Source organism: Emys orbicularis, chromosome 2 (genome assembly GCF_028017835.1).
Source record: "Emys orbicularis isolate rEmyOrb1 chromosome 2, rEmyOrb1.hap1, whole genome shotgun sequence".
NCBI lineage: Eukaryota > Metazoa > Chordata > Testudines > Emydidae > Emys > Emys orbicularis.
The window spans coordinates 149,108,251-149,180,339 of NC_088684.1; positions in this window are offsets into that span (position 1 = coordinate 149,108,251).

Consider the following 72,089-nt stretch of genomic DNA (forward strand, 5'->3'; position numbering starts at 1 on the left):
TATGTTTATAACATTCTTTTATGGTCTTCTACTAATGGATGCATATCATCAAGACAAACCATTTTGTTGTAATTTTTTTGCACTGAACAACGATATTGCTGAGTTTATATGAGATTTTCCATTTTATGAGCAGTATAGAAATTTACATATAAAGTGGGCTTGTCCCAAAAAGAAAAAAAAAAAAAAACAGAGTAAAGTGCCACATCATTAAGTTAAGGAATAGCAGTCCAGACCCATTAGTTTAAAATTCTGTTCCTGTTCTTTAGATAAGCTGTTTCTGCATGGTATCATATTTCCTCACAGAGGAAAAAACACTAAGAGGCTGTAAGGGCCGATTATTTCGGAATGAGTTTTTCTAAGCAATTGTTTTTGTTTTCTTAAATGTTCTCAACTCCCTTTGGTTTTGACCTTAAGTGGATCACAGGTAACGTGAATAACAGATGCATTAACTTGCCTGTGCATAGCCAGTCCTAGACCTGTGAGACATGTGCAATTGCACAGAACACTATCTGAAACCCATGTAATTTGAACTTTTCCATGCAACCAGGGGTGTAATTTGCTGCATGTGACATCAGAGGACAGACCACAGAGAAAGCCACTTGTGTAAGGAACTTTCTTTTACTACTTCTGGGCATAGAAGGTGCTGTTATGCTATTGCCTGGCCATCACACAGTTGGTAACTCCTCTTCTGTGTACACTGCCTCCTGGCTTCTCCATCCCTATTTTAGCCTCTTCCAAAGTGAAAATCAAGTCTTGGATGAGTGTGAAGCTTTAGAGTGTAGTTGTGAAAAACTAAGGGTAGAAAGTGTGGAGAAGAGATATTAGGCTGTTGCTTCAGAGGAATTGTCAATTTGATGTTGAAATATTTTAGCACACTAAGTCTTGGGAATAGTTATCACTGTATCAGATAGCATCTCAGAGAGCAACTCTAGTAAATTTTTGCTTTCTGAAAGTCTAGCAACTAGGAGAATGCACATGTTGGATTTATTTCTGGATTCACATAGTGTTGGCGAAAAGTGAATTATGTTAAAATATTTGACAAAATATACTGATGGCTATTGGGAAGACAAACAGAAATAGGCATGTGAATAGTTTAAAAACACTGATCACCAAATAACCAATTTAAAAATATTATGGTTTAATTAAGCCACACACACATATATAAAATAGTATAGAAATAATTATACTTGACATTTTAAATGGCTTTAAAAAGTGTTTCAAATTCTATTTACCAGTTAAAAGTATTTTCTTAAAAGAATTAAAGTGTCTAAAATGTTGGGGTGTAAGTATAGGGTTTCAAGTTACAAGCATTGCAGTGACTATACAAACAAGAAATAATATTAGTACTGGAGTGATTGAGCTAATGTCTGTGTCAATCCTTTGAACATGCCCAACATAAATTAGATATCTCGGGAAGCTGAAGCATTCTAAGTCCAAATGTACTGATCTCAGTTACCGTTTTCCAATTAGCTCTACTTTGTATGTATCACACCAAAAAAATTGGGGGGGGGAAGTATTTTTGTTTTGTTTTGCTTTGTTTGAATTTGTCATGAAAGTTGTCAGTGCTCTTGAAAAAAATCATTTGGAAATGATCTTGTTTAGTTTTGATGGGAAACATCTCACTTTCTTATATTTTGAAAAAGCTCTCTCCCCTCTTTGTCCACTAGGAAAGTTTTTGTTTGTTTGTTTGTTTGTTTGTTTGTTTTAAAGAGAGAGCGACTGAGAATGGCCTTTTTCTTCAAAAGTTCAGAACAAAGTTCATTTTTTGTCCAAATGTCTAATGTTTAAATTTCACTGAAAATTTTTGATGTAAATGATTTGCTGTTTGACAATGTTTGTCTAAACCCCTTTTTTTCCATGTAAAAAACTTTTAACAATCTCCAATAAAAAATGTCTTCTCTTCAACCAGCCTGACTTCTGAGTGATTATTAAACATGATAGAAGGGAGTAGTGGTTCTGACATCAGACGCAAGAAGTGGGAGAGCCAGACAAGAACATAAAGGAGCAATGGACAAACAGATGTGGGGGAAATGAGGGCAGAACAGCAGAGAATGGAAAACACCATATTAAGGGAACAGGGAAAGAGAGAGGGGAATATGGTGGATTGAGGGGAAATGATTACAGAGACCAGGGGCTGAGGGAAGTAGAATAAATTGCAAAAGGAAAAAAAAAATTCTTAAACTAATTAGTGATATAATTTAATTTTTAAAATAAAAAGGACACATGGAGAAGACAGGAAGATGAGAGAATAAATAAAAATAGAGAACACATACTAGATGAAAGAAAAGGGAAGGAAACGTAAAAGAAGGGGGAGAATTAAAAAGCAAGATGGAAAGAGAAGAGTAAGAATCTGGAAAAAGTAAAGAGAAACAACAAGAGAAAAGTTTTAGGGTAGTGAACTGTATTGATTTGTTTCTCTTCCTGTATTTCTTGTATTTTCCTGAAAGATGCCCCAGAGCTGTGGAAGCCAGAGAGAAAGTGGATGAGAAATGATTTTGCATTGAGGACTTCAGTTTTAGAGCTGACCATACACTTTTAAATCGGTGGCAAGTTTTCCCCTATTTGTCAAGCCCTGACGTAACATTGTATCCATTTCTCCATCTGTAAAATGAAGTAAACAATGATTTACTAAGATACTTAGAGGCTGCATTATAGTAACTAATATTTGTTCAGAACTTCAAAAATGATAAAAGAACACCTTGTTTTAATGCTAGGTATAACGAATTTTGTGCTAAAGCAAATGAAGGCTAATAATATTGACTTGCACCAGACATAGTACAGGCAGGATTTGCGAAAAGCTTCTTCTAATGCACCTCACTTTTAACCTACAGTTTACTTATTATTCCAATCCTGTATCTCTGTGAAGCAGGCATAGCCAGACATGCCAAATTGTGTGGTGTACAGAAACAATGACTAGAATGAGAAAGGCAAAGGTTTCATTTCCACTTGTGAGAGAAGACAGGAGTCCAATCTCCATGGGTGAAAGAACTCAACTTCTATTAACCCTTTAGCTATTTGAACTAATAATCTAGTTCAATGGAGCGTTGATTTAAGTTAGATTGTGAACTTTTGGAGAGTAGCCTAAGCATCCAAATCGCTAACTAATTGTAAATCAGTAGAAAATAGCATCTTTAATATGATATGTTAATCTCTGTTTGGTTATGATCAAATAGACAAGTTGAATGAGGAAAAGTTAGGGAAAGGAACAAAGATTGTTGGTACGTCCTCTTAAATCTCTTTATCTTTAATAAAGTTATTGAAAAAAATTCTATGGCAAACTTTCACAAAAACAAATTTAAAAAAATCATTTTCATCTAAATTGTCTGTGGAAAATTTTGATTTCTTGGATGAAATTTGAATAACAATTGGCCATAAAGTAAAATATTTCTATTTGGAAATACTGCCAAGGAAATTCATGGTAGTTGGAGTTAAGAATCATCATGCTTTTATTCTCCTCCATAAGCCCATTTCCCGGTTGGACTACATTTCCCATCATGGACCGCGGTTTCCCATCTTGGAGAGAGGAGATAGTGAATCATGGGACTTCCTGGTTGCTGTGCATCATGGGATATGTAGTCCAGCCGGGGAGCCCAGTCCAAAACAGTGAAAAGACACACTGAGCTATGACCTAAGGTTCCATGAGCCAACACAGCAACTTATAAAACCAAAAATTTCAGTTTCAGGCATTTGTTTTTTCAATACAAATGGAAACTTTCTGTGGAAAACACATACTTTTGCAAAAGCAGCAAAGAGTCCTGTGGCATCTTATAGACTAATACTTTTGCAAGAAGTTCTTAGTTAGACAAAAACCCAATTATCCATTTAGAAAAACAAGTATTAATGGGAATTTATTGTCCAACCCTTCTCCCGCTGAATTTTCCCAGAGTGCAAAAGAAGAACATAACATTTTCTCACAGGATGGGTTACCCCTTTCAGGACAGGCCATCTCCACCCTCTTCCAAGATCAGGTACTTTAACGATAGAAGGGAATTGAAGACAGTAGGACTGTCAGGTGATTGCAATGATTATGGGAGGGTAGGTCTAGTCAATAACTGCTTGCGGAAAGAAAGATGGTATAGGGATTAGGTGTAATGTTTTTGTTTCTCCTAGAGAAGGACAGTTCAAGAGTTGACATAAAATACCTCAAGGAAGATAAGATATTTTGGGCTTGAAATTGAGAGAAACTAGAAGAGATTTCTAGAGGTATTATTTGTGGCTCTGTACCAAAGCACTGTGGAAGAATCCGAGCAAAAAAAGATTACTTGCGAGTTCTGCATCAAAGGGAAAAGGTTAAACTTTTGGTAAAGGTTTAAACCTGTGGAGAGGAGGAGAAAAAGTGTGGGGTTGTGGGCCTGGTCTGTGCCCTGATCTTGAAGGGCTGTAGGAAAGATGCAAAGAAGTGCACATCCTTGTGTTCAAGGGGAATGTTAACAGCTGATTAGAGTTGTCCCCGGGAGTGGCAAGAACTAGACTCAATCAGATAATTAAGGTGAAGAACTAAGCTGAGGAGGGCAATAGATAGCTTGGTTTCATTGGGCTGGAAGAAGATTATTCTCATTTTCCTGGAGGACTAAGTCAACTCACCAGCCAGAAGAACCCTGCAGATTACAAAGGAAAACAGAATCAGTGGATGCATTTTGAATGTGCACAAGGTAAGCTGCTGTTATACACTTCACTTTGCCTCCCCATAACATGTTCAATTATGTCCTTGGGCTTTGTGGCTCTGCCAGGGAGTAAGAAGAAATAAGCCCTACTGCCCCTACACTGTCTCTCAGGACCATGTTAATCTTGTCCAGGTTGACTGAATTGTGGGGACGCAAGGAAAATAAAACACTGGTACTGTAAGACTGATGCTTTTTCCTGGGAGGAAGAGGGGGAGAGTAGGTGGAGCTATGGCTTGCCCTGAAAAGGGGTGAAATAAGTTACTCCTCACACCCATGGGGTCCTCCTCTGAGGCACCATTACTTCCTGGCACTCCTTTGTGGCTGGCACAGCTATGTATTACCTTTTACTCTATGCTGATCCCAATGGTTCAGTCTAAACTTAAATCACCCAAAAATATATATGTGGTTTACCACTTGCAGGGAGTTACTGAGTGCTGTGGTACTCTAATTCCTTGTAGGTGTGTGGTTGCAAGCCCTATGTATCATAAAGTGAGGGGCAAGCACTGTAAGTGTTCCAGGCACTGGGCAAAGGCTCCATCCCTCCTTAGGTCCCACTTAGCATTTGATTGTCTGAATAAGTAACAGGATTATTTTACTAGGGCTGGGGGAACATTAAAAAGTGCAAATAAAGGGTACACAATGGCTTCAACCAGCCTTAACTTAGGTCTGAGGGGCAGGTCAATTAAGGGGTATTAAATGTAATTGGGCCCATTGGGCTTCTCTCTATTGTTCTGCCATCCACATATGCAATTCTCCTATTCCACTTACTTGGAAGTTGCTGCTCTGTATTCTCCTACTGCTGGTCTCCTGTCAAGCAACAAGCTGCTTCAGTGCCTGGCTCTCAGCTTTTCAATCCTACCATTCAGTCTGCCTCTTAATTTGCCTCCTCTTTAGATGCAGGTCCAGGGTAACTGCCTCTAGCCTTTCAACTACCAGGAAACTTCCCCCCTTCACCGACCAATAACTTTCCAGTGCAAAGGAAAAAAGCATTTCACTAAATAGTCAGCACATTAGACCAAGCCCCAAAAGCCTTTAAGTTTTGCGCTGACTGAAGGATAATGAAGCTGTACTCTGATAGAGGTGCAACAGAATTCCATAGCCATGATATGATAAACTGTCGGGGGTAAGGAAAAAAATCTCCAGCCCTTAGAGATGGTAGATTTAGCAAGAAACAGCTGTAGGAAGCGTGACTATTGCAGAATTAGAATAGGGTATCGTCCAATTAGCTGCTAAGCCTTAGCAAAACCTGATGGTAGAGGGGGGGATGTGATGCACTATATAATACAGGCTCAACTCACTCCAAGGTGGTACAAGGAGATGCACTACTTAAGTAGTGCGTGCTGCTGATGCAGTGGTAAGTGAGGGGTGTTTTAAAGATGGCACCAGATTGGAAAAGAAACTATTGAATTTGAGATAGTTTGTGTAAAGGCAGGGGTATTCTTCTCTAAAAAAACCTCTAGGCTTTCCTGAGAGGAGAAATACAATGTGTGTACATCAGACACACAAGGTGTGATCCATGAAGCAACGTTGATGCCTAGCTATGGAGTTTAGGCACCTAAGTCCCTTGTGCAGCTCTGCTGTGATCCATGTGGCTGACTGCTAACTTTATTGGTGCCTAAACTGACTTGGTGCCACTTTTCCACTGTAAAAGTTCCCTAGGCACCTAAGTTTTAGACCCTGGAGCATGTGCACTGCTCCCCCACTGTGGGTGCCTATCTCCCACCTAAGCTACAGAGCAATTAATGAATAAGGGGAAGATAGGAGCTTGTCAGTCTCAGTCACATGTGGGATTCTCTCTGATAGGCAGTCTCTGAGCATGCTGACTGGATCAGGTCCCATTCGAAACCTGCCCACCTTATCAGTTTTAGCCCAATGGTTAAAATGCTCAGCTGGGGTGTAGGAGACCCAGGTTCAATACACCCCTCTTCTAGAGGGGGAGAAATGATTTGAATAGGAGAATTCCCAGGTGGGTGCCCTAATCACCGGATTACAGAATTCTCTTCACTCTGTCTCTGGCCATTTAAATATTTATCTGGATCAGAAACAGAGTGAATGGGAATAATTAGGGAACTCCACTGGGATGTGAGAGACCCCATGGTCCAATCACTCTGCTTCAACTACTCTTCCATTATTTATCCACAGTGGAACAGCTGAGATGGAGGGACCCCCACATCAGAATATGCCTTAGAAGAGTGCTCGAACCACTAAGCTGAGAGAGAGGATTTGAAGCAGGGTCTCCCTTTTCTCCCTCTGGCAGAGAAGGAGGAATTGAACCTGGATCTCCTGCATCACTAACAAGTGCTCTAACCATTGAGTTAGTGTTTTTTTGGCTTTTAAAAAACTGGGTATACTAATCTAAACTCTCTGTTCCCCAAATGAGACGTAGGTAACCTGCGTTTACCCTTTGCTACACTGCTGGCTCTAACTGCGGGGCTAAATGTTACAAGGTGGGCTCTTCCTGGCTGCATTTTATGGAGCGACGCAGGCACCTAACTTATTCTCACAAGAAGCAGCTTAGGTGTCTAAGCTGCCTAACTCTAGGTAGTGGGTTCCTGTTTGTGGATGGCTACGTTTAAAAAAAAAAAATAGGCACCTCCTTGCACTGCAGCTCAGTGTACCTAATTCTGAAAGAGAGGGGAGGGGCTAAGGATATGCCAATCAGAGGGGTGGGCTCACTGTCTAGAGTGCTGGCTTTTGTGGATAACCTTCCTAGGTGTCTATCTCTCCCCATGTGTTGTATAGGGAGCCTAGATGCCTAAAACAGACTTTGTGGATTGCAGTATTGTTCCTGTGACGTTTCTAAATGTCTAAAATTTAGGTGCTATGATGCTTAGTACTGCAAAGTCTAAATCCCCTTTTGGATCCCACCCACAAAACTTATGGGGAAATGGAACTAAAAGTAAATGGGTGTACATGCTCGTAAAACAATACTGGTGCTGCTTTTAAGAACTACTACATCTGTCTTCCCTTCTCCATTTTAGAGACGGTTTGGATTTAGAGAGGTTTTGATTTTTGCAATAATTTAATGAATGGGTGATTTAAAAGCTTTTAAGACTATTTAGGATGCACTTTAAAATGGCCTTTTGGGAGTGTCTTAGTGATCATCCACTAAACAAGAATCACATGCCTGTTTTGATTTCTAGAATGCCTATTGTAGCAGCAATATCCACTCCAGAGACATATCAAAATCTCCCAGGGAGGGAAGAAAACCCCAAAGCTAATAACAAAACTATATAGCTAGAAACAGTCAAAATCCCATTTACCCACAGTATCCAGTATGTGCTGCTACCATTACAAACCTTTTTAATACACATGAAAATAACTTTAGCTCTAACTTAGTCTGTCTGCCAATCATTTCAGGTATGTGTTTATTTTTAGGCAGAAGACAGCCAGGGCTTCTAGATTCTAAATTTGTATAGAATATTACTTTGCCAAGGAAAGTATCTTTCTGAACTCTGAGTTCAGTCAGGCAGTGTGGATGAGACATGGGTTCTATCCAGCTCTGCTTAAGGTGATCTTTGGCAGCCTCTGTTACTCCATCTGCAAAATGTGGAGAAGGGAATGATGCTAGCCTGCCTTTACTGCCGAGGGTATGACTCGTTGCTCAGTAATAAGGGCTATGAAATGCACAAATATATACATCAGCCAGAGGTCGCCCAGAACTCCTGTTCTCAGCTCAGTACACTTAGGCTAACGGGTATTTCAGTGGGGTGGATGTGGACAAGAGCCTGATGCAGCTGAAGAGTGCTGTGTGTGGCAAAATGCTGTACTTGAGAAACCGTGGGCCTGGTTCTTTCAGAAGTGCTGAGCACTTTCAAATAAAGTAAAAGAGAACTGTGTGCTCAGCAGCTCTGAAAATCAGGCCCAAAGCTGTTTCAGGTTGAGTTCCTGAAGCCAATGGCCACTTTTAAACAGGGCCATCTGGGGGAGGGAGGAAGGAGAGAAAGAGGTTGCAGGCAAGGGGAGCAGTTGGCCCCAGGCCCCCTACTTGAGAGGGCCCCTGAACTGAGTGGTGGTGTGATCCGGCACACAGGGTTGCAATGCTACTCACTGAAATTTGGCCTGATAGCCTCCCTCTCATGACAAGAGGGCAGATGGGTCAAACCTGAGTGACTCTGTGACCCTGCATGCTGGGTCACAATGCCTGGAATGGGGAGCTGGGCCCAGCCCTGCGGGACAGAAGCCACCACTGCAGGGTGTGGGCTCACTCTCCAACTCCCCCACCCACCAGGCCTCCCCTCAGTAGTAATTTTTTTGGACGTGTGTGTGGGCAGTGTCACAGTTTCAGTTTTTGACCCAGGCCCCCAGAAGGCTTTGTGTGGCCTTGCTCTTGAAAGCTTTGGCTGAAGGACCCAATTCTGCATCCGTTATGCATGCACATGAGGACTTAAATGGGAGGTGTATCTGAGGGCAGAATTGGGCTTGTTAACCACTCACCTGAGGTTGCCTGAGCTTTTCAGCAGAGCTACTAAATGTTGTAGGATCCTCGTGGCTGAGGGAGCAAAGAGAAGATGGTTCCCCAAGCCTAGCTGTTACTGGAGGAGTTCCTGGAAGGGCAAATCCAATTAGAGTTAAACAACCAGTGAGCTATAAAGGGACGAGACCTGGAGCTGGTCAGTCTGGCCACCCAGAGAGTCCTCAAGATAAATGGGTACTGGGAGCTGAATCCCACCTCAATCCACTACAAAGGATCTTCCTCCAGCAACTATAATGCTGGCCCCAATCAGAATAAATCATCCACCCCTGTCTGAAGGACTGTTGGAAGGCTTCAGTGCTCCCTCTGCTTACACTGGTCCCTGGTCTGTCTGCAGGAATTAAACTGCAGCATCCACCATTTATCATTGCATAGTGGGTTCTGTTTCCCTTGGGATGACATTAGATCAGGGGCGGGCAAACTTTTTGGCCTGAGGGCTGCATCGGGTATTGGAAATTGTATGGAGGGCTGGTTAGGGGAGGAGTGCGTGGCCTGCCCCCCAACACACACACACTCCTCGTCCCCTGATGGCCCCCCTGGGACTCCTGTCCCATCCAACCCACCCTGTTCCCTGATGCCCCCTGGGACCTCTGCCCCATCCACCCCCCCTCAGTCCCCTGACCACCCCAGAACCCCTGCCCCTGACTGCCCCCACCGCCCTATCCAACCACCCCTCCTTTCTGACTGCCCCCCAGGGACCTCTGCCCCATCCAACCACCCCTTCTCCCTGTCCCCTGATTGCCCCCAGAACCGCTGCCCCTGACTGCCCTCTGCCACCCCATCCAACCACCCCTCCTTCCTGACTGCCCCCCAGGACCCATGCCCCCATTCAACCCCCCTGTTCCCTGCCCTCTGACCGCCCCGAACCCTATCCACCCCCTGACCACTCCCCCTGAACTCCCCTGCCCTCTAACGCCACCTGCTCCCTGCCTCCTTACCGTGCTGCCTGGAGCACCAGTGGCTGGCGGTGCTACAGCCACACTGCGCAGCACAGAGCACTGGGTCAGGCCGGGCTCTGCAGCTGCGCTGCCCCAGGAACTCGCAACTCTGCCACCCAGACCATTGCGCCGACGGCGGAAAGTGCTGAGGCTGCGGGGGAGGGGCAACAGCAGGGGAGGGGCCAGAGGCGAGCTTCCTGGGGCAGGAGCTCAGGGGCCGAGCAGGAGGGTCCCTCGGGCCGGATGTGGCCCACGGGCCGTAGTTTGCCCACCTCTGCATTACATGATATAGTTCTAACTCAGGTTGAAGGATAACTAGTTCTTGCCCCTTTGTACCCTGCATCTTTGCACTCTGCTGTACTCTAAGGAGTGTTTGCATTTCCTCTATTGATGTTAATCCCAAGACTGACCTCAATGATTATGTTAGAGGGTCAGCCAGTAGGCTATGTATGGAGCCTTAAACATGGAGTTCTCAAATACACAAAGTATCCCTTGCTGCTAAGTGTTTTTCCCTTGTCACAGCTATGCAACTGGAAGACTAACTTCATGGCTGTGCACAGTGGATCTTTATTCTTGACCCGGTCAACCTCCATCTTTTTGTTGTGGGTGTACCGTTGGACAGTATTTAATGAAGACCATGACTTCTTTGTGACAATACAACTAATTTAAGCAGCTATTCAAGCCTTTAGGCAAAGCTCAATAAGGAGGTATATTAGATGAACACCAGAGTTATGAACTGATCAGTCAACCATGTTTGGAACCAGAAATGCACAATCAGGAAGCAGCAGAGACCCCTCCCCCCACCTCCCCAAAAAGCAGCAAGTACAGTACTGTGTTAAATGTAAACTATTTAAAATGTTGCTTTCCCTTTTTTCCTTCTGCATAGTAAAGTTTCAAAGCTGTATTAAGTCAATGTTCAGTTGTAAATTTTTGAAAGAACAACCATAACATTTTGTTCAGTTATGAACATTTCAGTTATGAACAATTTCCATTCCCAAGGTGTTCGGAACTCTGAGGTTCCACTGTAATGTGGACTTGGAAAGTCTACTGAGACAATATTGCCTTAGTGAGGAAATACAGGTTGTAGCCAAAGTAATGTTGGCAGTTGGAACAGGGAATTCTGTAGTCTCTTCTGCTGTAAGCCCGTCTTGTTTATCCTTTTATGGGAACTTCCTTTCTTGTAGGCTTTCTTCTCCATATGGTTGGAAGACTTATGTACAGTGAAATATTTGCTCCTCCTTCCTAGTTTAAGTCTGTTAAAGGCACACATTTTGTCCACTGGGGGATAAAGTCTCCTGAATTATATAGATAAACTGAGGTCAGGTTGTTGCCTTTTGTGTCATTGAAAATGGCTGGCTGGGTGGGGGCACCGTTAGCATGAATATCTTCACAACAGTCAGTTTCTGACTCGCTCTCCTAGCCTTGGTTCTCATGCTCTGATAAATGACTTAGAAAGTACTTGCCCATGGGGCAAGCTCTAGGGAGCTTTGTCAGGGTCTAGGATGCTATCGCAGTCCTGTCTGAGATCCTTTGTGTGGACTCATGCATCGGACTCACGCATTGTGTTCCTAAGGTCCCCTTGGTCTGGGCAAGTGCCAGTTTCTTGTTCTCTTGAGAATGAAGGTTAAAGAGTTTCTCTTACTCACAGAATTCTGGGTCTTTTTTTTTTTTTTTAAGCTAATTTTTAGCTCCTTCTTTCCTTTTTTTTTGGTTCTGTTTTTTGTTCAGGATTTTCCATCGCTCCAATACCTCCAGCAGACAACCTAGGTAGAAGTGGTTTTCCCTAGGCTGCAGCCCTCCCATTCTGCCAAAGGGCTGCCATTCCGAAAGCAGGCGATTTGGGTTAATGACTCAATTGTTGTTGGTCCAGGAGATACTGACACTAGCCCTGGTAGCAAATGGCTTATTCAGTATACACGGAGACATTCAACAATCCAGCAATTTCATAAAATCAACTAGAATTAATGTTTCACACACATTTCCCAATCTGTCACAGATGACAACGGTACAGAAACCTTACTAAAAGCCATGGAAACTGTTGACTTCCATTGCCTTTTTTGCAGGCTCTTTTTGATGTTTTACCTTTTGATACTTGTTTATAATCTTTTGTACTAGAGCTTGCTTATGCTTAGTTGGGGGTTAACCATATTGTTTGCAATGTGTTCTCAGGAAAGTATATTCCAAGGAAGTTTTACACCTTGTTTTTCTTAATTCACTCAAAATAGTCCTATAGACTGGCTGGACCCACTTCGGATAGCTGCACTGATATCTCTTATTAGGGTTACTTGTATACTAGTGCCAATATCTTATTCTTCTCACTCACTGCAATTAATTCATACTGTAGATCCTGCTCTTATCCTCAGATTTCTCTGTGGTTTAACTCAACAGCTCTAAGATTTGGAATGTCACATTGTTCTAACAACTGTTAAAATATCACCAGAAATGCAAATAGAAATTAATCAAAGCCTTTAACAGTGGCCAAGAATCTGCAGAGTGCTGATGATGACAGCAGAAGAGTCTCTGAATGGAGACAAAATAGCATTTAAAAAGTCTATTCTGCGGAAGAAATGGTATGGACAAGTGGGTGGAAGGAAATTGGAATAACATGGTGGGAAGGGCAAACAATGACAGAAAGGAAAGGAGGGAGAGAAATATGAGAGATTACAAATCAGCAGAAAAAGTAGAGAGAAAACAGTACGATTGTAGATTGGAAAAATGTTAACTTTTTTGTCAGCTTTTAGCCTTTCACTAAGAACTACTCTCTGCAGAAAGATGTGTTTAAAAAGAGCTATTTTAAAAAGCCTAGTTTTAAAACAGTAATTGAAATTTAATATAATAACATTAAGATACTCCAGGGTTTTTTTTTTAGTCCACTAATACATGCCTCAGGAGATTGAAAGCAATCAGCCTCACAACACCTTGAGAAATGTATTAATGGTGTAATAAAGCATACCCTGGCATAGCCTAATTTTAAATTTCTACTGCTTTTTTTCTTAGGGGGAACATCTGAATGCCTAAACTACCTTACTATGTAGAATGCATATGTGACACTATACCCCATATTCTTTGCAGTGATACTATAGGATTATGACAATTTGCAAAGAATATGGGGTGCTGTATCACAATGTATTTTATGCAAGATAAGTCATGTGATATGTCATTGGAAATGTTATGATTTGCTGAAGATCCTATTTGTATGCATGTATCATTTTTGTATCTGAAGTTATGAATATTGACTGTATCTGTATTTCAATGTACTTACACCTGGGTAACGCCAACTAGATGTTTCCAGTCTAGATAGCTGGTTTGGAAGGCCCAATTCAGGGCAATGAGCCATTAAAAAGAACAATAGGCCTTAGTAGATGCTTATCTCTCACCTGGGGAGCCTTCCTGTGAATGCTCCAAACAGCCTGTGAGTGATGGCTGTTATAACTCTACAAGGACATGTGATGAGACCACATGTCTCTAGACTCCATCTTGGGATGTCAGTGTTTTTTGCACAGATGGGTCTGGGAACCAAGCTTTGAAACAAAAGGGTTCCTGCCATATGCAAAATCTGTATAAGGCTGGGAGTGACATAATCTGGTGTTCTTCAGTCCCCACACAAGACTCCTGGAAACACCTGAGGAACAAAGAATGAAATGGGGGAAGTGCTGGTCTGAGGCCAAAGGGATTTTTACCTTGTGAATGGAACTCCTGGGGATTCCAAGCTGTAAGCAAGTGCAGCTTGCTCCTTAAGATTCTGTAGTCTGCTTGTATCAACTCTTACGGTGAGAAACTGCTATTCATATCCCATCAATTTATTATATTAAGTTTAGGTTGTGTTTTTGTTTATTTGCTAGGTCCTCTGCTTTGATCTGTTTGCTATCACTTATCACTTAAAATCTATCTTTTTTTGAAGTTAATAAACTTATGTTTGCTCTATCTAAAGCAGTGTGTGGGAATTATAACTCAAGGGCAAAACGCTGTTGCGTATTCCTCTCCACATTGAGGGAGGGGGCAAATTTTATGAGTTTACACTGTATAGTTCCCTTTGCAGAGCAATACAGTAAAATTTTGGGTTTATATTCCAGAGGGGGTGTGTGCCTGAAAAGCTGGTAGTTGCCCTAGCTGTAGCCTTCCCATGCAGGGGCTGGTCAGAGAGCCTGCCTGCATGTAACTGCAGGTGGGTGTGTCCCTACGCGTATGTATGCTGGTGAAAGTGCAGGCTCTAGAGGGCTTTTGCAGCTTGTCACAGCAGTACAGTATAAAAGGGAGCCCAGGCTGCTGGGTCATGGGGGCTCAGTTCCTGGTGGCACCCCGGGGGCAACCCATCACAGTATCCTATTGGGGTGTTAGTCTCATCCAATTACAAGTTAATGTTGCTTTAGTTCAATTTTAACCATTTGTTTTCAGTGATTCATAAGTCTCTGATTACCTGATCACATTCAGCTTGTCAAAGAACATCATGGAAAAGTAATCGTATTTATGCAATCATATGCACATAATATCTTGCACAGTGCTGTGTACTACTCCAAGAATGTCAGACCATCATTGATCACATCTCAACAGTGTATGGTAAAACTTCCTTAAAAACATAGTGGTTATATTTCATTTGCATGATAACTCTTTGGTTAGCTAGCATTTCTGGTGAAGAAAACCCGAATCTAATTGGAAAAAAATTCAACGCACTGAAAAAGTCAACAACATTTCATGTTTGGGGTCAAACATGAAATCAAATAACTCTATAGTCATTGAGCCAAAGCAAGGGAAAATGAGACTATAGCCAGGCAGTTAGGACACTCCCCAGGGATGAGGGAGACTCAAGTTCAAGTCCCTGTTCCAATGACTATATATGGAGGTACAGTTTCAATAGGACAGATCCGCACCTGTCTCTCTCTTAACCCAGTGGCTAGGGGATTCTCCTTCAGTGTAGGCTACCCAAGTTCAAATAATTTCTCCACACCAAGCATAGCAGGGATTTGAACCTGAATCTCCCGTATTCCAGGTGACAGCTCTAACCATTTGATAAAGGTTATAAAGGAGGCACTGCCCTAGTCTGAGGCAATTACATCTGCATTCCCCCTCTATGATCTAGCACGGGGGGGACAGCAGGGGAGGGGCTGGGGGCTAGCCTCCCCAGCCAGGAGCTCAGGGGTCGGGCAGGCTGGTCCCGCGAGCCGGATGTGGCCCACGGGCCGTAGTTTGCCCACCTCTGGTCTAGCACCCACTCCAGCCTCTGCAGTTATCCCCATTGACAGACACCTGCAATGGAAAACTTCAACCCAAACTGTTAAAAGTTGAAGTTGTGTGCATCTGAAAACAGTCTTACAATGAAAATGTCTTTTCATGGAGTTACTGCCCCATCCTCTTACTTGGCCAGAAGAAAGGGGCTATGCCAGAGATGGGCAAACTATGGCCCACAGGCCATATCCAGCCCTCGGGACCGTCCTGCCTGGCCCCTGACCTCTCAGCCTGGGAGGCTGGCCCCCAGCCCCTCCCCACCTGTCCCCCTCAGAGCTACATCGCCGCGCGCTCTTGCCGAGCAGAGCGGCAGCGTGTTTGGCTCCGGCCGGCACGGCTGCCAGACATGCTGCTCTGCATGCTCTGCTCGGCGTGGTAAGTGGGCCAGAGCCGGGGGGTTGTATAAGGGACAGGGAGTGGTTGAATGGGGTGGAGGTTCGGGGGGGGTGGTGGTCAGGGGATGGGGAAAAAGGGGGTTGGATAAGGGTGGAGTTCCAGGGGGGCCTGTCAGGGGGCAGGGGTGTGGATGGGGTTGGGGCAGTCAGGACTGGGAGCAGAAAGTTGGATAGGGGGTGGGGTCCCAGGAGGTGGTTAGGGGCGGGAGGTCCCGGGAGGGGGCAGTTAGGGGACAAGGAGCAGGGGGGGATTAGATGGGTCCGGAGTTCTGAGGGGGGCAGTCAGGGGATGGGAAGTGGGAGGGGGCGGATAGGGGGCAGATGACAGGCTGTTTGGGGAGGCACGGCCTTCCCTACCTGGCCCTCCATCCAGTTTTGCAACCCCAATGTGGCCCTCAGGCCAAAAAGTTTGCACATCCCTGGGCTATGCCATGCAGGTGGGGGAGGGGATTGATGAGCATCTTTAGTCTCCTGCTTTGCAGATCCATCTTAAATCTATGTTGCATTTGAGAAACAATATGTTATCACATAACTGAAGTCGGCCTGAATCAGAGTTGTTACTCCACTGATTACAATGGAATTACAGGGTCTATTACAACACTGAGTTACTCCTGTCTTCCAGTGTGTACCAGACCCAGTATCATAATGCTTATTCACAAGGGGGTACGTTTCTAAAGTTGTGTATAGGCAACCTTAAATTTTGCAGTTTCAGACTCTTGAGTGCTTAGCTTTGTAGAGTTAATGTTCTTTTAATTAAATTGTCCCCTGGGTAGAAGGTCAGCACAAGACCTAGTCACCATAGAAGCCATAAAAATAGGTTTTAAGGGGAGCTTGGGTTCCACTTATTTTTGTGTGGGCCATCTGCACAGGGGGAAATCCAGTCCTTTAGGTCACTTTTTACAGTGACATCCGAAGAGATTTTTTCCCTTTTGTCTTTTTTTAAGAGGTGGCATAAATTAAGCAACTCCAGACTAGTTAATACCTTATAACCCATTTTGTATCTCAACAAAAGAATATTAAATGTGTTCAACTTGTATAGACCTTGGCAAATTTCAAAGTCCTTTTATTTTATAACACCAAAAACACTTTGTTTTTAAAGTTGCAGGAAAGTGGACAAGTGCATTACTTTGTGCAGTTGAACACATCAATTCTTAATATAGCTAGAACTCTTGGTGCAAAGCTTGAACAATTGCTTCTATCAAATATATTAGTAGTGGACTGCATGGTTTGGTTTATTCCCAAAGAATTTCAACTAGAGCGTATCTCGAAGCATAGTGTGAATGAAGTGGTCCAGCATAGGACTATGTCATTTCTTTCTATTCGCTTGGCTGGAAAATGTATCCGACCAGAACAAAAAGACCTTGACATATGATCTCGAGAAGTGAGAGCTGCTGACCATTAAAAATCGTTGCTCTAGTAGTGTTTTCTACCTTTCAGTAACAGCCATAAAATTGACCCTGAAACAATGAATAAAAGAATCACTATTATGGAATGGATGGTGTTAATAGATTGCATCTGTTTCTCCAAATATCGCTATACTACTACAGCAATCTCTCTTAATTTAGAGACTTTTATCCCAGTTTTACAGATCAAACAGTCTTACTTCTATCTTGTAAAAACAAAGAAGCATATCATATTATCCATTGTGAATCACCCAATTAAAAAACAACATCATCATGTAGGCAGTCTGAAAGCAAGATTCCATGTGAAACACTTGCACATTTTGTTCAGATGTGGGGTTTTTTGTTTGTCTTTTGGGGGTTTTTTTTGTATAGATATGGAACCCCATGTTGTATGCCACCTCATTGTTTGTAGACCTTTGCACTAGAACGGATACTCAACTCATCCCTCTGTTCCTGACACTAAAATTGTCTCTTTTTGAATTTAAAAACTCAGATCGGTTATTTGATTTAAATGTGTCATGAAGTTGTCTTCTAAAGAAGATACATTTTAATAGCCTACCAAGAAAATGCATATGCCCTGCTTTTTATTTAATAACACTGCTCTACAGCCAAAATGCTTCTGAAATAAATGTAGTCAAACTTTACTAATTCTGGGTCACTGAGAACGAAAATGATGCTTAAAATTGTTAATTGGCTCTAGTTTTCAAGATATGCTATTGGGTCAGTATATACGACCCTTGACTTGGGAATGGCAGAGGATAAGTGAGTTATAAAGGGAAGGGATCTCAATTTAAACCAGAAATGACTAAAATACATCTTTGACTGGATCTATGAATAAATGTATGACTGGGTTTGGAGAGTACTTGCTTTTTAGGCAAAACAATGAATGATGCAATCTGAAGCTGGTATTGCATCATACATGATATGAATTGCATCATGTTATTCCTAGAAGTCATGGATGATGCAATCATAACGAAGCTTACATCACTCTGCTGAACAAATTGCCCTATATCAGCTCTAGAAATCATACAGCGTCGTGCTCTCTTATTTGTCAGTGTTTGATTTTGCAAAGGGACACATTTCTGTTTAGCCAAAGTGAGCAGAGATGCCTCTACTTGTGTGAACAGTGCAGATAACTTCTGCTATGTTTGTGGTGAAGTGACTTTTGCATCACAAAAGCGCAGTATAACCAGTATGGTTAAGAAAGCCTATCACCTTTATTTTGGCTGCAAAATTGGAGATCAGGACAAGAGGTGGGCCCCACACATATGCTGCAACACTTGTGCAACAAATCTTCGCCAGTGGTTGAACAGGAAAAGGAAATCTATGCCTTTTGCAGTGCCAATGATTTGGAGAGAGCCAACAGATCATACCAGCAATTGTTACTTCTGCATGGTGCCTCCAGTTGGGAAAGGTGTGTCAAAGAAGAAAAAGTGGACTGTGCATTATCCAAACATTCCATCAGCTATACGCCCAGTACCCCACAGAGAAGGACTGCCGGTTCTTGATGCACCAGAATCATTCTCACTTGAGTCAGACGAGGAAGAGGATGAAACTTCTGGTCCTGAACCATCAATGTCACAGGACCCACATTTTCTCCCATCCTCCTCCTCTGAACCACACCTCATAACACAAGGTGAACTGAATGACCTTGTCAGGGATTTGGAACTACCCAAGAGTAAGGCAGAGCTGTTGGGCTCCAGACTACAGCAGTGGAATCTCCTGGCAGGTGATGTTAGGGTTTCCATGTTCCGTGACCTTCAAAAGGATCTTGTCCCATTCTTCTTCATGGAAGGTGATCTTGGAGCCTGCAACAACATTGATGGTGTGATGGCAGCCCTCAACATCGTTCACGATCCAGATGAGTGGAGACTGTTCATTGATTCATCGAAGACGAGTCTTAAAGCTGTTGTACTGCATAATGGCAATATTTTGCCATCAATTCCAGTTGGTCATGCAGTCCATATGAAGGAAACCTATGACAACATGAAACAACTTTTGAGGTGCATAAACTATGACCAATATCAGTGGCAGCTTTGTGGTGATTTGAAGGTTGTTGCTCTCTTGCTTGGTCTGCAGACTGGATATACAAAGTACTGCTGTTTTCTCTGCGAATGGGATAGTCGTGCAAGAGATTCCCACTACATCAAGAAAGATTGGCCACTCCAACAGTCATTGGAGCCTGGGAGGAAAAGTGTTCAGCATCCACCACTTGTTGAAACAAGGAAGATTTTGTTACCACCCTTACACATCAAGCTGGGTCTGATGAAGAAGTTTGTCAAGGCCATTGACAAAACACAAGCAGCTTTCAAGTATTTCCGTGGAAAATTTCCAAGGTTAAGTGAAGCTAAGATAAAGGAAGGTGTCTTTGTTGGTCCTCAGATTCGTGAACTTCTTCGAGATGATGCATTTGACCATGCACTGCGTGGCAAGGAAAAGACGGCATGGAAAGCCTTCCAGTTAGTGGCAATAAATTTTCTCGGAAACAACAAGGCAGACAACTACAGGTTGTTGGTGGAAAACCTCCTCAAGGCATACAAAAGCCTTGGTTGCAACATGTCACTAAAGATACATTTTTGGCACTCGCATCTAGATTTTTTTCCACCGAACTGCGGCGCAGTGAGCGACGAGCACGGCGAGCGATTTCACCAGGACATTGCAACAATGGAGAAACGCTATCAGGGCAAATGGAGCCCATCAATGCTTGCAGACTATTGCTGGACAGTGACAAGAGATGCTCCATTTAATGAATACAAGAGACAGGCCAAGAAGTGCCGAGTAGACACTGAATAGGACTAAACTATGTACAGAATAGTTTGTTGCCTTTTGTTTCATAATAAATTTTATTTATATAACCCTTTTGCTGATTTTTAAAGTGTTACATAAACAGGACAGGTGAAATATTATCATGTAAAGCAACCATAAACACATGAAAAGACCTAGGTTTACAATTTATGATTAAAACTCTACTATCTACACAATATACATAGACATAAAATGTAAAAACTTAAATATCTTAGAAACAGTAGCCAATCAGTTGTTTTAATTGTCATATTTGAATTCAGCACATCAAAATACATAATAAATAGCACATTTTATCTCTGAAGCAGATGACTTCTCAAAAATTGTAGACCAGTGTAATAATTAGAAAAAAATATTTCCAACATGGACCTGATCCCAAGTTTATTTTAAAATACCCTTAGTGACTACAAAGGTCTTTGCATCAGATCTCTTGTGAAAATGTTTAGAGACCTTACCCTGAGATAAAATACTTGCATATATTGTTTCAGGAAGTACAATTTATGAACCAGTTGAGATTATTCCTCAAAAGTACTTTGCTAAAAGAAGTAGGTTGACTGACTGATTCAGTTTGGCTGAAGAAAACCAACAATGTTCTTTGTTCATTTGACTTACACTGAAACTTAATGTAACAATGTAAAGCCAGTGGAGTTGAACATAGCTTAACCATGCTCTCTAGTGTGACATATCACTTATCCAAAACAATTTATTTTGAAAAGTTACTGTAAATATTGGCAACCCAATTAGGCAAACTTCCAAAATTTACTTTAACAAATCTATTTTAATAAAAATGCTTAGCTGTTGCATCTTTTCATACATAGATCTCAAAACATGGTGCACGGGAGTGAAAATGACCTCCCACTTTCCAAATGGGGAGACTGTAGGAATTTAAAATTCTGTTATTCATGATCTTATATTGCACACCGCCTTATGGCATCTAAATGCATTGCAGGCTAAAGTGAAAGTCCAAAGTTCTGTTTTCCCCCTTTCAGTGCTACAACATGCACCTTTTGGCAGCAATAGAACTGAGGTAGTGCCCAGCCTCTTTGGAAGCTCTTATAAATAATACATCATACTATTTTTTTTTTTAAAGTTCCATTGTGTAGTTTACTGTTGCAGAGCTAGTAGGGAGTCACTAATTCAAATAGAACAAATTTGGGTGTCTTTAAGGTTCCTGTACTTGTGCATGTAAATTGTCATTTAGATGTCTAACCAGTTTAAGAAAACTGCAACAACTGCACTCACAAATGAAGGTGCTAAATGGTGCATTTCCTAAGTGCTTTAAAATGTGACTTTGAGTAAAGGGCATAAAATAATTGACATTTTTACTTGCATACTGAACTAAATCCACTTTACAAGGTTACTGTAATGGAATGTATTATACTCTTTAGCCACTATGCAGCACTATGTATAAAATACTTTATTTAAATGAACCTCCGCCATACTTGGGAGGGCATAAAATATTCTTATGATGAACCCATCTGGTGTGCAAGCTTTGTGACCAGTCCATATCAGGTACAGAAGAATATGACATACTGCAAACAAAATGGTAACTTGGACTACTGGAGGCAGGTATGGAGACATTTAATCATATGGTACATAGTGTTCACATATTTTGAATGGCTGCATACACTGTTTTGTAGACAAGTCCTCTCATAAATTAAAACAAACACTTTAATAGAGTAGAGATGCAAGTATCTAATTATCTTTAAGTAATTAGAAATGCCAGCTATTAGTAAATCAAGTATCTGTTTCAATCATTTTTGATGCAATACTTTGGTTTTTATTACATCATCATTATAAGGCTTACTATAAACCACATAATACTGATGATAACCCACTTACTGCTCTGTTTAAGTCATATATGTTACGTTCACAGCACACCCAGGTAAATTAGATTAAAAACATAAATACTCTTGTTGGAAGGCTGCAACATAACACGACTTTGTCTTAGGATTCAGAAGGATCACACACACACACAGGAACCTGAAAAAAAGCACAATTATCCCACCTTGCTTTAAGATGATTCTTTCCATGATAACTCTGATTGCATGCTTTCCTACAGAGCCCATAGCCTGCAGACATGATCAAGAAACTCTCCCTCCCACCCCTACTCTTAACCTGGCCATAAAGAGTTTGAAAAAGAGTTACTATCAGTAGAGAAACGTTAAAATGATCACTTTGACAGACCCTTTGATCATATTGGGTCAGAATCTAATATACTTACTCTGGTTTACTAGCACCATACTCCATAAATAATTCCATTGACTTTAATGGGACTACTCGCGGATTAAAATACTATTCAGTGTAAGGAAAGGGTATCAGAAGCTGGTCTGTTGTCAAAAAAGACACTTTATTGACTTCTGTCTTTCTTTTCTCCAACAATTATGAACAATACCTCTTGAGAATAGTGATGACATGTTCACTGTATTTTCTTCAATAGAATTAGCTGGAGAGATTTGATACTTAATCTATATACTAAAAACACATCTCCTGTGTGAGTAAGTCAAATTAAATGAAATAATTGCCTTTCACTAAAGTAAGTTTCAAAATAGAACCTTAACTTAAAAAAATCCAAAACAACTTGTTTTTTGTTCTTGCAAGGGGCAACCTTCACAACTTCCCAGTGTAACTTCTCTTATAGGCAGTTTTCCAAGTTTCAGTTCTGTTCAGTATTTTTGTTCAGTTTGCTTGAACTGAAAATTTGAAGTGCAACTGTAAGTGTTCAACTCAAGTAAAATGACTTTTTAAATAGATCCTTATAAAACAATGTCTATTTTTGCATATGGCTGATTCTCAGGTCTTTACTCTGTATAGCTTCTTCATTTTCATGCACATTAAACTGACAGGGTCAGTACAATGCAGAAGCATCATTTGTTAATGACTAACCTTTGAACTTTTCTACAATTCTGCAGTTCATGGAATACCCTCATATTATTACTTAATCTCATTTTCATAATCTCTTTTATGGAATGTTATACTAACTATTCTCTATCTGCAGACTCTGGTTATACAATATTGGAATTTCATTTAGGCTATCCATTTTGACCTGTTCATTGGATTCAAAAATATATAAATATATTGCTAAGGTTCCAAAGTCAAGCACTCAGAAGTCGGTAACTGCTATATTTAAAGTTGCACAGGCAATCTTATTTCAGCCTCTTTGAACATATGCATTATGATATAGTATTTAATGACATGAGCACAGTATTGCTAAGTCCAAGCATTCCAAAATCATGATATGGGCCACCAAAATTACGAACTCGGTGAAATATCATGATTTTTTTTTTTTAATGTGCCACCTTGTTTTTGAACAGTTAAATTTTCAAGCTTTTCTCCATAACCATAACCATAACCATGAGGGCTAGAAACTGATTTTACATGATGATTTTCTTTTTAATCACTCAACTCCAGGTTGTTTTGCTCCTGGGGAGAGTACCACAGCTCCTTCAGGAACTAAAAACAGTGTGTGTGGGGGTGTGATCAAGGCAGTCACTGAGTGTAAACAACTCTAGAGAGCTACTGCCCCATGGAGTGGTTTCCATATACTGGTTCAAGCTGGATTTTTCAGACACTAGAAGAGTAAGAAAGGGCTTTTGGTATGAACCGATCCAGCACACAGGCAGGACCTTTTGTCCAAAGCGTTTGCAGAAGGATTGGAAGGACTTTGGGCCCCACAAGACTGATGGGTGACTTGATATGTTAGTGTGTGTTTTTAAAGCTGTTTATTGTTTTTATTATGTTTTCTCTGTAAGGCTTTTACCTTAAGAATCAGTGTGCTTAGCTTAGCTATGTGGTAACTTGTAATTGCTGTCAATATGCTAGTCATAGTCCTTGGAGAGAAAGCAAAGCAAAGATGCTGGCCTTTAGGCAGACTGGCTTGCTGGGGATATCACAGTGTAATGCAGAGAGTTGTGCAGCCTTAAAACCCCTGGTTAGGAAAGAGAGGGACACGGGTCTCCACCCAAGAGAGGTGACAAATAGGAGCCAAAAATGTTGTGTGGGTGGTCTGGAGGGATCACAGAGGAGGAATACAGGTGTAGTTACCCTGAAACAATGACAGCAGCTGAGTTCCTCATGAGAAGCTTGTAGAGATGGGGAACATTTAGCGAGAAGATATAAGAGCTATTGTGTAGTGAATATTTTGTTAATAGAGAATGTTAGGTACTTCTATTTATCTTTTCTCATCATACAGTTAGTAAGGTAGATCCAATAAAACTGAGATGCGCAATTAAGGCAGGGGAGAAACTTCCCCTATGGATGGGTTAATTTTCCAGTAGGATTTACCCACTGCTGGTTGGCATGATGATAAACACTATTTCCTGTCTATGCTAACAGCTAAGTTATGTTTAACATAATAGGTATTAACTCTTCAAGATTAAGTCTAATATGATCTAATTGTCTAATGAAGACCTGTCTCATAGGGATTCTTGCACATTTCTCTGCAGCATCGAATACCATTCACTATCAGACAGGGTTCTAGACTAGATGGACCACCAGACCTGGCATGGTCATTACCGAATCATGGTTGCCTGACGAGCATGCACATTTAGCACAGAACCCTAAATTGTGGCAAGTAACCTATTTAAGATTTGGTTTGAAGCTTCGCTTTGCAAATGGTATGTAAGCTGATTAGTATTAATTTTAGTAATCCTGTATTCCACTCATTTTCTCTCCTGCAGTCCTCTACCACCTCAAACACTTCTTAGATTCCAGCAGGCCAATAGCTTTTCCCCTTGACAATATTTATTTTCAGTTTCTGTAGGACTTTGCTTTCTTTCTCACTGAAAGCTGACCACATTACTGTTGATTTGATAGAAAACTGATTAGTGTTATGACAATATTTTAAAAATGTGTACAAACCGAATGAAAGAGGATGACTGGTCTGAGGACACTGACAGCATCTTCTAACAGGATCAATGTTTATTACTCATATTTAGTAGCTGGTTTTAGAACTATTAAATCCTCCTTGCAAGGCTTTTAGGTTCTGCTATACTCAAAATGCTCTATAGTACCACCTTCTGGCTCCTCATTTTTCATGTGCAATTGTGTGAGTCTTCATTTTCTTCCTCTGCAAAAAAAAACAAAAACAAAAAAAAAACAGGTGCATCTGACAGCAGGCATTGCATAGTTGAATGATCAAAGATGATAGTTGTTGCCTCTGATAAGCAAAAATGGGGAGGATTACAGAATGCTGAAAACATAGTAGTGTATAATTTTAATTTTAAATTAATACAAATATATGCAAAGCACAGATTACAGTGACTTTTAAAACTGAATTAACTTGCAAGTCTGACACAGTCTAATTTGGAAATTCTTGTTATTTATGCACGTAAAGCTAATGTTTGTAACAGACTGTGTGAGATTTGAATCAGCACCTATGTTTTTTCTTATTTAGATTCTTTCTCCTGGTTCATTTAGTTTGAAAGTGTGACCTGCAATAAATCATTATCAACAAATAGATCTATATCCATATGCTCCTTTTAAAGTAATATAACAATGGACAAAATTTGCACAATTTTTCTGGCATATGCAATTACTTGTGATAATTAGGTGTAGACATTAAATTCAGCATGGAACTAAAAGCTCCTTTGTTAAAAGGCTAACACTCTAAATGAAGTGTTCTGAATACACTTAACAATGCATTTAATTTAGACTTAATAGATTAATACATACTAAGTAAATGTTAGCTTATCTTTAAGAACATGGTAAATCTTAATTGTGAGGTATAAAAGGCACATGTAGGCTGAGGTAAGAACAAGTGGAAAGAATGGGTTTCAGGGACTTGAGTTTACTGTCCCTACAGACTCCTGTCAGAAAAGGCATGGAGAAGGCAAGTGGCAGGAATTATTTGAGAGAGTAGGTGTGGGACACTTCAGTCCAATATACCTTGTCTGATGGTGACATAAGCTGTCAGAGCCCTATTCAGTTTGTGAAATTAAGTGTAGTGTCAATAGCTGATAGCTAGACATCTGTAATCTGATCATAAATGAGACCCTTCACTTAGCTTGTAGAAAAGACCTAGCTGCATGTTATCCCTGTCCTCTTCAGATGGGTACTTGATTAAGCATAGCATTAAATGTAGATTCTGATATAATAGGCATTGAAGGACCTAGATGGAATGATGATAATCAATGGGACATGGTAATACCAGGGTACAAAATATATAGCAGTTACACAGTAGGTTGTCCTGGTGGGGGAGTGGCACTATACACCTCTACCCCGATATAATGCTGTCCTCAGGAGCCAAAAAATCTTAGTGTTATAGGTGAAACTGCGTTATATCGAACTTGCTTTGATCCGCTGGAGTGCACAGCCCTGCCCTCCCCCCCCACCCCCCCGAAGCACAGCTTTACCGTGTTATATTCGAATTCGTGTTATATCGGGTCGCGTTATATCGGGGTAGAGGTGTATGTGAAAGAAAGCATACAGTCAAAGATAGTAAAAATCTTAAATTAATCAAACTCTACCATAAATCTCTATGGATAGAAATTCCATAATTCCATGTTTGAATAAGAGTATAGTAATAGGAATATATTACCACACACCTGACCAGGATGGTTTTGGTGGTGATTGTGAAATGATCTGGGAGATTAGAGAGGCTATAAGAATAAAAAAAGCTCAATAATAATGAAGGATTTCAACTATCCTCCTATTGACTGGGTACATGTCACCTCAGGATGGGATGCTGTGAACTTTTCTAGACACCATTAATGACTACTTCTTGGAGCAGGTAGTCCTGGAACCCACAAGGGGAGAGGCAATTAATGATTTAATCCTAAATGGCACAGAGGATCTGGGCTAAGAGGAGAATATAGTTAAATGCCTCAGTAATAGTGGCCATAATATAATTAAAATTAACATCCCTGTGGGAGGGAAAATACCAAAGAAGCCCATGACAGTAGCATTTAACTTCAGAAAGGAAAACTACACAAAAATGAGGAAGCTAGTTAAATGGAAATTAAAAGGTTCAATCACAAAACTGAAATGCTTGCAAACTGCATGGAAACTTTTTAAAAACACTATAATAGAGGCTCAAATTAAATCTATATCTGTAATGGAATATACAAACCTCACACTGGGATGGAAGGGATTAAAGGACTATAATGGGTCCAGCTAGCTCTACCCCTCCAACCCTGCAGAGCATGCTCCAACTGGCGACTGGGTTAAACATAGAACAACTCAGTTCAGAAGGAGGAGGCTGGGGAGGAATGCAGACCTACCCTGAAGGCTCCTGCCAAAAGGGGCTGGAGAAGCCTCCCTGAAGGAACAGGACTGGGTGTGAGCTGGCAGTTTGGATTCCTTTTCCTTTTCTCCTTATCTGGGACCAGAAGCTGAGTGAGGAAAGCAGTGGTAGGAAGTGACCTAGGGAAGGTAGCTCCGAGGGCCCCTCCCAGGGGGTAAAACACTGCTGACCCTCCTAGGGCCCTGGGGGGATCCTAACATCTGGGGTCCTTGGCCTACCAAAGACCCTATTACAATACCACGAATTAAAACACCTAGTAAGAGGACCGAAAAAGTGTGACCATAGCTATACAACTGATAAAAGAAGTGTTTAGAGGCAAACAGGCATCCTTTAAAAAATGGAAATCAAATTCTACAGAGGACAATAGAAAGGAGGATAAACTCTTCAAGTCAAGTATAATTAGGCAGGCCAAAAAAGAATTTGAAGAGCAACTAGCAAAAGACACAAAAACGAATAGCCAAAACTTAAGTACATCAGAAGCAGGAAGTCTGCCAAACAATCAGTGGGGCCATTGGATGATCAAGGTGCTAAAGGAGCACTCAAGGAATACAAGGCCATTGTGGAGAAATTAAATGAATTACTTGCATTGGTCTTCACTGCAGAGGATGTGAGGAAGATTCCCACACCTGAGCTTAGGTGAAAAATCAGAGGAACTGTCCCAGATTGAGGTGTCAATAGAGGAGGTTTTAGAACAAATTAATACATTAAATAGCAGTAAGTCACCCAGGACCAGATGGTATTCACCTAAGAGATCTGAATGAACTCAAATATGAAATTGCAGAACTACTAAATGTGGTAAGCAACCTATCACTTAAATCAGTTTCTGTACCAGATGATTGGAGGATAGCTAATGTGATGCCAATTTTTAAAGAAAGTTAGAGGCAATCATGACACTTACAGGCTGGTAAAACTAACTTCAGTACCAGCAAATTGATTGAAACTATAGTAAAGAACAGAATTATCAGACACACAGATTAATATGATATATTGGGGAAGAGTCATGGCTTTTGTCAAGGGAAAACGTACCTCACCAATCCATTAGAATTCTTTGTAGGAGTCAACAAACATGTGGACAAGGGTGATCCAATGGATATAGTGTACTTGGACTTTTAGAAAGCCTGTGATAAGATACATCACCAAAGGCTCTTAAGCAAAGTAAGCAGCCATGGGATAACAGGGAAGATCCTCTCATGGATCACTAACTGATTAAAAGACAGAAGACAAAGGGTAGAAAGAAATTGTCAGTTTTCAGAATGGAGAGACGTACATTGTGGTGTCCCCAAGGAATTTGTTCTGGGATCAGTGCTGTTCAACATATTCATACATTTTCTGGAAAAAAGGGGTAAGGTAAACATTAAGGTGGCAAAATTTGCAGATGATACAAAATTACTCAAGATAGTTAAGTCCAAAGATGACTGTGAAGAATTACAAAGGGATCTCACAAAGCAGGGTGAATGGGCAAGAAAATGGCAGATGAAATTCACTGTTGATAAATGCAAAGTAATGCACACTGGAAAATATAATCCCAGTTATTCACACAAAATGATGGGTTCTAAATTAGCTGTTAGCACTCAAGAAAGAGATCTTGGAGTCATTGTGGATAGTTCTCTGAAAACATCTGCTCAATGTGCAGCAGCAACAACAACAACAAAACCTAACAATGTTAGGAAACAGTGGGAAAGGGATAGATAAGACCCAACATATCATAATTCCACTATATAAATCCATGGTATGCCCACACCTTAGCTACTGTGTGCGGTTCTGGGCATCCAATTTCCAAAAAAAAAAAAAAAAATAGAATTTGGAAAGATACAGAGAGAGAGAACAAAAATGAGGGTATGGAACAGCTTCTGTATAAGGAGAGATCAGAAAGACTGGCATGTTTCAGCTTGGAAAAGAGACAAAGAAGGGGGGATGTGCTAGAGGTCTATAAAATTGTGAATCATGTAGAGAAAGTGAATAAGGAAATGTTACTTACTCCTTCACATAACACAAGAACTAGGGTCACTCAATTAAATTAATAGGCAGCAGGCTTAAAAACAAACATAAGGAAGTACTTCTAAACACAATGTACAAGTAATTTGTGGAACTCATTGCCAGGGAATCTTGTGAAGGCCAAAAATATAATGCGGTTCAGAAAATAATTAGATAAATTCATGGAGGTTAGATTCGTAAGTGGCTATTAGCTAAGATGATCAAGGATGCAATGCCATGCCCTGCATGTTCCCAAGCCTCTAACCGCCAGAAGCTGGTAGTGGAAGATGGAGTGGATCATGCAATAATTGCCCTGTTCTGTTCTTCCCTCTGAAGCATCTCACATTGGCCACTGTCGAAAGACAGGATACTGAGCTAGATGGACCATTGGTCTGAGTCATGGCCATTCTTGTGAGCTGGGAAAGGTTATGTAGCTGTATTTTCTGATGCAATATATAAAAAGTATCCATGTCCAAAAATGGATTCCTGTGTGTCCATCTTGCTTTGAGTCTCATCAGGGGTAGAAATTGGTGAGACTGGTGGTGTACAGGCTATTCTACTGCACGTCAGATTCTTTAGATGAGTTGACTGGATAAGAATTTAGTCAAGTACTGGGGATGTCCAGGTCTGTTACCATAGCTGACTTCAGGGTCCTTCACACAAGCATCTACAAAGTCTAACAATGCTGGCAGGTGGTGGACAATTTAGTGGATATGGATTGCCATTACCTGGAAACAGATTAATATTTCCAGCTGTGACACAGCTTCAAACTTTTTGTGGATAAGTTCCTTTGGATTCTCCTAGGACTCCTGGCATCACTAGGGACAGAATGACATGAGGAGAGGAAAAGCTGCATGTTGACTTTTTTAGTCAGCTATACTCACCAAGTTTGAGATGCTGGGGAAGATTTGGGTTTTTACCAGTAAGATAGACCCAGGGCACTCAATACTTTTAAAAGGCAGCAACTGTGATGGTTCACTTCTGCAAGTAGATGAAGTGGTTTTTTTTTTTTTTTTTTTAGGATGACTCTAATGTATTAATGGCACTAGGCCCATGCTTCAGGGAGCATCTTTTGATTTTGGGCAATCTTGTCTATCTTGTTGCTAACCTTCCCTTTCTGGGCTTCTGATAAAGTGTTATGAATTGCCAAGTCTTGTCATGGATCAAGAGCTACCTAAGAGTATGACTAAATAGTAACTTCTGTCATAGCAAACAGTTAACAATGCTGGGCCTCAAGGTTCTACATTAGTTCTGGTGTTTAATCAATTTGGAAAGAGGGGTGAGCAGTGAAGTACCAAAGTCTGCAGATGAGTTATGTAGGTTATAAACAAGTTCAGAGGAATTTAACTGAACTAAGTGTATGAAGTTCAGTTTTGTAAAGGCAAAGTAGTGCACACTAGTGGTGAAAAAATTTAAACTGTATATACACCTTACAGGATTCTTAATTAACTAAAAGGTGTCACTGTGGAAAACTTAAAGAAGACTTAATATGCAGCTGCAGTAAAACAAAGAAAATCAAATATTAGGCTGCATAATAAGAATAACACACAACATTATGCCACTCTATAATTTGATGGTGTGCACTCATTGAGAATACTATGTTCAGTGTTACTCACCCAATCTCACTAAGGATATTGTAGAATAGATCCAGTCAAAGAAGGATGAATATAATGATTAGGAGCATGGAAAAACTCTCTTGAAGAATGGAAAATATTGGCATTATTTACCTTTGGAAAATAGACAAAAATGGGGGACTTGATAAGTGTATAAAATCATTAATGCAGTAGAGAAGGTAAATGGGGAGCCTCTGTTCTCTCAAAACACAAGAACAAGGGGACATCCAGTGAAATTCCACTGGCATATTTAAAACTGATAAGACTAATTTTTCACATGTAACTTGACAGTGGAACTCATTCCTACAGGATATCGTTGAGGCCACAACTGAGCAAAACTCCAAAAGAGATTGGATATGTATATGGAAAACTAGAATATCCAGAGTTCCTATAGTTAATGCTAATAAATGTTTCAGGCTTGATTATGGTATGGAGATGGTATGACACTATTCTTGCTGACTGTTCTCATAGCAATGGAAAAAGGCCAATTGTCCATGCTTATTGCTTTAGATCAACTAACAGTCTGTGATACAGTTGACCAAGTTTCTGCTGACGTGACTGAGACCCTGGCAGGGGTACAAAGAATTACTCTTGAATAGTTTTTCTTTCTTCTCTAATCCTAAATGGAGGCTTTGGGAACTAAATGAGTGTTGGGGAAAGTTGAGCTGGGTTCTAGTCTCTTTCCTAGTGGGAACATGGTGATAGAAGTGGGGAAGAGGGTTATATAACCGAGTAGCATGCTCTACAACTCAAAGTATGTGGTCCTCTTCTGTTGACCCATATTATTGAGATGAGTTAGAACCCTGCCTAAAGCTGCCAAGTTCTGCTGACTTGCTATGGCAGGTGTGGTTTGTGAAATTCACCAGGATATAGAAGTGTGTGTGTGTGTGGGGGGGGGGGGGGGGATGACCCTCTGGTCAGAGAGAACTGGTAGAGTTGGCAAGGTTTTGAAGGAGCTTTGGGAGAGAAAAAAGGTTAGCAATATCAGCTTAGTTTTGTCTGAGACTAGATATGTTTGAGTTACTAATAAAAGTCAAACCTTTAGAAGTGGGGAACTTGACTTAAAACAGCACAGGTAGACTTTGGTTGGGTCAGGTTGTGAACATCAGTGGTTCACATGGGGACAGTAAGATATTCTGGCCAGCAGAGCCATTGATATAATGTTGTCACACAGTTCTAACTAATATTTTCATCAGGGGCGCTGCACTATCTCAGCTTTCTTGGTCCCAGTCCAAGATAGAAATCTTCATCATACCAAGCTGGCCAAGGCTTGATCCAAATAGACAGAGGTCATACAGGTTGGTTGGAGGGAAGCATCCTTTCGCCTATGTGTTTTGTCTTTGGGGCAGGGATTGTTTTATGATGTGCCTTTGTTTGTACAATGCCCAGCACAATGGGGTCCTCATCTCAGCTCTTCTAGGAGCTTTTTTTTTTTTAACTGTTGTCCCTTCTTCAATTAGTAGCAGACACTTTGGGAAGGGGCAGGGGGAGAAGGAAAGGGATCTTACAGGAAGGCTTTAGTCACCCATCTTTTTAGTATAACTTTTTTTGCTTTCTTTCTACACACCAGTCCTTGAACAGAGGTGGGCACAAAGAGAATGCAAGTAATCCCCTCTCTCAGGAATCTCTGCTCCTAAACCCAGTATGACGGGAGCAATTCTGCTCCAGTAATTGGCTAGTTTGAAATCAAAGGAAGAGAGCAAACTCTCAAGCTGTTTGCAACAGCTCCTCCAAAATAACCTGACTGTCAAAACTAACAATATAGGATACCTTCTGATTGTACAATGCTTGTGTTCTAAGAGTTTATAAAACAGTTCTTTTAGCACCATCTGGTGATTTCTACAGAACATAATTAATAAGCACCCTATTCAAATGGAACTCTTTTTTTTTTTTAGGAGGGCAGAATGTGATTATCCTACTAGACTCTTGCTAGGGCACTGGATCTTGTCAACTCCCATGCTCGTGTGAAAAGTGCCATGGCAACTTTGTCTCAAAGTGGTCAGGAGCTTGGTTTGAGGTTGCATCTGAAACCTGTCTCCTCTCCCAACTGTGCACTACTGTATCATCGTGCTAGGCCGGTCATTCTGTTTGGATTTGTAGAGAAGTCTCATGAAGTGATCACTCTTACTATTTTCTACAGAACATTGATTTTTTTTTTCTCAGATAGCTCTTAATCAAGTATTGACTTTGCTCAGACTTTTATTTCTTGTGAGATCTGATGAAGCTGAAGACCAAAATGATGTATGACCTTTTAAACAATTACTACTTCCCTAATTATTGGGCAGGCGGGTGGGGAAAAATGCTACCTTTTTCTTTCTCCACAACCAGATGATGGACTTAAATTAAAACCTTGAGAGAAACACTAGATGGGCCAAGTCCTTTGGTCCTATCTCAGGCAAACTAATGAAAATCCTTTGGGAGCTTGCCTGAGTATGAACCTCTGCATTTCGCCCTCTTTGGAAACAAATAGTGAAACATCTTAACTGAAAATGACAATTCCTGGGATCATGTTGGCTATATCTTTTAATTAGTGAGTTGTTAAATGCTGGGATTTGATGTAGTAAGTAGGTAAAGTTAATTAAAATCAGAAATTAAATTCACTTTCAATTTAACAACGTAATTAGATAAATACCAATTACTAACATAATAATCTTTAATAAAAATACAGCTAATCAATCACAGTAAGGATAGATATTTTTGGAGAACATTAAGCTCAAAGCTTAAAAATGAGTTAAACAAACCTTCCTTGTCACTTTTTAACTATGTTTTAAATTCTGTGTTATCCCAGATCTATTGCAAATGCTTGCCAGCAATTAACACTGGCCCATTACTTTCTTCTCGCTATGCACCATTGGTTTATATGCTATTTGAAATGTGAAGCCAAATTAAGCACTGTTGAAGCTCCACACAGAAGAGGAAATGTCTTATGAATAATGGATAAAGGAAATTATCATTCACCCTGGATTTCTAGATTCATATTTTCATCGTATAGCTTAAATGCATCTGTGGTAAAGATATAGATTTTAAAAAAACGTACAAGAAATATGTGAACTGAGGTTCTGTTACAAGTATTAGTAGCAAACAGACACAGCACTTTAGAAATCTAGGACTTAATGAGTCTAATATATGGTGGGAAATGGAGAAAACTCAACTAGAGCAAAACTGTTTAACTAATAGACTATATGAACTACTGTACAAGTTTTTTAGTAGCAGTGAGAAAGGGACACCAATGTCTGGCTTAATTATTGAAGGGAACTGTATTTTAAAATGAATTTCTCAGAAGGGGCAGATTCACTTCATATTTTAAACCAACATTTTACTACTTTGCATTCTGTGAAAGATTTAATCATTTATCTGTGATGCATTTGTTTTCTGTCAAAACTTCAGTGCAGTTTTTAATGGGCTTAAGATAAAAAAAATAAAAGAAAGCTACTGTGTCTTTATAGTGACTTATTCTTTTTTTCGCAAATTTCTCTCTAGTTTCTGCAGTTCTATTCCTGCTATTTGATGAAAGATAATTTGTCATCTGAGACAAACTTTGTATGACATTGTTACATTCTAGGGGTACAATCCAAACCAGTGAAGAGTTGTCACCTCTTACCCTGTAATCTTTACGTGCTTTAAATCTTTGCTACTGTTGCTCTCTGCCTCAGTCAGCAACAAGCATATGCTATTTCTATATATTGGGCCGATCCAACACTTTTGGATCCTGAGACCTGCCTGAAATACCACAGACTTCCACTGGTCTCCACCAGCCTTGGTTAACAATTGGTAAGGTGACTCCACACCCTTCCCAATCCCAACTTTCCTCAAAATGAATGTTCTGAAATGTCCAACCCTGTCCTGGAACAATCAGAGGAATGTTAAATGTGTTCCTCCTTTTAAAGAGTCAGTGTCCAAGAGTTTGTTAGTTTAATTGGAGTTACCAAACAGTTTAGTTCAAGAGCTCACTGAACTAGTTGAGATTAAAAATAAAGAATGTTTGTTTAATTCTAAAGAGAAATTTTAAGAGAGTGCAAGTGTAAGGATTAGTCAGAAATGGTTACAAGAGAAATAAAGATAAAACACTTTCTAGTAACTAAAACATAATGAGCTAGACCTGATTCAAGGTAAAATCCCCACCACACATTTCTATCCAGATGCCTGACCGAACTCCTGGGTCAGGATCTATCCTCCAAAGTCAAAGGGCTGGTACCTTTGTTGTTTTAGGTGAAAGATAGATCAATTTTGGTTTCTTGGGCTCTCTTTTACAGGCCACTGGATCTTTTAAATGGATTCTTCTGAAGGATACCTCCTGAGAAAAGGATATTTCCAGCTGTGAAATAGGCAACATGGAGTTTGTCTTAAGGGAAATGTCCTGTTGCTGCTTCCCCTGTTGGGGTTGACTGCTAAAATGAAAATGATTTAGATTCCGACCCCTTTGTAGCAAGTGAATGAACATTAGATATGTGATTTGTCAATCTCCTTCCCCCACCATGATAGCATGAGGTTTGCTTCCAACCCTTGTTGGCTTGTAAATACATTCACATTGTCTTTCAAAACACTTTGTAAGTAACTCCCAGGTATGGAAATGACCTTCCTTTGTCTAAGTAGGGGTAATTACTGCTTGGCTAGAAAACACACTATAAGAATTATAATTTCAGTTTATGTCCATAACTTTGCATCAGTTGCTTGCACCTACATTACATAGTAATATTAATAACTAGTGAGTTGTGAACTTTTCATTGATACCTGGCATGGCAGTTGCATACATTTCATGACATTAAAGAATTAGGATACACTAGAACTGGTGAAGTCTGCTGAAATTCATGACCAGATATCAAGATGCCCCTTGCCCTTGGGCTGTTGTTAATGTCACAGACATGCAACTCATTTTATGTCTCATTAAGACTAAAATGCCATAAAAATGTTGTGAAAGTTCATTTCTAACATCACAGATTATTCAAACTCATGTAGTTAAAGGTTAAATATGCCATAGTATGAAATCATAGTAATGAAACAAATAGGGCCACAATGAGATAATGAAACTGAGCCAAATGTCCTGGTGATGTAAGTGGGTGCATTGCTACTGCTTCATTCTTATCACCTGCAACTTGCCTCATTGCAAGTTTCAATGGAGATACATAAAGTAAACTTGAGCAAAGGAGTTTGATTATATTAAATAAGAAAGAAACCTAAATTTCATCACTATCTTATGCAGCAATGATCGTCTCATTATGCCAGAGCACTATTATTCCAAGACTTAGATAATAGGTACCTCAAAATTTGAGCAGATCACTTACAAATCAAACCCAGCAAAACTTGCCTCATTCCCTTTTTACTGAATCAAACACTTGTTTTGCTTCATAATGCAGATTCACAATCGTGTGCTCCTTCTGAAAGGGCTAGGCAAAACTACAGGCCTGTTTCCTCCTGAATGCAAGGATTGGTCCCACCCTAGGGCCCTGTGGACACTAGTAATTCCAAAAGGCCTAGGCATGGAGGAGGCAGGCCATGTCACCCTACTTGCTTACTCCATGAAAGGAAGCTTAAGCCAAACTACATTCTCCTGAAAGGCAGTGCAAGGTATTAAATATCATTCTCGGATGTAGGAATTCCTTTCTGGAGTAGTGTGGCTCCTCATCTGCCCAAAATCAGGCCTTTGCCTTTAAGGCACAATCTAGCCCATGGCTCATAAATGAAAGCAAGAAAATCTCCATTCAGCTTAGAGCCATCGGTTTTTTATTATTATTATTATTTATTTATTTTGGTATTTGAAAGAGGGCCCTTAAAGATCAGAAAGTAACACTCCACAGGAGGCAAATTGTATGCATCTGAGTGGCAAATCCTTTTCTTTTTCTGTTTTTGGTCCTCACAGAGCAACATGGGTTTTGATGTAGATTTGACAAGTAAATCACTTTGTATCTTTGCAGAAATGTTTGAAGAATCCAACTCTAACAATTTGTGCTTTTGCCTGAAGTGATGATGGAAGAAAACATTGTGGCTAACCTATTTATGCATGTCAAGCAGTAACTCGGATTCTATTTTAGTGAGAGCTAGTCAGAGTATTTTTCCTTTTGCTAAACAGCTGTGAAAAAACAAGCTAGGCATGAAGTCTTGCTAATTCCTGTCAGTTCTGGAACCAAGAGTCATTACACATTACTTAGAGAGTTATGTTCACCTCAATAGGAGGAACAAGAATAAGTAATAGCACTCAATTCCATATTTGTGAAGTGGTTTGGATAGTACAAAAAACAGCCTAGAATCGTCAGCTAAGAAGTTATATCGGAGTGATTTGAAGGGCTACAAATTAAGTGTCTTACTTTTATATAGATGTAGAATATTCTTACAATGAGTTCCACAGGTTAATGTTGCACTGTGTAACACTGTGGCTGAGAGTTCAGGGGGATTCCAAGGTTTGGAGATCTTCACTAGCTGTATAAATGTCTACAGTTCATTAGACAGTATTCAAAGTGTGGTAAAGGATGTAAAGAGTGTATTAAATGTACTTCCTCTGGCCCCTTTCATTTACCACAGAATTTACTTTTGCTGTTCTCCTGCATCTATTTTTTCAATCCATGAGTCTTGCTGAGAGCTTAGGTTAAACTTGCCATGGAGTACATCTGGGGGACCTTGAATCCTCAACTCCTAGTTTTCAGGAATTCGGCCAACCACCAACTATCAGGGGTGAAAAAGAAACTTCTGCCAGGGAGTAAATTATTCCATAATTGTCTGCTAGGAGGTTTCACCTTCCTATGGAGCATCTGCCAATGGCCACTATTGGAAACAGGATATAGGGACAGATGGACCATGTGTCTGATCCAGTATGGCAAGTCCTGTGTTTAATTAAAGAAAAATCTTCATCGCATATACTATCCAATATTGTGTTTTATAATATCTGCATTACAATATCCATAGTGTGTCTGAATAAATTCCATAGTCAGGCTTTGTCATCAAATTGATGTGGATTACCATTTGAAATTCAAATGACAGATGTACAATGTTTTGTTTTTATTTTTAGTATGAGTAAATCATTCTGTGTGAGATGATCACCAGGAAACCTCTCTGTCCATATCTCTGTGCTGCTCTTTGAATCCCCCTTTTCTGAGCCTCAGAAACAAGCACCGACTGGTTTGATATCACTATCATGCAGGTTTGGAATGACAAGCAATGGCTGCAGAACTTTTGGATGCACAAGGCCACCTTCCTGGATCTGTGTGCCAAACTCACCACAGCCTGCCAGCGCAAGGCCACCAAAATAAGAGACTTACTGACAGTTGAGAAGCAAGTGATGGTCACATTGTGTAACAATCTGACATTGCTAGTTTCCACATCAGTTGGGAACCAATTTAGAGTCAGGAAATCCACTGTAGGGGCCATTGTCATGCAAGTGTGCAGGGCTATTAATTGCCAGTGTGAAGGACATAATGGATGTTTTTTCAATACCGGGCTTCCCAAATTGCAGTTGGGCAATAAAAGGCATGCATATACCTATTTTAGCACCAGATCACCTTGCCACGGGGTACATCAACAGAAAGGGCTATTTTTCTATGGTTATGCAAGCGATGGTGGATCACTGGGGACGTTTTGCCAACGTCAGTGTGGGCTGGTCAGGGAATGTGCATCTTCAAGAACACAGGACGGTTCAGAAAGCTGCAAACTGAGATTTTCTTTCCCGACCTGTGGATTACCATTAGAAATGTTGAAATGCCAATAGTGATCCTGGGAGATCCAGTCTATCCCTTGCTCCTATGGCCATGAAGCCATACACTGGCCACCTCAACAGCACAAAGGAACACTTCTGCTACAGGCTCACCAGGTGCAAAATGACAGCTGAATGTCTCTTTGGTCATTTGAAGGGTCGCTAGTGTTGTTTACTTATGTGATTGGACCTCAGTGGAAAAAATATCCCAATGTTGATAACTACCTGCTGTGTCCTGCACAATAGCTGGAAGCAAAGGGGGGAAAGTTTCTGCCTGGTTGAAAGTTGGGGCTGGAGCAGCTGTCTGCTGAATTTGAACAGCCGATTAAAAAAAGCTATTGAAAAGCTCAACTCTGAGCTATATTGCTCAGGGAGGCTTTGAAAGAACATTTTAATAGTGAGTTAGAGTAGTGTGTGTTGCTGTAGTGTGCTCTAGCTGGCTTTTCTCTTTTGCATGAATGAATCATGTAGTGATTTGCTCTGTATATAGGAATGTAAATTGGCAATACACCTGTTAATATTGTCTGTGAATGATGTTATGTGTTCTGTGACAAAATGAAGTAACAGGAAAATGGTGTGTGTCAGACCTGCTCATCACCAGCCAGCATATGTTGTGAACTAATAAAGATGAATCTTGATCCAAAAATAGAATTGTACTGAATAACATGAACCAGGAAATTTAAAAAAAAAAAAAAAAAAAAAAAAAAAAAAACTTAATAAACTAAGGCCTTGTCTACACTACGAGAGTACTTCGATTTTAGTTAATTCGACTATGTGGAATCGATATTACTAAGTCGAACGTGTGTGTCCACACTAAGGACAGTAATTCGACTTTGTGAGACTTTGTGAGTCCACACTAACGGGGCAAGCGTCGACATTGGAAGCGGTGCACTGTGGGCAGCTATCCCACAGTTCCCGCAGTCCCCCCTGCCCTTTGGAATTCTGGGTCGAGCCCCAAATGCCTTCTGGGTAAAAAAATGTGTCGAGGGTGCTTTTGGGCGCCTGTCGTCATCCGTCCGTCACTCAAGCCCTCCCTCCCTCCCTGAAAGCGCCGGCGGGAAATAATTTCGCGCGCTTTTCTGATTACTGACAGCGCGGACGCCACAGCAGTGCGAGCATGGATCCCGCTGCGACCATCGCTGCAGTTGTGGCAGTTCTCAACGCCTCGCAGCTTCTCCTCCACCTGTACCAGAGGCAGCTGCAGATCAATCATGAGAGGAGGCTACGGCACTACCGTGACGGCATGAAGTCGGACACTAGCTCCGACCTCTCTGAGAACATGAGACCCAGCGCCCAGGACATCTCGCTGTCACTGGGTCTTGTTGATACTGTTGAACGGCGATTCTGGGCCCGTGAAACCAGCACGGAATGGTGGGACCGCATAGTGCTGCAGGTCTGGGATGAATCCCAGTGGCTGCGCAACTTTCGCATGCGGAAGGGGACTTTCCTCGAACTGTGTGAGTTGCTGTCCCCTGCCCTGAAGCGAAAGGACACCCGGATGCGGGCAGCCCTGACTGTCCAGAAGCGAGTGGCCATAGCCCTCTGGAAGCTCGCAACGCCAGACAGCTACCGGTCCGTCGCTAACCAGTTTGGCGTGGGCAAGTCTACCGTGGGGGTTGCTGTTATGCAAGTAGCCAGGGCAATCGTCAAGCTACTGCTATCTAAGGTAGTGACCCTGGGAAACGTTGAGCTCATCAGAGATGGCTTTGCCGAGATGGGATTCCCAAACTGCGGTGGGGCTATAGATGGGACTCACATCCCTATCCTGGGACCGGACCACCAGGCCAGCCAGTACATAAACAGAAAGGGATACTTTTCCCTGGTGCTGCAAGCACTGGTGGACCATCGGGGACGTTTTACCAATATCTACGTTGGATGGCCTGGCAAGGTTCATGACGCTAGGGTGTTCAGGAACTCTGGTCTGTGTAGACGGCTGCAGGAAGGTATTTACTTCCCGGACCACAAAGTAACTGTTGGGGATGTGGAGATGCCTACAGTCATCCTCGGGGACCCTGCATACCCGCTAATGCCCTGGCTCATGAAGCCCTACACTGGCGCACTGGACTCAGGGAAAGAACTATTCAACTACCGGCTCAGCAAGTGCAGAATGGTGGTGGAGTGTGCTTTTGGCCGTCTCAAGGGCAGATGGAGAAGCCTACTCACTCGCTGTGATCTCAGCGAGACCAATATCCCCATTGTGATAGCTGCTTGCTGTGTGCTCCACAATTTGTGTGAGAGCAAGGGGGAGACCTATATGTCGGGGTGGGAGGTTGAGGCAAATAGCCTGGCTTCTGATTACGTCCAGCCAGACAGCAGGGCGATTAGAAGATCACAGCGGGACGCACTGTGCATCAGGGAGGCTTTGAAAGCCAGGTTCCTGACTGAACAGGGTCTCCAGTGACTTTTTACTTTGTGGACACAGATGCTGAACCTGCCCCCGTTTCTTTACCCAGTTACTGTTGACTATCCTTCCAAGTTACATACCCCCTTCCCCACCTTCCCAACAAATAAAATCTGTTCTGTTCTGTTAATGAACAAGGTTCTCTTTTTTACTGTTTTCGCGGGAATGTTTTAAACCGGGGACGCAGACTGTGGCGGGGGGCGGGCTTACTGTTTTGATGCAAATGATGCTTCTAAAGTCCGGGAATGACAGGCTCCGCAGTGCTGCATTGGTTGTTTCAACGCAGCCTGCCAGCAGTCCTGGGCAGGACTGGATGTATGTGTCGGCCAAGTGACTTTCTGGCAGGGGGCGGAGGGTAACAGATCCCCTGCTGCGTGGCTCTGTGATCCAGGATAAGGACCGCGGCATAGGATCTCTAACTGCCCTCCCCCGACACAAAGTCACAGATCAACCCCCTCGCACCCCAGAACAAGAAAACCGCCTCCCAGACTGACCAGGGTAACTGGTGACTGTGCTGTGTATGTGTCCTGATGCTGGACCTGCCCCCGCCTCTGTAGCCTGCTACAGGTGACTGTCCTGTCCAAGTAACAAACCCCTTCCCCCCCTTCAGACAGAATCCCCTCCAAAAGACACTCTCGGAAACAGTACTTAACAGAAACAGATGTTTTATTACGAACCGCACATGAAAAGGGGGGGGGGAAGGAAACTTGGACATGGGCTAGTGTGAGATGGGTAGGAAAGGACTTTTCAAAGTTTGGAACGAGAGCCTTCCATTGCTGCAGCAGTGTGCAGTGGCCGACTGACAGTTTTAACGGCCCTTGCCGCCCCTCCTTCTTTGTACTTTTGGTGAGGGGGGTGTGGGACTTGGTGGCGGGGGAGGGCGGTTAGAGATAGACAGCAGCAGTGCTCTGTCCTCCTGCCTCCGGTCTTGCAGAACATCCACTAGGCGCCGGAGCGTCTCCGTTTGCTCCCTCATTAGTCCAAGCAGGGTTTGAGTAGCCTGCTGGTCCTCCTGGCGCCACCTCTCCTCCCGTTCCATGACTGCTCTGTGCATTTGTGACAAGTTCTCCCTCCACTGTGTCGTCTGGGCTGCCTGCTCTCGTGAGCACTCCATAAGTTCATAAAACATGTCTTCACGAGTTTTTCTCTTCCTTCTTCTAATCTGCGCTAGCCTCTGGGAGTGTGATGCCAGGCTGGGTTGGGAGACAGTCGCAGATGTGTCTGTGGGAATGGGAAAAAGGGAGTAAATTCCTGAGACAGATAAATGAAGTTGCTAACAAAGAGCATAGTCTTTCTCTGTGAACAACACCATGCACTGCACCTTTCACATGCGCACTCAGGACAAGGTCGAATTTTCGGCCCTCGCCTTATGTGTCTGGGGTCCTGCAGTTGCGATCAGAGAAGCGTTGCAGGACACCTCTACTTCTGCTGCGGGCAAACATGGTAAGCCGTAGACTTGTGGCAGCTTAAACATGTAATAGTAGCACTGGGCTCCTTTCGCACTGAATGCAAGGCCACTCTCTGCTGGCAGCAATCAGGGAAGCATGAGCTCTGCCCCTGTCCCACCACCTCGCGGCTGTCCCCGGGAAAGATCCCTGTATGCTGCCCCTCTGCCGCCTCCACCGCGTGGCTGTAAAGCAGTCCAAATACTAACATTCCCCTCCCTAATTTAAAGCAGGGCGTCATGTGTGACATAACCCTCATGAGGATCTCGGAGACCGAGAGGGGAAGGATGCTGCGTGAATGCATGCAGAGGCCTGGGCCATATGCCGCCATGCTGTGCCGCGCACTGATCCCCGACTACCTCATGGACTCATGGCGTGGGAACGTGTGCTACCACGGGGGACCAAACAAGATTGCCCTGCCGTTGAACCTCGTGCGCATGCTGGAGCGGTACCTCCAGGAGAGCTATGCGGAGCTATCCCAGGAGGACTGTCTGTCCATTCCCGGGCACATTGACCGCCTTTTCCTTTAAGTTGAGCAGAACGGACTACAGAGTGGAGGGGCCGTGTTGTGGACTAATCATGAATATCCGGACAGTACTTGATTTTCTATACATAGTTAGTAGTAAAAAGTTTACTAAGCCAAATAAATCATGAACAACAAATTACTGAAATAGTTATTATTCCTGTTTTGTTATAAATAAAAGTTTCTATGTTTAACTGAGTGACTGAAAAGCCCATTCTTAACAATATAAATATTCCACTTATGTTAAAATGAAATGTTTAGATGTTTAAAGCACTCACTGCTTGATCCTTCCCCTGATTCGGTGTCCGGGGTAAGGGCTGTGGACGGTTGGTAGGGGATCTCGGTAAGGGTGATGAAGAGCTCCTGGCTGTCGTTGAAATCAGCGGTGCAAGCGCTGTCGACTGCCTCGTCCTCCTCATCTCCTTCCTCATCTTCCCCGTCACCTAACATTTCCGAGGAGGAACCGGTCGTGGACAATATCCCATCCTCGGAGTCCACGGTCACTGGTGGGGTAGTGGTGGCGGCCGCACCTAGGATGGAATGCAGTGCCTCGTAGAAACGTGATGTGTGGGGCTGGGATCCGGAGCGTCGGTTTGCCTCTTTGGTTTTTTGGTAGCCTTGTCTCAGCTCCTTGATTTTCACGCGGCACTGCGTTGCATCCCGGCTGTATCCTCTCTCTGCCATGGCTTTAGAGATCTTCTCATAGATCTTTGCATTCCTTCTTTTGGAGCGCAGCTCTGAAAGCACGGACTCATCGCCCCAGACAGCGATGAGATCCAACACCTCCCGATCAGTCCATGCTGGGGCCCTCTTTCTATTAGATTGCACGGCCAACTCTGCTGGAGAGCTCTGCATCGTTGCTAGTGCTGCTGAGCTCTCCACGCTGTCCAAACAGAAAATGAGATTCAAACTGGCCAGACAGGAAAAGGAATTCAAATTTTCCCGGGGCTTTTCCTGTGTGGCTGGTCAGAGCATCCGAGCTCGAAGTGCTGTCCAGAGCGTCAACAGAGTGGTGCACTGTGGGATAGCTCCCGGAGCTATTACCGTCGATTTCCATCCACACCTAGCCTAATTCGATATTGCCATTTCGAATTTAGCGCTACTCCTCTCGTTTTCGAGGATTACAGAAGTCGAATTTAAAAGAGCTCTATTTCGAACTAAGTAGCTTCCTGGTGTGGACGGGTGCAGGGTTAATTCGATGTAACGGCGCTAAATTCGATATAAGCTCCTAGTGTAGACCAGGCCTAAGGGAACAGAACTTCAGGTTGTGGCTTTCACAAGTCCAGTGTACGTGCAGCTGTGATTGTCTTTATTAACCCCAGCGTGGGGTGGTAGGCGTAGTGCAGCAGTCCCTGATGCCACATGGAATGTTGAGGAGGGGCATAGGGAGGTCCCAATATTGAGTTCTCTATGGGCTGCAGAGGGAGGCAAGCATAGGATTATTGAACCTGCAGGTCTACCAGAGTCCCCAGCATCTCATTTTGCTGCCTCAGAAGCCCCATTGTGTCCTGGTGCATCTCCCTCTCCTTTTCCTGCTTGGACTCCTCCAAGGCCTTTCTCCTCTCCACTCTTTCCTTCTTCATTCTGCCTGCAAGGGTGATCCTCCAGGCCCTGATCTCAGTTCTTTGATGCAGCACTGGCTTGCAGGATCTGTCATCCCACATCCTTTTCTTTCTCCTTCTTATCTGGCTCAGGAATTTCACAGGTGTGGAGGGAGAGACCCTGAAGCCTGCAAAGGCAGCAGCTGCAGATACAACACACAGAGGTACCATTGTCAGTGTATTCATGTCAGAAATGAAAACTTAGGATACTGAACTCACTCCCCTTGATCCCCAAAAGTTGTAAGCACTACATTCTCACTTCTGCTTGGGATTGATAGAGCATAACACCAGTCGCAGCACCAGCCATAGTGAGTATGGCCCTTGATGGGTGGAGGGGATGGTTGGTGAAATGAGGGAGGAATCGCTCAGAGGCATGAGTATATTCATATAGGGCAATGGAACTGAATCCTGGCATCATTTTCTACAGGGGGTGATGATTTTAGCTGATGTCTCACTCCAGAGGGTAAGAGAGGCAGAGAGAGACCAGCTGCTGCTGGCATCCCAATGCCATGCAGGTTCGTATGCTGCTCTCTTGCCTTATGGTGCGCCTGCCACAGCTCCTGGGCTTTCACACGGCCCTGCTGCTGGTCCCTGTTTTAGCACTTCACCTGCATCCACTAAGTGATCTGCTCATAGATGTCCAAATTTCTACAGCTAGATTGAAGCTTAGCCTGCACAACCTCTTCTCACCATGGGCCCAGGACATTCAGTACCTCCTCACGTCTACAGCATAGGCGTGCGCACCGTGAACCCCTCATTCCCTGCACCCTAATCCTCTGCCCCAGCCCTGAGCCCCCTCCTGCATCATGAACCCCTCATCCGCAGCCCTCATCCCCCGCACCCTAATCCTCTTCCCCAGCCCTGAGCCTCCCCCAACGCCAGGCAGAGCCCTCATCCCCCCAAAACCCTAATCCTTTGCCCCAGCCCTGAGCTCCCTCCTGCATCGTGAACCCCTCATCCCCAGCCAGAGCCATCATCCCCCCACACTCTAATCCTCTGCCCCAGCCCTGAGCCCCCTCCTGCATCATGAACCCCTCATCCCCCCGCACCCTAATCCTCTGCCCCAGCCCTGATCCCCCTCCTGCAATGTGAACCCCTCAACCCCAGCCCTCATCCCCCCGCACCCTAATCCTCTTCCCCAGCCCTGAGCCCCTCCAACCCCAGCCAGAGCCCTCATCCCCTCGCACCCTAATCCTCTGCCCCAGCCCTGAGCTCCCTCCTGCATCGTGAACCACTCTTCCCCAGCCAGAGCCATCATCCCCCCGCACTCTAATCCTCTGCCCCAGCCCTGAGCCCTCTTCTGCATCGTGAACCCCTCATCCTCAGCCCCAACCCTCATCCCCCGCACCCTAATCCGCTGCCCCAGCCCTGAGCTCCCTCCTGCATCGTGAACCCCTCATCCCCAGCCAGAGCCCTCATCTCCCCGCAACCTAATCCTCTGCCCCAGCCCTGAGCCCCCTCCTGCGTCATGAACCCCTCATCCTCAGCCCCAATCCTCATCTCCCCACACCCTAATCCTCTGCCCCAGCCCTGAGTCCCCTCCTGCATCGTGAACCCCTCATCCTCAGCCAGAGCCCTCATCTCCCCGCACCCTAATCCTCTGCCCCAGCCCTGAGCTCCCTCCTGCATTGTGAACCCCTCATCCCCAGCCAGAGCCCTCATCCCCCTGCACCCTAATCCTCTGCCCCAGCCCTGAGCCCCCTTCTGCATCGTGAACCCCTCATCCCCAGCCCTCATCCCCCGGCACCCTAATCCTCTTCCCCAGCCCTGAGCCCCCCCCAGCCCCAGGCAGAGCCGTCATCCCCCCGAAATCCTAATCCTCTGCCCCAGCCCTGAGCTCCCTCCTGCATCGTGAACCCCTCATCCTCAGCCAGAGCCCTCACCCCTGCACCCCCTCCTATCTCCAAACTCCCTCCCAGAGCTTGCACCCCTCACCCCCTCCTGCACACCCACCCCCCTGCCCCAGCCCGGAGCCTGCACCCATCACCCAAACTCCATCCCAGAGCCTGCACCCTGTACCCCTCCTGCACCCTAATCCCCAGCCCAGGACCTGCACCCCAGACCTCCTCCCCCCCCACCCAAAATCCCTCCCTGAGCCATAGGCAGGTGGGGGGTGGAGATGGGGGGGGCAGATTCTGGGCACCACCAAAATTTCTACAAACCTGTCACCCATGCATGGGGTAGCGTGTCTGGCTCTGCGCGGAGCAAAACATGCTGCTAGGAGCCTCATGGTAAGGGGTCCGGGGCTGGGGGGCGGGGGTTGGATAACGGGTTGGGGCAGTCAGGGGACAGGGAGCAGGGTGTGTTGGATAGGGGGTGGGATCCCAGGTGGTGGTGGTTAGGGGTGGGGGGGTCTCTGGAGGGGGCAGTCAGGGAGAAGAGGGGATTGGATGGGGCATGGGAGTCCTGGGGTCTGTCAGGGGTCGGGGGGTGGATAGGGGTCAGGGCAGTCAGGGGACAGGGAGCAAGGAAGGTCCTGGAGGGGCAGTTAGGGTGGGGGATCTCCGGAGGGGGTGGTCAGGGGACAAGGAACTGGTGGGTGTTGGATGAGTCGGGAGTTCTGGGGGGGGGCTTGTTAGGAGACAGGGGTGTGGAGAGGGGTTGGGGCAGGCAGGGAGCGGGGGGGTTGTATGGGTCGGGAGTTCTGGGGGTCCTGTCAGGGGGCAGGGAGCGGTTGGATAGGCGTGGGAGTCCCGGGAGTCTGTCTGGAGGCGGGGGTGTGGATAAGGGTCGGGGCAGTCAGAGGACAGGTAGGGGGTAAGGTCCTGGGGGGCAGTCAGGGGACAAGAAGCAGGGAGGCTTAGATAGGGGGTGGGGTCCTGACGGGCAGTTAGGGGCAGGGGTCCCAGGAGTGGGTAGTCAGGGGACAAGGAGCAGGGGGGTTTGGGGGTTTTGAGGGGAGCAGTCAGGGGGCGGGAAGTAGGAGGGAGTGGATGGGGGCAGGGTGGGGGCGGGGCTAGGGCGGGGCTCCCTGGGTGCACACCCTAATGAAATGTGCTACACCTGCCTATGGTCTGCAGTGTGTGGCTGGCTGGGCAGTTACACTCAACAATGGAGAGCTGCTAGATGTGCTCACCAAGCCAGCCAGTCAGGAAAAGGAATTTCAAAAATTCATGGGGTTTAAAGGGGGGGGTAGGGGGTAAGGGAAGGGGGATGGACTGGGGAGTGGCTTCCTGTCCACCTGACCCTGGGCAACAGAGTTCACAACAGTGCCCAGAGCAGTCAGTGTGGGGCATTGTGAGACAGCTCCTGGAGGCGAGTAACAGTCAATGTAAGTAATACACTGACACTGTGTTGACTTAACTACATTGACCCTGTCTCTATGGTGCTTGGAGAGGTGATATTAAGTTAGTGTAGTGGGGCACTTAGGTCAGGGGGAGTGAAATTTAAGTGTAGACGCATCCACAGCTAGGTCGACGTAAGCTGCTTTGAGTCGACCTAAGAGTAGTGTAGACCAGGCCTTGGTGACTGAGTATTCAATGTGCTCAGGAGTGATGTTATTTTTCTTAGAGGGAGTTCCATATTGTGTGTGTGTTCTCCCGTCCTGGAAAAATAGTGCCTAGGTTCTCTACTTGCTGATTTCTTCCTTTCCACCAGTTAAAAGAACAGAAGGGAGAACTGGGTGCCTGATGTGCTGGCTGCCCTTCAGCTGTTTCTAGAAGTGGGGAGCAAAGACCTAGGAGCCTCCTAGATGCCATGGCTGGTATTTTCTAATGTTCCCTTTTTCTGCATCTGGTTGTGATAACTGCACAAAGTTACATGCAAACCTATCACATAAAAATCTTACCTGTGGGCTCAAAATGAGATTCAACCATGGAAAAAAACTGGGTTTCTTCAGTGAAGCCTGTACTGTTTTGAAATATAGGGCCAGCAAGCCTCTGGAGTTCATACAAACCAAACCTGGAAGCTTTCAGTAGTGATTTAGTTATATTTACTTTTTAAAATGTATCTATTTTTATCCTGTCTTCAGTCAAAAAATATTACAGCCACATAAACCTTTGCCACTGTTGCCGGCCCAGAGGGCCCCGAGGGGGCAACAGGGTTCGTTGCCCGGTGTGCGCCGCACCAATAGACACACCGAGGTGGAGAAGCAATCCAAGTTTATTCAAGAGCTCTGAATAGGCACTAGGAGACCAGCATGTCTCAAATCAAGCGCAGCACATACAAGCAAGTTTTCCCTTTTATATTCTATATTTATAAGCTGTTTTGAGTAAGCCTTTTGTTCTGGTTTCTTCCTCATACCCCTCCCTCCCCGACAACAGTTACAGCAGGCAGTACATTAGAAAAGGTCCTGTTCGCATGCTTATCTTCGACCTTGCAAGCTCTACGTAGTAGGCCTTTCCCTCCTCCTTTCCCCTCGTTATCACTAAAAGTTCTGCTAATGTGAGCGAAACTGCAGCTGTCTGCTAGAAAAGCTGACCATTACATATTCTGCTTCAGCCTGCTTCAGCATTTAGGCTGTGAGCATGTAGGTAGGTTAAAGTTCACAAGATGGAGTTACTGTGGCTCACTTAGACCCAGAGCAGGGGAGTTTCATCGGCACTTATGGCCTTCCATCCCCCCCGAGTTACCTGGTAGCTATGCCTAGTGACGCCAACACCACCAAAGCTAACAAAAATTAAGTTGTTTTATTACTGTTAAGTCCATTTAGTTACAAACAAATCACCCAGAAGCCTTATCCTACCGGTGGCAGGGCTAGAGTCAAAGAAGTGAGTGTTCACTGAAGGTTTAGATTTCAACACAACAGTGTTAGTGGTAAAGCTTACATGGATTCTTGGTTGGCCAACTACTATAGTCATCTGCTCTGGCCAATGGACAATGCTGAGTCCCACATGGGTCTTGGGAGGCACCAGCATGTTATTCCATTTAATCAGAGAAAAATAGGGATATATTTGAGATGAGCCCATAAACCAAACTACTTGCAATGTTACTTGGAGTAGATAATGCAGATCTTCATAATGAGATCATTCCTCCAATTTCCTGTGCATCCTTGATCAGCAATGAAATAGTTAACAGTTAATATTTAAAGTTACCTTCATTGGACTTCAGAGTTAGTATCTCATTAAGGTGAATAGAAACTCTTCACAGCTCGCAAGCTCCATGAAATTAGTGCAACACTTAACATTCAATGTGGCATCTAAACTTCACTCACAAATATGCACACAACTGTTCTGCATACACCCAACACACTTGTAGGTAATTGCATACAAGAACTGGCTTGCATTAATAAAACTGTGTAACCTGTGTATCCAGTGGGTGCGCGCACATATTTTGCAGATGCATTTTAGGCACCCATTTTACCCTTATTTCAAAATCTATTAGTGATTTAGATGTGCTAGAAAGATTCTTCTGACTTAAAAAATAAAAATAAAAATCAGGAAATATCCTTTAAGACCCATTAAATCTTCAGTGGTGCATGGCCACTTTGCACAATAATACCACATAATCTGCCATGAAATGCATATATTATCTTTCTATTTCACTCAGAAAGGAACCCAATTATAATTACATCTAGAGCCTTATGTAAATAGCCAAATATTCATTATCTTTCCTGTGCAAAAGAGGACAGAAGACTTAGAATGTCCTAACATTTCCTAGGCTGCCTTATTTAATATGCGTGCATCTCTTGTCTATACCTAAGCAAATCAAAGACCCACTGAATTCCTGGCTCTGGTTTTGTTTATAAATTTGAGTCATCTAGTCAAAGAATAGAAGCATTACCATGTGGTTTAAATGCAAAATAGCGCAGATGAAATAGCAAATTCCAAATAATGAATATTCAATGGAACACACATCCCTTATGCTCCCATATGTTCATTAAAAAACCCTTCATTGTATAATTACAATATTATTTTAAAAAATACCCTATATCTCTGAATAGAATCAGAGGTCACCAAAACAAACCGTAGACTTTCAAACTCACTAAACTGGATGACTGGGCAACAACATGGCAGATGAAATTCAGTGCTGATAAATGCAAAGTAATGCACATTGGCAAACATTACCCTAATTATACATACAAAGTGATGGCATCTAAATTAGCCATTACCACTCAGGAAAGAGACATTGGAGTCATTGTGGATAATTCTCTGAAAACCTCCGCTCATTGTGCAGCAGCAGTAATAAAAGCTAACAATGTTATGAACTATTAGGAAAGGGATAGATAACACAAGAACCAGGGACCATCCAATGAAATTAACACTAATTTTACAGGTAACATAACTCTAACTTCACAGGTTATGTGAAACTAACTTCACATAACACCAGAACAAGGGGTCACCCAATGAAACTAACAGGGAGCAGGTTTAAAACAAAAGGAAATAATCCACACAATTCACAGGCAACCTGTGGAACTCATTGCCAGCGATGTTGTGAAGGCCAAAACTATAATGGGGTTTAAAAAAAGAATTTGATAAGTTCATGGAGGATGGATCCATCAGGGGCTATTAGCCAAGATATTCAGAGATGTAAGTCCAAGCTCTAGGTGTCTCAATTCTCTGATTGCCAAAAGCTGGGAGTAGACAATAGGGGATAGAACACTTGCTGATTGCCTGTTTTGTTCGTTCCCTCTGAAGCACCTGGCATTGGCCACTGTTGGAAGACAGGACGCTGGACTAGAGGGACCACTGGTCTTGGCTCAGTATGTGCATTCTTATATTCTTACGTTTAAAGTGATATTTAGGAAAATAGGAGATGTTAGAAAACCCCACCACTAGAGAATGTGAGCTGATGTGATCTTGTGAGAATGTAAAGAGAATGATCTTGTAGTTAAGGTACATGACCCTTGGCAGGAAACCTAGTTCTGAGTCTTACACAAACCTGTTTTGCGCAAACCAGTTTGATCTTGAAGGTCACTTGAGAGCCCTGCACTTGTAAAATAGAGATAGTGATAATGCTTAACTTTCTCACTTTTGTGCCAATGGAAGTACTAATTCATGCCAGTTTATAAAATACATTGACAACTTTTGATGGAAGATAAAATGATTAAACACTGGAAAAAATCAAGACCATCTACAACGATGGGAAATCACACAAATTAAACAGAAAGTAACAGAAGCACTCCCAGCTGCATAGCCAGAAGTTAAAACAAAGATTGCAAAGTGAGAGTGTATACTAATGAGCTCATCACCTACTCATATCATAATCCATTCTCCACTGCTAGTGAATCCAGCTACTTCACAATATACTGTATCAAAATGAAAATATGAACAAGATTATTATCCCCAATGTTGGATCTAAACCCACAGCAAGAGGGATAGATGAACAGAGGGCTCTTAAACTTGAATTAAATGGATTGAAAATGTGAGATTATGAGTCAAAACATACAGAATAAAAACTAAAAAGCAGCAAGGTCAAACTTTCAATGTTTATATAATATAACAATATCCCACCTATATCTAATCCTTTTTAACTGTAATTTCTCTAAATGAATACATTTAAATCATTCAGCAGGATAGCCCGCTTCATCAGGATAGCTAGCTCTGAGAAATAAGCCAGCTGATAATGACAAACTTTCAAGGTAATTGGGGATAGATTTATTGTGTACATAAAACATGGCCAGTCACTTTCCAGCCCATCTTACTTGCTTGTATGCTTTTGCCTTACCTCTCATTTCTGGTTCTGTTGTTTGTTTTGTTTAGTTTAAACAAGTCTTTGGGGTGGCAAGGGTAATGACTCCTGTATTTTGTACAGCACCTAACACATTGTGGGCACTAACAGAAACAAATAGTAAGCTTAGAAGTTATTCATATTTCAATATATATTTGTTTTGTTTGGTATTTTCTCTCCCTCTTGGTTTACAGGGTTTTCGTTCCAGACTTCCTTCTATGGATGCTGAAGGTAACATACTTCTTCAAATGGTCCTCAATACATGCATTGGAAAGGCAAAGCACAGGAGCTGAAAACAAGGAATTGAATCCAAAAAAGGAAGAAATGTTTTCCTACAGCCAGTAACCCACAGGTAATTTGTATACAATAGATGACAGGCACCTGACTGCCATTAATTTTTGCATAGTATAGACTCAGTGAACACATACATTGCACGTTCTATGGTTTTGCATAACAAAGAGCTAGTAATGATCTATTTTCATTAAAAGTGAAATACAAAGGGCTTGTTGGCACTTAAAACATTGCAGCAGCACAACTGTAGTGCTTCAGTGAAGATGCTACCTACACCAACGGGAGGACTTCTCCCATCGGTGTACATACTCTACCTCCCCGAGAGTTGGTAATTAGGTCGACAGGACACCTTCTGTTGACCTAGCACTATCTACATTGCGGGTAAGATTGGCTTAACTGTGTCGCTCAGGAGTGTGGATATAGGTATATGACCTAATTTCCTAGTGTAGAGCAGGCCTTAGATAATCTTGATTTGGTATCTTTCTCATGTACCATATACAGGCTATAATTTAACATTTGTAATAAGGAAAACTAACAAAATAATGACTTTCTGACAGGAAATATAAAAACAAGTCTTGTCTTCATATAAAACAAAAGAACTTGCAGCCTTCTCTGTGTAGACTATGTATGTGATTCCAGTTCTATGCCACTATTGTCAGTGTATTTCTATCAAATGCTATTATTTAATACACTGATCTCTCTTTTTGTGTTTTATTTTGACTAAATAGACTCTAAAGCAATTAGCTATTCTTGCTACTGTCTGTTGTACACTGTCATAACTTCCCTTTCATGTGATTCTTCTTATCCACTTGCTTTAGATGTTTGCAAATCTCCTTGCTTTGGGAAACAGTACGTAAGCTATAATTAGGACTGAAACATTTGATACTGCCATTCTCTCCCCCCCTCCCCCCACCCCATCTGCTACATTTAACTTAGCCAGTACACATTACAGTTTCATGGGCAAATCAATAGAAAAAGTACCATGGAGTCTCTAATATGGATGGCACAAATTCCGGAGTTGTGCACCAACTCCATACTTCTAGTCCTACATATTCATTTTTCAATACACTTCTTGATCAACATGCTACATGACTCATTGGTGTCAGTGGGAGCAAAGATTGCAAAACAGTAACACAGTAGAACATTAAACATTCATATAGGCTCAGATACAGCCAAGCATTTAAGCACATGAGTTCATTCTTTCCCTTATTTTGCTCAAAAGAGTAGGACTTAAGTTGGATGTACTTAAGTGTTTAGAAGTAGAACTTCTGGTACCATTGTTCTACCTGATAACATTCCTCAACTGTAGTTACAGTTAAAAACAAACAAAAACCCACTCCTCCAAAACCAAATGGTTTCTTCAAAACTTACCTGGCCATTGAGTTTTCAATATTTAGTATGGCCAAAATTTGAACAATGATTGGGAGGTACATTTAAGTTGTCTCGTGTTAGGCATCCCAAATCACTCATCACTTTTGAAAATGTTGGCCTGTGAGCATATATAAGCATTTATGGATCTGATCTTGTAGTCCTTACTCAAGGAAAACTCCCATTGAATGCAATTTAGCCTTGGGCAGAGGGTTAGCACATTGTGCGTGCACTGCTTTGTGCTGGACATCTGCACTGTGATGCTTTTTTACCCATTGAATTTCCCAGGAATTTTGTTTGAGTCAGGATTTCAGGACAGGGTGCTTTTTATGTAAATAAGAGAGCAGAGCAGAATTTGAAGTATGGGGTTCATTTATTTCTTGGCAGTATTGTACTAATACACCAATTATGAGTGGTAATATACCTGGGGTCATATCCTCAGTCATATTAGGTTTTTGCTTTGCACCTCTCTATTCTACTCCACCCCTCCTGTAGTACCCTGAGAAGGGACATAGCTGAGGAAAAGTGGAGTGTAGCCAGGTTGTCATTGTGTTGTGGAGAATAGATCTAGGCAGGAAATGATTTTCCCATCCCTTGAATATTTTCTGAGATGTCAAAATATTTCCTGTTGGGATGCACCCAATTCCCATTTTAAAAAAAGGGTGCATGAGAAAGATCCTACCCCACAATATCAAGGAAGGGCACTCACCAGGGATGTGGGAGAAGCAGGTATGAATCCCTGCTCTGTTTAATTTGGAGCAGGGACTTTAACTCATGTCTCATGAATCCTAAGTGAGTGCCTTAATCAGTGGGCTATAGAATCACTGTCTCGCTGACCCAATGAATATATAATTATTTATACATAGTGGAACTATGGAGCGACTGAAAGACTCTCATTCCAGAAAGCCCTATAGTTCAGTGGTCAGGACAATCTCTGAGGGTATGGGAGATTGGGGTTCAATCCCCTGTTCCAAATTCCCTATCATTTTGATTAGATATTCCATCCTGGACCTGAGACACCTTTGTGACAAAAGTTTAGTTCAGACAGACCCTTTCACACAAAAATGTTTGTTCTTGATGATACTTGGTATATTTTGATGAAATCACTTCATTGAAACATTCCTGACCAGATCTAGTGGTGATTCCCCAGCTCACAGAATGGCTCTGTGGGCCACTGCAGTCAGTGCAACTTAGAACAGACTCAGAGCTGCTTTGAGTTGTTTTTTTTGGGCTCAGAATGTTGTCTCTGGATCCCAAGATCAGGAAGCTTAGTCTCTTTTTGCAAATACCATATCCTCAAAACACTACCACCACCACCAAACCTGTGCTGGGCACCACATAGCCAGTCCTAAAGATCAGAGCCCTGACGTCTTGTTTCTGGGTCTTTACGGTGAATCATACAGTAGCAATAAATCATAAGAGGAATCATACCAGAACTAGTGAGTTTTACCAGGGCTTGCTCAATCTCAACAGAGTGGCAATTGACCTCTCCTCTCCTTCTGCCTACTGCCTCAAGAGCAAATACATGTGTTCCCTCTGAAGAGGAGATACTAGCAGAGGAACAGAGACAAAAGGCCACTTGACTTTCCCCTGGAGTAAAATAGCAATTCCAGTGAAAGCGGAAGCAGGCTGTCTCTTCCCCCCCAAAGGAGGACTTGCTGCTGCCATAGGTAAGAAACGTCCCACAGCCACTCTGTGCTTCTTATAAGCATAACATCTGGAGATTCTGATATCAATGGTTCCCCTAACGTGGGTAGGAGCTGTGATCTATTAGAGGATGCTGAGGGAGGTCTGTGATAACATCTGAATGTCTGCATAAGCTGTGTTTAATGCATCCAAAATTTGGAATGCTTTTCCAAACTGAACTAAGCTGCCAAATCTTCTGAAGTTGGGAGTGTTTAGTACACCCTAGTGCAATTATGTTACTAAAACATAAGCCTTCACAAATAAAAATCTAAAGGTACACTCTAAGGTACCTGACTACTGCATCCATGCTTGCTGGTATGGTACAAAAAGAAAGAAACAAAGAAGATTAAGGGAAAATTGCTTCTGGTTTCCATCTCTGGCAATTTCCCTTTTGATTACGTTATCAATCCTACAGATTCAGTCAAATGGCTGGGAAAAAGCATTATGAAACCCATTACAGAAATGTCATATAGACAGAGGCATAGATGCTTGATAGTAGTTATCAAAAAGTGTTCATGTTTCTTGCTTCCAACAATTTCTTTGTGTACTTCTGAAGGTATTGGGAAGCTTGATGTTTTTATTTACAAGCTAAATACACTTATTAACACACTACACATGATAGAATTAATGGCCTAAACTTTTAAATAAGTCATCCATGACCCCTTTACTCATCAGTATTCTTAGACTACATTCTGGCTGTTAGCACTATTGAGCAACAACTGAGAAACATTATAGACAAATTTAAATCAAGGAGAAAAAATAATCATGTTCAGATACATTAACTGCCTGTGAGGTGAATAAAATATGTACTGTCTTTGTAGAATAAATATAACTTTCCATAAATGTTTATTATAGCAGCACAACATTTCCATGTTTTCTTTCAAAAAACTCTATACTTGATTAACTTTGGAAAAGTAGGTTTGAACTGAAATTGAAACCAAATATGCTAGGGAAATTTTAATAAGCAAAGGGATGCTGGATGTCAATATAAGGAGGAAATACTACTTTGATTAGCAATAAGTGCATCAACTTTTTTTTTTTAATAAGCTGTAAGAAAATGTTTTGTGCTGTATCATTGTCTTTTAGTCCTGCCTAAGAAAAAAAAATTAAATACCAATTAAGTTAACACCAAGGCCCAGGTCTTGTGTTTTGAATAGCGTGGACCGCTGCATTTTTACAGAGCCCCACTGAAATTAGTGGAGTATAGAGCATAGAAATTAAGTAGTATCTACTACTTTAAATTGTCTTTGAACCATCTAGTGACCCTCACTGTCTTCAATGTTTCACAAGCCACCCAATCCCTGCTTCTGTCCACCATGGTATTAGAGATGCTAGTCATACTGTCATTTTTTTTAATTATTTGTCGTTTGAATTATATAAGTGAACACATCTATTCCTAGGGATTTTAAAAAAATAAGATAATTGTTTTGGGTCAGATTGTTAAAGATGCAGATATGTGCCTATCTGCATTTAAAGTGATTAAATTCCTTTATCTGTATACAAAGTGCCATATTTTTCATCACAGAATTTAAGATGATATAAAATTTCCAGTCTCAGATGAGTGGCCAGGGTTTTGTTAGTAGACAGTGCATGCAGGTATGTGTATATACATAATGCGGGTTCCTGGCAGAGTGGGGTGCTATTCACTTGAGTCACTTTTCTTAAATATGTAAGTTAGGAATATTTTGAACTCTGAGAACAAAGTAACTTTGGTCTTTTCAAACTGTATAATTGAAGAGTGCTGTGATTGCCTATAGTATATTGTATACAGGTCTCTTACATTTCAGCCCTAATACTAGTCTACTGTTAGAAGTTAATAAATTATTGCATTTCTATTCACTCTGCATAATAGAGTCTAAAATTGTTCTGTACTTACCTATACAGTGTTTTGTTTTGTTTTTTTACAGTGTGGTTTAATTGTCTTAATATTAAGTGCTGTAATAACATCTTTTTGGGACTAGAATCTATTATCCTATTTGTTTTTCATTATTAATGCCCCTTTCTTCTCTGCTTACAACAAATTTGTGTTACATTCATAGAGAAAAATTGACACATTATCTTGCTCTCTCATTCTCTCTAGACAGCATTGGTGTTAATTTACAGATGATGTACATTGGACCTTATCCACCGCAAAACCTCAAGTAAACATTCAACATAAACACAAAAATAAAAGCCGTGTGCTAATTAGCTAGGCCAGTGACATAATGCATGAATTTGACCACAAAAATAAATTTGGTAAAGGTATTTGTGACAGAACATATGCCTGTGTCCACATCCTACACACTGTTGTAATAATGTTTGTAGACAGTGTACTTTGTGAGGTATCATCTGAAGAGTGAAAACTCATAATTTGCTGGTCAATATTCTCCTGATAAAATTTGTGTGACAACATTGTATGTGGAGTTATAAGATTTCCCTGTATAATGTTATTAACACATGTTCCAAACCACAGCAGAAGTTGGCTAACAGGTCTGTCTCAAAGGAATGTGTGCTCTGCTTAATTTGCGTTTAAGCAGTACACAGAGTCATCAAGCAGGAAGGGTAAACAAAGAAACCTCAAACAGGTGAAGAACACCAGCAGGGAACATCCTTCTCCATACACTTTTTGTCTCCAGAATCTCTGCTGGAAATGTTTTCCAAGAGGGGGACTGACAGTATAAAAAGTACGGATAAACACTCCAAGGCATCTCTCCTCTCTTTCTCTCGCTCTCTGTCCATTAATTTACTGAACCAGAAGGGACAAAGGAAGCAGCCATTGAACTGGAAAAGGGATCCTGGCCTAAGTTGTTGGGGCAGTAAGACTGTTGAGAGCACATGGTGAGAAGAACTTTGTTTGTACTTAACATAGTTTGTTGAGTTAGACACCAGCTGCATTTTATCTTTCTTTTTCTTGTAATCATTTCTGACTTTCATGCCTCATTACTTTTATTCACTTAAAATCTCTCTTTGCAGTTAAAAAACTTGTTTTATCTTACTGTGGGTGTTTAAATTGAAGTTATCTGTAAAACGCCATTTGTGGTAACAAGGTATGTGCATATTATTTCTATTAAATACAGACTTTATATGACTTTGTATTGTCTAGGTGAGGGCTGGGCAATGCAAGACATACATTTCTGGGGGGAAATCTAAGACTGGGAATATAGTAGGGTCACTCTGCAGGATAACTAAGAGCCAAGCTGTGGCTGGCTGGCTGCAGCACCACAGACATAGCTGGGAACGACTTGCATGCTGGAGATTGTTTGAGAACAGCCCAGACTAGATGCTACAGGAAAGCAGTGTAGAAGGCACTCCAGGTTAGAGGGCAGGGGTGCCACAGCTACTCATTAGTCTGGATTTCACCCAGTGTATGTCACAGTATTCAATCTTGGACATTTTAAATAAAAACAATTTGAGATCACTTTTACCATGAACTCGATTCGGATCACACTTATACTGGGTATACACTTGAAGTCACTCCACTAGAGTCAAGTTATTTGGGATTTATATAACTGGGCCTGATTTCAGACTCTAACCTTCTAAATTTAATGTGGGTGAATCTGGCTGTGCTCTACTTTTATACAAGAAGCAAAACACTGTATAGCTCACTTAATACTTTGTGCTTCTATTTGCTAGCCTTTCATAATAACAAGCATATAACTCTGCTAGTGCCATGTATTTTCATTCTATGCCCCTGTGGCAGGCCAGGGGTAAAACCCCTTTAAAGCCTTGCCAAAATGCTGGCTACAGCCTGCTCTCTGGCCAGTAGGCCAGGTGTAGAGATGCAGGTACTCATCAGGGAGCCCAGCTGCAAGCCCTAAGGAGGGCTGGCTCAGAGGAGCATGCTGGGCTAAGTAGTGACAGCTGGGTTGGGGCAGGAGAGGGCTATAAAAGCCGTGGGCAAACTTCAGTGAGGAGGCTAGCCTGGGAGGAGACAGGAGGGCAGTATCTCTGTTTCCTTGCCAACAAGGAAGCCTCAAGGGCCAGGAGACCCTGGGGAGGGTCTGTGGGGCACTAACTGTTGGGGGATCTGGGAACTGCACAAGCACTGTAAATAAAGACACTGGGGTGATCCAACAAAAGAAGGAGTGAACACTCTTTATTATACCAGCCTAAACACAGGGTGAAGGCACAAAAGTGGAAGAGCCTGCGCTGACCCTGTGACACTGGGGGCTTGTCCAGGATCCTCCCTAGCCACTGCTATTCATGGCTGCCATGGAGGAGACCTTGAAGTGGCTGGTGAGCACCATGCAGGAGATGCAGCAGGCCCAGCAGGCAGATAGACCGGGGCTGATGATGTGGCAGGTGGACCAGCAACTGACCCTCCAAGAGTTCATCAGAGAGCAGTCTCTCTCTAGCAGTAGAGAGAGAAGGGCCTGGCTGCCTGGAAGCTGAGAGGGTACCTAAAGTAGAGCAGGGCTTGGGGAAGGCTAGAGGAGCTGGGGAGCTCCGGCCTGGAAACCCCCGAGGCCTGCAGGCCTTGTTAAAGGCCAGAAAAAGGTACTGTGGAGCAGGGCTGGGGAAAGGCCAAGGGAGCCGGGGAGCTCCGGCCTAGGAAAGCCCCAGGCTGCAGGCCTGGTAAGGCCTATTAAGTACGGAGTTGCAGGGGGCAGCCCATGGGTAGGCAGAGGCAGCAGGTCCGAACCCCTTTGCCTGTGATGAGTGGCTGATACTGCAGTCTGCCCCAGTGAACAGGGCTAGATGGAGACTGGACAGTAGCCAAGACTGAGGCAAAGTGGGGGTAGTGGGTGGGGGTTCCCCTGGGAGGGGGAGACCCAGAACTGTGGGGGTACTGCCAGGGGGCAGCACCCAGAGAAAGAGGTCATGGGAGGGATATGGGGTCAGTGGCAAGGTGTATCACCAGCCTGCAGGTGGTGCTCCAGGATGCTGGAAGAGCTAATTCCCATGGACGACAAGCAGGAGGCGCCGCAGGGGTGAGTCCAAACTGCTACAGCCCCAAACATTGCAAAATACACTCATACAATAAATCATAATTCTACACCTATAATATTATTTGTATTACTGTAATGTCTAGGAGCCCTAGTTATGGACCTCAACCATTGGGCTAGGTACTGTACAAACAAAGAACCAAAAGAGTTTACAATCTAATATGAGGAGAACAATACCACCTCTAGTGTGAAATTCTACTTATGGGGGAACAGGTTGTTTGTCTGTCTCTCTCCCTCTCTCACTATCAAAAACAAAGTAAGTTAAATCAGTACTTGCCCCCTATTACTATTAAGAGTACTTTTCCACTCCAAAATATGATCAATTCCAGATCTTCACATCTTTTGTGTGAGCAGGAGATGTTCTAACAGAAAATATGAAATAGCTTGAGAAAAAGGTATTACTGTCACATTTCAGCACCCTTTTAAACTTTCCTTTGAAAATTGCATACATTGTCCATCTCATGTATGCAGACTATTCCATGCTTGTGGTAGAACTGTTCACCTTTCTCTGAGGTAGAGGTGACAGGTGTTTGATGATATAATGATCCCAGTGCAAACAGTTGTATTTGGGAAACTTTTATTGGGTTTTGAAAAATTCCCTGAAGAGTTTGTTTACATTAGTATAAATAACACTATGTAAACATCCATCACACAACCAAAGAACTGCTGCATGAACTATTATTGTGTATGTAAATAACACCCCTGACTATGCTACTGGTAATTATATTTTTAAAAATAGTAATACTACAACTATTACTTCTAAAAAAAATAATAATAATGTTGTCTGAGAAATTACCCTGGCAGAGTCAGTTTCTCTCTCTCTCTTGCTCTCTCTCCTTCTCTCTCTCTTTATTCTTTTGTCATTATTTCAATCCATATATTTTGTTAGTTACATGATTTAGCAAGAACTCAAGCAATACAAATTTAGATCACTGTTTTATCTAATCTTTAAACTACATAATCAGGGGCATTAGATGCATTTCACACTCCTAGACAGAAGGCTGTGCTTAATTTAGAGCAGGGGTCGGCAACCTCTGGCACGCAACTCGCCAGGGTAAGCACCCTGGCGGGCCGGGCCACTTTATTTACCTGCTGACGCGGCAGGTTCGGCCGATCACAGCCCCCACTGGCCGCGGTTCGCTGTCCCGGGATAATGGGGGCGGCGGGAAGCCGCGGCCAGCACATCCCTCACCCGCGCCACTTGCCGCCGCCCCCTATTGGCCTGGGATGGTGAACCGCAGCCAGTGGGGGCCGCGATCGGCCGAACCTGCCACGTCAGCGGGTAAATAAACTGGTCCGGCCCGCCAGGGTGCTTACCCTGGCGAGCCGCGTGCCAGAGGTTGCCGACCCCTGATTTAGAGCACTGTCTTGCTATGTTCTCTGCCCACACCACCTAATTACAGTCAAGGGCCTGACTTCATCGTAATTTAATTGATATTGGAAATTAAGAGAGAAACTCTGAGTTGATGCATATCCCTGGCAGTAGGCATCTATGCTATTCTTGCAAGGCAGGGGGAAATATAGGGGTGCCCCTCCCACATAACTTTTAGCCCAATAGTTAGGCTCCCATGTTCAAGAAAAACCACCAGTTCAAATCCCCACTCCACCTGAGGGGGAGAAGGGATTCGAACAAGAATATGATGGCTCTGAAGTGAGAGCCCAAACCACTGAGCTATAGGATACTCTGATCTTGGGCTCCCTTTTTCTCTCCATTTGTAGCTGTTCCACTTGAAATGAATAAAGAAAGAATTGAATACACTAGCAATGAGGCCAAAAATTATGAGGGAGCTCCTCCTACCATTCCACCTGGCTGTTTTCTGTGAGCTCATGTTGGGCTCTGATCGAGTGGGTGAGCTCTGATTATGCCTACTGGATTGGGCTCCTTAGGTGAGTTAGGTGGAATAGTGCCTATCTTCCCCCTGGTTACACTGCTCTGCAGCCAAAATGCTTCTGAAATAAATGTAGTCAAACTTTACTAATTCTGCGTCACTGAGAACGAAAATGATGCTTAAAATTGTTGATTCGCCCTAGTTTTCAAGATATGCTATTGGGTCAGTATGTATGACCCTTGACTTGGGAATGGCGGAGGATAAGTGAGTTATAAAGGGAAGGGATCTCAATTTAAACCAGAAATGACTAAAATACATCTTTGACTGGATCTATGAATAAATCTATGACTGGGTTTGGACAGTACTTGCTTTTTAGGCAAAACAATGAATGATGCAATCTGAAGCTGGTATTGCGTCATACATGATATGAATTGCATCATGTTATTCCTAGAAGTCATGGATGATGCAATCATAACGAAGCTTACATCACTCTGCTGAACAAATTGCCCTATATCATCTCTAGAAATCATACAGTGTCGTGCTCTCTTATTTGTCAGTGTTTGATTTTGCAAAGGGACATTTCTTTTTAGCCAAAGTGAGCAGAGATGCCTCATACTTGTGAGAACAGTGCAGATAACTTCTGCTATGTTTGTGGTGAAATGACTTTTGCATCAGAAAAGCACAGCATAACCACTATGGTTAAGAAAGCCTATCACCTTTATTTTGGCTGCAAAATTGGAGATCAGGACAAGAGGTGGGCCCCACACATATGCTGCAACACTTGTGCAACAAATCTTCGCCAGTGGTTGAACAGGAAAAGGAAATCTATGCCTTTTGCAGTGCCAATGATTTGGAGAGAGCCAACAGATCATACCACCAATTGTTACTTCTGCATGGTGCCTCCAGTTGGGAAAGGTGTGTCAAAGAAGAAAAAGTGGACTGTGCATTATCCAAACATTCCATCAGCTATACGCCCAGTACCCCACGGAGAAGGACTGCCGGTTCCTGATGCACCAGAATCATTCTCAATTGAGTCAGATGAGGAAGAGGAAGAGGATGAAACTTCTGGTCCTGAACCATCAATGTCACAGGACCCACATTTTCTCCCATCCTCCTCCTCTGAACCACACCTCATAACACAAGGTGAACTGAATGACCTTGTCAGGGATTTGGAACTACCCAAGAGTAAGGCAGAGCTGTTGGGCTCCAGACTACAGCAGTGGACTCTCCTGGCAGGTGATGTTAGGGTTTCCATGTTCCGTGACCTTCAAAAGGATCTTGTCCCATTCTTCTTTATGGAAGGTGATCTTGTAGCCTGCAACAACATCGATGGTGTGATGGCAGCCCTCAACATCGTTCATGATCCAGATGAGTGGAGACTGTTCATTGATTCATCGAAGATGAGTCTTAAAGCTGTTTTACTGCATAATGGCAATGTTTTGCCATCAATTCCAGTTGGTCATGCAGTCCATATGAAGGAAACCTATGACAACATGAAACAACTTTTGAGGTGCATAAACTATGACCAACATCAGTGGCAGCTTTGTGGCGATTTGAAGGTTGTTCCTCTCTTGCTTGGTCTGCAGACTGGATACACAAAGTACTGCTGTTTTCTCTGTGAATGGGATAGTCGTGCAAGAGATTCCCACTACATCAAGAAAGATTGGCCACTCCGACAGTCATTGGAGCCTGGGAGGAAAAGTGTTCAGCATCCACCACTTGTTGAATCAAGGAAGATTTTGTTACCACCCTTACACATTAAGCTGGGTCTGATGAAGAACTTTGTCAAGGCCATTGACAAAACACAAGCAGCTTTCAAGTACCTCCGTGGAAAATTTCCAAGGTTAAGTGAAGCTAAGATAAAGGAAGGTGTCTTTGTTGGTCCTCAGATTCGTGAACTTCTTTGAGATGATGCATTTGACCATGCACTGCGTGGCAAGGAAAAGACGGCATGGAAATCCTTCCAGTTAGTGGCAATAAATGTTCTCCGAAACAGCAAGGCAGACAACTACAGGTTGTTGGTGGAAAACCTCCTCAAGGCATACAAAAGCCTTGGTTGCAACATGTCACTAAAGATACATTTTTTGCACTCTCATCTAGATTTTTTTCCACCGAACTGCGGAGCAGTGAGCGACGAGCACGGCGAGCGATTTCACCAGGACATTGCAACAATGGAGAAATGCTATCAGGGCAAATGGAGCCCATCAATGCTTGCAGACTATTGCTGGACAGTGACAAGAGATGCTCCATTTAATGAATACAAGAGACAAGCCAAGAAGCGCCGAGTAGACACTGAATAGGACTAAACTATGTACAGAATAGTTTTTTGCCTTTTGTTTCATAATAAATTTTATTTATATAACCCTTTTGCTGATTTTTAAAGTGTTACATAAACAGGAGAGGTGAAATATTATCATGTAAAGCAACCATAAACACATGACAAGACCTAGGTTTACAATTTATGATTCAAACTCTACTATCTACACAATATACAAGGACATAAAATGTAAAAACTTAAATATCTTAGAAACAGTAGCCAATCAGTTGTTTTAATTGTCATATTTGAATTCAGCACATCAAAATACATAATAAATAACACATTTTATCTCTGAAGCAGATGACTTCTCAAAAATTGTAGACCAGTGTTATGAGTCACTCTCTGCGGCTTAGTTATCCTGATGCTGAGAGTGAAGCTGCAGTGTGCATGTGCAGGGAAGAAACATAGGTGCCTAGGGAACTTTTACTACTAACAATTTAGGTGCCTAGCAAGTTTAGGTGCCTTCAGGATTTGGCAGCAGCAGAGCAGGAGGTTTTTGTAAATCCCAGTGAGGTCTGATTCTGGGATGCAGGTGCCTAAATCAGCAGTTAGGGCCTACATCTTTTGTGAGTCTATCCCACAGTGCCTGATTTGTCCTTAGAGCCCTGCGTGAATACAAAATTTATATCTGTGGATGCCGATATCGGGAGATATAAATCGGTATCCGTGGAGCTGCAGGGTTCTACCGGGAACCAGAGCAGGGAAAGCAGCAGTTTGGCGGGCTGCTGCTCTCAGGAGCTAGTGCCCTGCGCAGGCAGCTCCTCTGGCATTGCTGTACTGCCCCCAAGCTGCCCACTGGGGCGGGCACCAGGCTCACCGGCAGCTGTCCCTGGTCGAGCTACTGCATTGGGCGGGGCTGCTGTTTTCACCACTGTGGTTTGTAGTTGAGCACTGCAGCTCCAGAGATACTGATTTGTATCCGTGGGTATCCGCATCCATGGATATACATTTTGTATCCACACAGGCCTCTATTTTTTTCTACGCACTTGAACACAAAGGCCAGGAAGCCTGTGCAAACATATTAGGGGAGTTCTTACTCCCTTGCATGGGCATTCAGTGCAAGTCATAGTCTTGTCCAAAGCATCACATTGGGTTTAAACTCTTATGATCTGAACACACCACCACAAGGAAGGTTAGAGATATCTTTTCTGTTTGACTGAGGCACCATGATGACTCTGTAGAAGTTAGGACCACATACAGTGGATAATAATCTTTGAGACTAGTGATGGTCAAGTTATGATTTGCAAATAAATGGTATTATGATCTTAGTATGTTGGAGGGAAACGAGAGCATGGGCTAGTCATGGTTATTTTCCTGGGCGACTCTGTTTATGACAAAGTTCTGTGGTTGTTGCAGTGGGAGTGAGTAGCAAGGAACTACTGTGCACAATCCCAGAATTGTATTAAAGGAGGTTTTTTTTCAGCACTCTATAGAAGGAGCAGGAAACAAACTCCCATAAAATGCTAAGCATAGAACACAATAGCAAGTATTAAATAAGAGACTCCAACTTGTAAACCTTTCACTGCCAACTCTTCTGGATCACTGAAAAGTGTCCCACAATGGCAAATATAGCACTTTTTCTAAAGCACCATGCAATGATATTTTTTTCTCCCTACAAAAGCCATGAGAATCCAGTCAAAACATTTAACAGTCTTCTTTCTCATGACTCCTTTGATTTCTCCCTCGTAACACCATAAAATAACAAATGGCTTGATATTTGTCCATAACTGAACAAATTTCCTTTTTGACTTGGCTTTTCCCCTTCATGTTGTTATTACAAGGTTCAGCCAGACTTGGTCTAACATGATGGTGTATATAAATAGTAGAAATGTTTCCATTGATTTGTTTTTTCAAGTGAAAATGGCTTTTCAACAAAATGGAAATTTTTGTGGAGGAAAATATCCCATTTTCATCAACCTTAATGAAAAGCACGGAAGACCATTTTTTGGGAATGAAAAAACAAAAAAATGGTTATAAAAGAGTCCTGTTTGCTGACAACCAAGAATTTTGATTTTTTTTTTTTTTTTTTTTTTGACTAAGACTCAAAAAATTCTTAGGAGAAATTTTAAAATAGGCTCTTGTTGAATTTTTGTGTGTGATAAAAATCATTCCTTGACCAGCTTTGTTGCAGTATGTGACCAGATTTAGTGGGAATACGTAGTGGGAATACGGAGGCAGAGAAGAACCCTATCCTGTTCTTCTTCTGTCAAGGCTTCCTGTTTGTTATAGAGTTCATCATCTTTGCCTGCTGGAGCAGAGGTGGGGATAGAAAATCATGCACTGCATACCAGCTTCTGCAGCCCAGTAACAGGGGCAAATTTTAATCAGTAAGGATTATATTGAAGCATTAGGTTCTCACTGGACTGAGGGGGTGGTATGTAGCTGTGTTGCCCCAGAGAGGAGCATTGGGTTGGAATTATGACTGTTTGGCCAGCTTCTCTTCCTGGCAAATAGTGGCAGAGTCAAAGGGTGTGAGGAAAGAAACTGAAGTACAGAAAGGTTAAGCAACTCACCCAAGATCACACAGGAACTCTGTGGTAGAGGGAGAAGTTGTTTTTGTTTAATGAATTTTATTATGCTTTTGTAACTGTTGGTTAATGAGTCTTGAGTTATGCAGCTGTACTTGGATGCCTTCTGAATCAGAACATGACTCAGCCACTAAGTTTTCATTTCTATAATGTCCCTTTTTAAGAAGCTTAATAAATTACTTGCTTTTATAACTTTACATTTTCAAAAATGAGTAGAATTTGATTTTATACAGCATCTTTCATACTTAAGTTGTCCCAAACTGTAGCAATGCAATATATTGTTAAAGAAGATTATATGAACCAAAGCAATATAATAAACTATTTTCTGTGAGGATATATCTTAATACCTAAAATTCAATATTCTCCCCTCTATGCAGGTGCATAACTCATAACTAATCTACCATTGCAACAAGCTGAAAGGCAATAAAAAGAAAAACTATATCAGATTTTCCGGACACAGTATTTTTCATCACATTACACTTTGGTTAAATTGGAATAATGTGGCAGAGCTCCTGCAGTAAAACCCTATTATAGAAAACTAACTTGACTTAAATATCAGGTTGACCTCTGACATTAAAAACCATTTTAATCAATTCAAGCACTTAAGCATATAGTAATGCTAAGCACTTGCTTAAGTCTCACTGGCTTCATTGACTCTTCACATTCATAAAGTTAAGCACATGGTCAAGTGCTTTGCTGAATTGGGACCTAAGTCACATCCTGCAGACAAAGAAAAGGAATTTGGTATTCATGAGGTTTTTGCTGAATGGACATTCTAATGTCAGAGTTCTCTCTCTAAACAACATACTCACAATAATTGTAAGAAAGGCTCTTAACTATCTACAAAGATACAACAGAGACAAGATGGGTGAGGTAATATCTTTTGTTGTACCAACTTCTGATGGTGAAAGAGACAAGCTTTCGAGCTACACAGAGCTCTTCTTCAGGCCCAGGATCAAACCTGAAGAAGAGCTCTGCCTAGCTTGAAAGCTTGTCTTTCACAAACAGAACTTGGTCCAGTAAAACACATTACCTCACCCACTTTGTCTCTAATATCCTGGGACCAACCAGGCTACAACAACGCTGCAGACTACAAAGATACAACTGTGAAGTCCAGAGTGTAATTTACATCACTTTAACACAAATTAGTGATTAGTTTGAGGTGGAAATATTCAGATATAGATTAGGGTTTGGGTTCAAGACTGAATTAAGGCCAGGGTTCAGTTTTCAATCTGATGACGTTGAATTCTCAGTGTTCTTGTGTGCCCAAAATGGAAGAAAGCATGTGAGACTTTTGGCATGCTGAACAAAAGAAAAAATTCCAATAACAGCTCATGAGACTTCTATCATCTTGTGCCAAAATTCTTAAGATTTAAACCGCATCTGAATTTAGATAAGATAGTAGACCCCCATGACTTTGAATTAACCTAGTACAGTAGGAGAGGGTTTGGAGCTGAGGACTAAAATCCTATTAATGCTCATTCATGGTCCTATTTTTTGATCTTCTATAATAAAATTCTGTTTTGTAGAAGCACCCCTATGCTGGCACCTCTTATCTTTGTTGAGCAAGTGGTTGGTAGATAAACCGAATCAGATGAGCAATCAAAAACACTCATTTGCTGAAGAATTGAAAGTGATTGCTTTATTTTTCTTTGGTATGAAATAGAAATACATTTATACTCCTATTGCTCCAGTTGACATACAATAGAAGTGATTAAATGATCAGTGTACTGTAATTCTCAGTTTATTATTTTTATAGTGCTATAAGTGTGCATGCTGTGTTTGCATAGTGTAATTGGAATTATAAAACAGAAAGCTAACACATTTGTTTCTTATTGAAAGCTTGTATGCAATTTGAAAATACCCCAAAGGGAGATCACAAATAGGGCTCTTCACATACCTTGAGATGTTTCTGTCATAAATTACTTGAGCATGACTGTCATCAGCACGATTTAATGTACATGTATCCATTTATATTTCACATGCTCTCTCTGTCTCAAAATGTTGACTGCCACTTTTATTTGCAGAAAAAATGATTACTGGATGTTGTCACTGTGTCTCAGTGGGTTACAGTTGAGAACACCAGATTCAGGACAAACTGCTGAGAAATGGGGCAGACCAGCCCCAAAACTGGTGGTTATTCTTCCTTAAGATATACCAAGCCAGTAAGAAAAGTAAACTTCTGTCTTGCCATGCAGGTTAACAAGAAGTCAGAAATGCAGTCTCCTTAGCCCATGTTTCACCAGCCAGACACTAGACTTTATGATGAGTGGTTATTTAAAACCAATTTAATCAAACAACGGGTCCTTCTGATCCCAAGAGATCAGCCACAAAGCCATGTCAATATATAACTCAAATCTTACCCAATATCTCTCTATACAGCTTCATCTACTGTCTCGCAGGATATGTAGCTCAATGTCTCTTCCTAATGTCCGAGCTAGCTTGTACAAGTTCCCTTTCTATGTTGCCAACAACCTGCCCTTGCTACTAAATGGGGGGCCACTGGTTCTTGTGGAAGATCCTCAATATCTCTGTTGGAGCCAGGTTGGCAAGGTTTGGAGACAGATGTTATGTGTGAGAGGGAAGACACAATGTCACTGCATAATTAGCTCTGTGCCACCAATAGCTGTCAAGGATTTATGCAGATCTTGGGGCTTCACATGTTTCGATGGCCAGACTCATGTTCACTCTGTTGATGGTGGGATAGAGGCCAAGTATGCTTCTCCACCCAACTATTGACAAAAGAATTAAGAGAAAACTCTGCAAGTAAAGTTTTCAGAGCACAACATGGGTTATTCCCACACATGGGACTATGGGGTCTTCAATGACTATACAATATTTAATAAATCATTTCAATTTCATAAAAAAATAAGAAGCTGTTTAGAGATGTGCCATCATTCAATCAACTTAAGTTGTAGTGATTTCTGATAATACTTCTATAAGTATCTAATTGGGTTACAAATATTTAATACTGGGGTCTTCAGTCTAGCAGAGAAAGAATAACACGATCCAATGCCTGGAAGATGAAGTTAGACAAATTCAGACTGGAAATAAGGGGTACATTTTTAACCATGAGAGTAATTAACCATTGGAACAATTTATCAAAGGTCATGGTGGATTTTCCATCACAGACAATTTTTAAATCAAGATTGGATGTTTTTCTAAAATATATGCTCCAGGGATTATTTTGAGGAAGTTCTATGGCCAGTTTTATATAGGAGGTCAGACTAGATATCACAACAGTCCTTTCTGGCCTTTGAATCTATGAACTTCTTCTAGAAGGATTAATCAGCAGTTATTCATGGCGACTTAATGGCAGAATGGGAGGAATATCATAAAATGTGTGATTGCTCACTCAACTTTAAAATTTCATTAACTTTGGCTATTCTTGTACCCTTTGTGTTCACTTTACATGAACATTCAAGTCTTTTTTACTTGCACAAATGTTAACAGAAAAATGTTTTAAGGTCAAACATCAAATTTTTGTGAATGCTTAGTATGTAAATGCTCATATCAACAAAATGACAAAAATGAAGTGTTAGTAAATGTTATAGTCAAATAAAAGTTGTATTGAATGTATCTTTTTATTTGTAGATCAGATACTTTACAAAACATCTACATGCTCTGAGGATGAAAGGATTTCTAAACTAACTTCAAGTTAATAATTCAAAGTTAATTTTATCATCTTATAATATCTTTTTCATTTGGGAGCAAATCAGGTGCAAGTTGATTTATCTGACAGTGAGTCTGACACCTTTTTACAGGATCCAATTCTGTGAGGTGCCGAGCACCCTCCATATCCATTAGTGGAAGTCTCACATCACTTTAAAGAAGGTGCTCAGTCCCTCACAGGATCAGGCTCAAAGCCAAACATTGAGAAACTTAATTTGTTGGTACTCACAATCAGATTAATTTTAATGTCCGCTTCTGAACACTCACAATGTTCTGAGAAAAAATAATCATTCAACTTGACATATTTTCCCCTGAAGGTACTAATGCTTTTTAGTTAATATTTAATTTCTAAGACATTTGTCAGCATTATATGCCTCTCCTTGCTTTAATAAGGAAAGGCCCAATCCTGCTCCCATTGCTAGATGTTGCAGGCCAGATTCTGCCACTCTTGCTCACACTGATTAGCATCCTACTCTGAAGGTCGTGTTGTTGACTATTTTATGTGTAAGTGCAGAGTATGTTTGGTTTTGCACTGTACACATCATGCTTTTTCTTTTAAGTTGCTTTGCCTTTGTTTTTACAAATTGTGAACAGGAGTTTGAGCTAGAATTGTAGGAGAGAGTGGGCAGGGAAGGGAAGAATGTGAAGAAGGGCAGGGAGACCATGAGGCATATAGGTTCAGAGACATTGCTTTAATCATATGGTCAGTATGGGAGGAAGTGAGGCATTTGTGAAAGAAGAATACAACTGGAAAATCAAGGAAAATAGATTTGGCAGACCACAAAAGAGACAGAGGCATGAGATGGAAGCTGACATGTAGGCTGAGGGACAGCGAAGTAGAGCCTTGAATGCAAAGATGAAAATTTGAATTTGATGGAGGCAGAGATGTGGACCCAGAAAATGGACAAAAAAAAAGAGTGATGTGGGTATATTTCTGTATCAATGAAGCAAATAATTCATACACTTAAGAGAAAACGATCTATTTTTTACAAATATCACTCACAGCTTTGTGTCATGACATTACTCTTGTGGGTTTTTTTAAAAAATAAATAAAGCCCTAGTTAGAGTTGTCTGTTTCACATCAGTTTTGTGAGAAGATGGGTGTGAACACATATTGCTACATGATGAAGTATGGTAGAATTCACCAGACTGAGGTTCACAAGTCACCCTACATACAAATAGGTGGTCTGAGATTATAGGCTCCACAGTTTAGAAAACTGCCAGACAAAAGCTGAAAACACAAGATTCTTGAAGGCTTATGTCTTGGACTATCCAGCTTCTGTAAAAATTATACACAGCCATCTTAAATGATGTCACTATTCCAAGAATTACTGACATTTTAAAGTGGTACTTTCCTGAACGACCTCGCATGACAGCTAAGGCTATTTGAAAGGTACTGACAGACCAGTTTCCTGATATTTGATGTACACATGAGATAAATAGAAACTCTGGATGTTATATCAACAGAAGTTGCCACTGGCAATA